Raw genomic sequence first — 72,089 nt, 5'->3', positions numbered from 1 at the left:
CATTCCATTTTGACTAGTTTTTAAATAACCACTAACTTTTTCAACATTCTCAGTTCTGTTTAGGGATTATCGGACTTCAACTTATGGTCTTGTTCATTTCTCATTCAAAGTTACCACGAACATTTGGTATATATTTGATTGTTCGGTGATATTTTTTTCCCTTATAATAAATTAGTAGACTATATTTCTTAGCCGTTACGCTAAAATTTCATCATAACTTCTCTTATATCATTATTGACAATAAAACATAATAATTACATATGAAATCTAACTTCATGATTAAAATAAAATTCAAACCGCAAATCAAATACATCACAATAAAAAATCAGTTTATAAGAACTTAAATTCGGGAAAGATAAACACACAAAAAAAAAAAAAAAAAAAAAAAAAACCTAATTCCCCGCTCTAAAACTGTTGATAGTCGCATAATTAATAAATTTCCATATGCAGCATTACGTAGAGAAATACGTCAAGTGTTGCGCTTGGCTATATAGTTGTATTATCAAATCAAATCATGTATTTACATTATTTGAAAAACGCGATTGCAATTAACAGCGTAACAAACTATGCAGTTGTGATGAAAGCCTTATTTTAATCCGCGTTTATGAAAGAAAGGAAAATAATATGCTTATACGAAAAGTCCATCTCTATACCTAAACCTCGACGGCACATTAAAGAGAGCGAAACACAAAACATGAAAAATCTTAATCCTAGGACGCGTCAGGATTCAATTTTGAAGCAATAATGAGCAGATCCGAACCTCGGCAACTCCAACCCATTTCCTATATTTGGTGTTAATTCAACACAACTTTTGTGTTGATTTAGCACCAAATTTTTTTCCAACTCCAATCACAACACCAAATTTCACACTAAAAATACTATTCACCATTATTATATTATTAAAATAAAACAATCTCTTTATTAATAAATATTTTAATAAATAATTATAATGGTGATATTTTTTAATTAAGTGATTAAAATAATTTTGTACTTACCAATATTTAACAAAAATTAAGATAAATAAAAAAATTTCTCCATTATTAAATTGTGTTTTAAGTTTTTACTATGTCTTTTAAAATTATGTTATTGTTTTTAGTTTTTATTTTATTTTGTGTGTTTAATTTAAACTTTGTAATCTATGTTTAAATTTTTTATTTTTTACTTGAAGTTTATTTTAATGTATTTTTTGTTGTCAATTTATGAGTTTTGGTGTTTTATAAATAATTATAGAGTTAATATATACATATATATATATATAATTAATGTTTAATGTGTTATTAAAAGGATTTAAAAAAAAAATATTTTGCCGTGTGATATAACGTGGCACTGTATCACACACTATATTTGATGATACAAATACAGTGTGGTTGGAGCATATCACACGGCATATATAGTGTGATGCCTTGTGATAATCACCTGGCTATTGGAAGGTAATGGAAATTCCATTTCCAATAAGCTACCTTCCATTGCTTATTGGAAATGGCATTTCCATTAGGCAAATTGGTGCCTTCCATTGGTTATTGGAAATGGAGTTTCCGTTAAGTTTAATGGAAATATGGATTTCCGTTAACTTCCATTAAGTAATTAAAAAAATAAAAAATCAAATTTAAATGGTAAATTAAAGGGACTAAACTGTTAAAATTTTAAAAGAAGGTACTAATATGTAAAATAAAAAAGTTAAAAATTGTAAAAAATAAGAAGAATATAAAAATGGTGGGTAAAAACTAGTTAAATATTAAACAAATTAATAAAAAAAAAAAAAAAAAAAAAAAGTCTATACAAATATTAAGACTATTTTGGTCTTATTATAAGCTATACGTACATGAATTATATTTTGGTCTCCACTACACATCACTGCCAAAACCAAACAATTGTATTTAATAAGCTTAGTGACCCTCAGTCCAAACTCTCTCTCTCTCTCTCTGCATAACCCCTCAACGCAAACAGTCCACAACCTCTCATGGCTACTATCGGTATACCCATTTCCGCACACCCACTGCCATTTCCAACACATATCAGAACTGTGGCTGCCATTTCCGTGTTATCGGAACTCGGAAATTTCCGATGAGCATAAAGATGACCCGGAAGTCATTCCTTCCGTTTGCTTCCGAACCGATAAGCCAGCTTGACTGTGATAGGGAAGTCCTGAAAAGGAAATAAATAATATAAACAAAAGTGTCATATATATGGCGGCTATTTCTAGTTCATAAATATGCTAACGACTGTGACCCATTACTACTTTTCTCTAGTCATTCGGTTACACGCTCTGTTTTGCATATACACAGAAATACGACATAATATACACACACAACTTTATGTATATATTACTTTTTCTTATTGATTACCTGAAGAAAAAAAAAATATAATAATATAGCAATAAGAGATGAGATAGATGAGAGAAATAAAAAAAATTCGGTTCTTATATTTTTAAAAGAACTAAATATATTTGGACAAGAATATTTGAATAAACTTTAATTCATTTTCATGAATAGTCTATTTTCTTTATCATCACCAAAAATAAAAATGAGGTATTCTCGAAATAAAAATGAGACATAATTGAAAATTTGAAGTATGGACAGAATTAAAAATGCACCACAAAAAACAACACAAAATTGAGCAAAACGGTAGAAAAAATCTGCAAAAAACCAAATTCATTACGCAAAAACCGAAAAAAAAAAAGTTACAAAAAAATGTCGGAAAAAAAGTCAGCAAACGCTATTTATCCTTATTTCATAGATTTGGTCTACCATTAAATAATGAAGAGGTCTAATCTCAAGAGGTGTCTGGATGTCTCTGTAGGGCGGCGCAAAAAGACCGTAAAAACCGTAAACTGGACCGGACAGGTGATTTTGAGACCGCCGGTCCGGTTTAAAATGGTTTTTTATTTTTCCGGTCCGGTCCGGTTTACTCAATGCAATCGGTCCGATCCGGTTTTTTTTTTTAAAACCGTTAAACCGGACCGGACCGGTTTATTTATATAAAAAAAAAAAAAAAATTAATGTCCAATTAGCCAAATTATACATTTGTGCATGTATTTAACTCCCATATATGACTATATGTTTGTGTTTTGGTGGAAAATTAATGGTTTTTATTTTTTTTAATTATGTAAAACGGTTCAAAACGGTCCAACGGTCCGAAACGGTCCGGTCCGATCCGGTCTAAACGGTTCAAAACGGTTCAAAACGGTCCGGTCTAGATGATTTAAAACGGTCCGGTCCGGTCCCGTTTTTACAGTTTTTTGGTCCGGTTGGGTTTGAGTTTTTTTGAACCGTTTTGAACGGTCCGGTCCGGGATTTTGGCCGGTTTTGGACCGGACCGGACCGTGCACAGGCCTATGTCTCCGTATTCATGGATAGAGGAAAGTCAGGCTTGGGAGGGCTTTAAGCTCCACCTCAAAATAAAAATATTATTGCTATTCATTTGTATATTTATTTTTACATAGAAATTTCCATATTAATCCCCTCCTGAGTTTTTTTTTTTTTTTTTTTCAAAAATAGCCACCCTAAAACACTACCCTAACTCACCCCTGATAGGGTTGTCCTTCTCCGGAAATGGACGTACGTATTTGCACCGGTAATGTGAACAGGTCAAGTCACCGAGCATCTTGTTAGTCTTGGTTGTCTTAAGGATTATACATCAATACATATGATATATGTTTTATTAAAATTGCAATTTCTTTTTAATAAGAACTTTGTGTGTGTACCGAGGACAAAACATAGTCATCTTATAGACTTCTATTCTACCATTTCTAGTACTACACTAGTACAAAAAAGACCTTTAGGTGCGACTTTTTTCGCACCCAAAAGTCAATTTTCGCACCAAAAGATATCTTTAGGTGCGACTTTGGGTGCAACTTTTCCGCACCCGAAAGTCCGCACCTAAAAGTCTTGGGTGCGAAAAGTCGCACTCAAAAGTCTTGACTTTCGGGTGCGACATTTAGGTGCGACTTTCCGCACCTAAAAAGTCACCAAAAATAAAAACAAAATGGCGACCAAATCCCTCGGCCAAATAACCAAAGAGGAATTGCCATAACTACCACCAACTCAATAACAATTTCCAATAATCCACCAAACAATAATTTTGGCCAAATATACCACTTGCCTCTATGTGTAAAACCCTAAATACCCTTAAAAAAATTATTCTTTACATTTTATCATTTAATTTTCTCTCTCTCTCTCTCTCTCTCTCTCTCTCTCTCTCTCTCTCTCTCTCTCTCTAACGTCTGATACATTTCCAAAATCTCATCACTCAAACCCACCCAAAATCAAAACCATTCTTCTTTCTTTGAACCACGATCGAAATCCTTGCCCAAACATTTTAGCGAACAAAATTATTTTTCTTCTCCACGAATCTCTTCTCCTTCTCCACGGATCTCTTCTCCTTGCCCAGATTCTACTTGGTTAGTTTCAGCGAATCTCTTTGCCAAAGACTCTACTTGGTTAGTTTTAATGTTTTTTCTTACCATTTATTTCGTTTTTGTGTATGTTTATTCTGGGTATGTTTAAATTTGGGGCAAAAATAAGGTTTTCGTGATTCTGGGTAATTTTTGAAGTTGTTCAGCGAAGTTCGTAAGTTTCGTCAGATGTCAACAGTTGACATCAATTGTAGACATCTTATGTCAACAGTTGATGTCATATGTTGACATATATTGTTGATGTATAATGTCAACAGTTGACATCAACTGTTGACATCTGATGTCAACAATTACTAACTTTGGATTTCTTCTTGATTTGTACAGTGACGGCGGAAATTTATTTATTATTCAAGCACAGTGGTACTTGGATTGAACCTGGTCGGTATCATGAGAAAGGATATTTCGGAATTATGGTGCCGTCTGAAGCGAACTTCGCTAGCTTTGTTCAATACCCTTATGCCATCAAATCCCCTTATGCCATCAATACTCGAGGAAGGGTGTGATTCGGTCTCAACTCATGAATCGACAATTCGTTCTACATTAGGATTGGATGACTACTTTTTTAATTCTTTGTTCAGACTACTTTTTTTTTAATTTATTATGCTTTGTTAATACTACTTTTGTTTAAGAGTCTATTTGTTTAATTCATTATGCTTTTTGTTCAAACTACTTTTGTTAAAGAGAATCCAGACTACTTGTTGACCTCAACTGTTGACGTTGATGTCAACAATTGACGTCAACTGTTGACATCAATGTCAACATCATCAATATCAACAATTGACGTCAACTGTTGACATCAATGTCAACATCATCAATATCAACAATTGACATCAATTGTTGATAGCAATGCCAACAACATCAATGTCAACAATTGACGTCAACTGTTGATATCAATGTCAACAATTGACGTCAACTGTTGATATCAATGTCAACAATTGACGTCAATTGTTGACATCAATGTCAATAAACAGAGAGCTCATAAATCACAGATGTTAACAGTTGACGTCAACTGTTGACATTGATGTCAACAATTGACGTCAAAACCATTAAAAACAACTACAAATTGATAATTGATATATTGTTGATATTCATTAAACATGCTATCAAAAGCATACCAAAAGAATAAGATACGAGTAGTACGTGAACAACATTGCTATCAAAAGCATACCAAAAGATTAAGATAAAAGTAGTACGTGAAACACATTGCTATCTATTGTTTACATTGTTTCCTAATTGTCATAAATCTCCATGTCCGATCCAACATGGGTCGCTAACTTCACTACCCCGTGCCGGTATAAGTCGATCGTGAACTTTTGCCGGTGCATGTACATCTCCTCTTGTTTGACATCTTTCAGAGAGCTCAAAAATCACATATGTCATAGATGTCAACAATTGACGTCAACAGTTGACATTGACGTCAACAGTTGACATTAACGCCAATTGTTGACATTGACGTCAATTGTTGACATTGATGTCAACAGTTGATGTCAATTGTTGACATTGATGTCAACAATTGATGTCAACTATTGACGTCAACTGTTGACATTGATGTCAACAATTAACGTCATCTGTTGACATCAATGTCAACAATTGACATCAACTATTGACATCAATGTCAACAATTGACGTTAATGTCAACAATTGATGTCAACAGTTGACGCCAATTGTTGACATTGATGTCAATTGACGTCAACTGTTGACATCAATGTCAACAATTGACGTAAACTGTTGACATCAATGTCATCAATTGACGTCAAAACCATTAAAAAACAACAGTAGAATTGACTATCGTACCTGATCGCCAAGCCATTCTTCTTCGGTCCAGAGTTCTTAGTAAAATGTCTTCAATTTAATTTCAACTTCTGTGAAATTCCATACCTATGACAATTTATCTTCTAGTGGTTTGTACCAACGCTTTTCCTCATCTTTCTTCTTCAACAACCCAAACTTCAGCAAACTCTCCATTACAGTGACGTCCTCAATAAATTTCTGCCATCACTGCGTACAAATCAAGAAGAAATCCAAAGTTAGTAATTGTTGACATCATATGTCAACAGTTGATGTCAACTGTTGACATTATACAACAGCAATATATGTCAACAGATGACATCAACTGTTGACATAAGATGTCAACAAATGATGTCAACTGTTGACATCTGACGAAACTTACGAACTTCGCTGAACAACTTCAAAAATTACCCAGAATCACGAAAACCTTATTTTTTCCCCAAATTTAAACATACCCAGAATAAACATACACAAAAACGAAATAAATGGTAAGAAAAAATATTAAAACTAACCAAGTAGAGTCTTTGGTAAAGAGATTCGCTGAAACTAACCAAGTAGAATCCGGGCAAGGAGAAGAGATTCGTGAAGAAGAAGAAGAGTTTCGTTCGCTGAAATGTTTGGGCAAGGATTTCGATCGTGGTTCAAAGAAGAAGAATGGTTTTGATTTTGGGTGGGTTTGAGTGATGAGATTTTGGAAATGTATCAGACGTTAGGGAGAGAGAGAGAGAGAGAGAGAGAGAGAGAGAGAGAGAGAGAAATAATTAAATGATAAAATGTAAAGAATAATTTTTTAAGGGTATTTAGGGTTTTACACATAGAGACGAGTGGTATATTTGGCCAAAATTATTGTTTGGTGGATTATTCGAAATTGTTATTGAGTTGGTGGTAGTTATGGCAATTCCTCATAACCAAATCCCTCGGCCGAAACACAACCCACTCCAAATTCACGGCAAACACACGGCCAACGTCAACTGATTTCCACAAAAGCCCCAAATTCAAGTTCCAAACCCTAGAAAATTTGGGGCTGAGGTCAACTGATAACAAAGTCGCACCTAATAGTATTTCAAAAAAAGAGGGGAAAATTTGACCGCGATAAAATTTAAGACATTAGTACTATTGGGTGCGGAAAGTCGCACCCAATAGTACCATTGGGTGCGAAAAGTCGCACCTAATAGTATTTCACAAAAAAAGAGGGAAAGTTGACCGCTCAAATGTTTTAAGACTATAGGTGTGACTAATTCGCACCTAATAGTTTTGATGAAGCATTGGGTGCGACTAAGTCGCACCCAAAAGTTTTGACGGACTTTTGGGTGCGAAAAGTCGCACCCAAAGTTTAAAAAAAACTAGCGAAATTTTTTATATGCTGGTTAAGTTTTGGCTAGCTAGTACCTTTTTTTTTTTTTTTTGGCCATATCAGATATAGTTTTAGTACTTAATGATGCATATTTAAACTTATAGGTTAATTATTTAAAAATCGATTTTTATATTAATTTTAAATCAAAATGTAGACTTAAATTTAACCGGTTTTAAAAACAGTTACGCTGTTTTCAACTGAAATTTTTTTATATCTTTTTGGGATATTTTAGATTTTTTTTATTTAATTTGACTAGTAAAAGATTAATCTGTGACTATGAGGATAGATTAATATCACTTCTCCTTCTCCTTCTCCTTCTCCTTCTCCTTCTACAGGTAGGATGCGAGATCGAATCATGTAGTCGACATTGTTCATATTTATTTAATTTTGGAGTGTGTTTTTTTTTATAATATAATAGATTTTTATATTTGTCCAGCCCATCATATTTGTATATAGCTCTAGAATTATTGACTAATAACACCATCTTAAAATATAAAAAAAAAAACTATGAGCATCTATTATTAATAAAAAAAATTAATTCAACCTTTCTTTCTCTATATGTATTAATGAGCAAGGAATAAAATACCGATACCGAAGTTCTGATTTTTTTTATATATCGACTGTATATCGTTGATATTTTAAACTCTTTGTTTATGAGTAGTGTGATTTAAACTTTTAATTAATAGACATAAATAAAAAATTACATTTTAATACTCTTCTTATGTCTGCATGTGATGTGAGCGAAAGTAACTTGGAACTGGGCTAGAGGAGAGTAGACATTTATTTTTCATTTATTTTTTGAAGCATTTAGGTGACGGATAAAGTTTCCGTCACCATATGTATTAGTGTGAAAAACTAAAGGAAGAAAGAGAATACTATTTTACTAATAATAATAATCAGAAACATTCTGATGTGATCTTCATGGATCATGATTGAGGAATTTACAGCTTACCAAAATCTAGTTAAATCAAAGTGAGTCGATAAAAAATAAATTCTTCTCTGGCTGCTAAATCTGAGGTAATTAATTCTGCATGTAGTAAAAGATTATTTATTATGTAAATGGCGATCGAATCTCACGTTTTTTGTATTCACCTCATTAAGAGCAGCACGTTGAGCAGTCACGCTCAAAGAAGTGGAAAAGTATACAGTGGAAAAGTATAACTGTGTAAGTATAATAGTCAATAGTACTACACTGATAACAATTCACGTGTAGTTTTAGCTTGTCAGTAAAACAAGTTGGTTGGTTCGTTGGACTCCATTCCTGTGTGTTTCCGACGAGAGCTAAACGACACCGCAGAGTGACCAGCCAAGCCACCATATTTGAGCGCTATATTTACGGTCAAACAAGATAAGGATGCCAACCTGGGCATGTGGAAAGAAATACATTTCCATTTCCATGAAGCATGGAATTCCGGGTTTGACTGGAAGGAATTATTTCTTCTAATGTTGACCGGAATTCCACTGGATTTGGAAATGGAATTTCCATTCCATGTATATGGAAATAAATTTCCTTCCGGTCATAATATATTCATTTCTAGAACAATTTAGAGCCGTTGGATTTGCAACTGCCTCAAATCCAACGGTTCATAATTTTTTTTTTTAAAACATAAAAAAAATAAAGCTTAATTATACGTACGGAAGAAACCATTTCCACTGGTGGAAGTCAACTTCCGCTCATCCACTGGAAGGAAATCCTTCCACTCACACTTTCCTACGGAAGGAATCCTTCCGCTCGAATATCAAGACCGGAAGGAAGAAATTTCCATACATCTTCCATACCATAAGCCCAGGCTTACAAATATTCATAAACAAATTATAAAGAGGTACTATAGTGAAATAAAAGGCTGACATAATCATCATTCGTAAATATGACATCTATTTTATTGTTTTTCTTTCCAAGTCCATCAAATATATCTTTTGAATTTTCACAAAAGATATATATATATATATATATATATATATATATATATATATATATATATATATATATATACACCATCTCTTGAATTTAATTTTTTGAGTTTTTTAAAGATATATGTTACATGTTTTCGTAGACACAAAAATTTGATATGTTTTCATAGATTTATATGATAGTTTTAAATAGTAGTTAAACAGGCCGGGCGGCAATCGATTTTGAGTGGATTTTGGATTAAGATGACTCGTGTTTGTTAAGATGTGCACGTTTTGATTTTCTTGGTTTGTGTTTCTATCTCTATGGTGTTGGTGATTTTTTTTATTAAGTTGTTGGATTTTTCTTAGTTTGATTTTGATGGTAGACGGATTAGCCGTCATCCTTCATTTCGAGTTTGGGGTTATCTGTTAGATTTTTGTGTATACAAGTTGAAGAATAATATTTTTCACATAGTTAGCGGACCTCAGTTGATTGGACCTATCCATTAATCATTTTGGGATGTTGAAAGAGCCTAATGTGTGTTCGATTGTTATTGTGTTTTTTCTTCTCTCTGTTGTCGAAAGCATGTAAAAAATGAGCAATTATCTGTATTTAATGTTAAATTCTTTACGACTTAAGTCTATAATGTGCCTAATAAGATGTTGTTATACTATATTAGAGGGTGTTTTACCCTATTCTTAATGGAAGTTTAGTGCATTTTCTCAACAAAAAAAAAAAGAAGACAAATAGTCAATATTTTTAACGTTGAGGCAAAATTGCATATATAATAATTAATCTCATAACCACTCTCTCTCACTTGTACATCGTCTCGTTCTTGTCTATCATTTATGATCGTACCTCACACAGATTTTTCAGATTTCTTACACACTTCTCTCTACACCTTATTTTCGATCATTCCCAGCAACGACCGAATTTTACCCGTTCTTGGCCTTAGAGAAGAGTTTTGTTTCAAGTGGTTCTATCATTGTATTTGTGGATATTCCGCTTATTTTCTAATATAATATTCCAAGTTTTTTTTTTCCAAAAAAAAAAATTAAACAAAAAATAGTAAAAATTACACCTCAGATAATATTCCAACCTCAAAACTAGTTGTTCATTTCAAAATCGAATGTTTTTAAAATCGCAAATAGATTGCATAATCGAACCTTAAAATGACACTCTTGGGCTTGGTGATTAATTAGTTTGACTTGGTTAGTTTGTATAATTTTCTTTATGTGAATTAATTTTTATTTTTATTTATGGAAACACAATAGATTTTGGTAATCAATTTTAAAATAAAATGTATTACCATAACATTGTTTGTAAACAATGGATTTCAATGATGTTTTTGATAATTTGCTGCAGCAATATTTGCATTTTTGTTTGAGGCGGTAATTCTTAAAATAATTTATTTAATCATTTATTAAAGTTGAGCTTACGTTTTTTGGTCAAATACTATGCACGGCCATGGGGACATAGACCGTCACAATTTTCTATGAAGGACTTGATCGTTTCTCAAAGTTTGAACTGAAAAATAAATCTATTAATAAATAATTAAGTGAAATAAAGCTATTGTTTGGCGATACAGGAAACACGTGTATTTGTGAAATCTTGATAGCGGGTCGAGTCAATATGTACAATAGTTTTTATTGCAATCGATTGGTTTTTGTACTTGATTTTCAACATTAACACATAATATTTGAGAATTCAACATTTTTTTAGAGTCCATAATATATTAGTTGATCGTTGATTTTAAGTTTGAAAATACAAAGGAAATTTTTTTTTTTTTAAACGCCGGATTGTTTTTCATTTTCTATGATATATTGATATCTTTTATAATTTAGTCTGATAAATTAATCATTTATTAAAATTAACGTCTATTTGTCAAAATTAACGTATAAAAATATTAAAGACAGTCATAAAAAATAATATTTGATTAATGAAATTACGTCATCAAATATGTTTAAAATTTACACATACTTAAAACATTGGTAGATTGAAAATATATGTTTCAAGTAGCGTAGTCCATAGCTTTATCTTCATGCTATTATCTGTCCAAAAGAAAATTATCATAAAGTCTAACACAACAGCTTAAAAATATAATATATAATTTGAAAATATTAAAACTGCATATTCTGGACAAAAAATAGTTTGACCCCAAATAACATAAAACAAAAAGCTTTTACTTCCATTTTAATCAATGTCCGTCGCCTCTCGCATTTTTTTTTTCCGTCTTACGATTTATGAAAGTATGCTAATCATATTTATATATGTTTCCAAACAAAAAAATAAAATTTTAAATCTGTTCAGAATCAATTTTGTATCTTATTCGTGTTTTTGGATGATTTTCGACGAGTGTAAGAATATTTTGCAGGAAAACAGAGAATCTTGTCGTATCTAGTGTTTAAAAGAAAAAACTGTCAACAACGTTCTACAACAAAACATGATACAGAACTTCTTACTAAATAGTAAATACGACTAATAAAATATGACAAAATACGATAAATTTGTTGTCTTCTTCAATATTACGTAACACACGTAAGAAATCATCCTAAAATAATATATATATATATATATATATATATATATATATATATATATATATATGATATAAGAATTGATGTTGAACTTATTTAAACTTAACTTTTTAGTTCGTAAATTGATTTTGAATATGGTTATTAGAATTTCTCTAGTGAAAGAGATACAATTGAGAGTGAAAATAGATGGGGGGAAAATAAATGTAAAGTATTAATTTAGTACTTTCGTCCAAAATGTTGATATTCATAAAATATTTAGTATTTTTTTTTTTTTTGGGGGGGGGGGATGTGTTATTGAGGGTAGTCTATATAGTTTCTCATTTAAAATGATGAGCATACATGTCAAATCAAGTATTGTTGAATATACATGAGTCACTTTTGACTATTTAAAATAGTTTAGAAAAGGATAATTTAATTGAGTGCTAAGATTTAGATTTTAGAGTGAAGAGTATTGTTGGAAATCTTGATAATTTTGTTTATTTACCTTTATAATAAAATGAATTAGCCACTTTTGACTTCTTAAAAATATAATAAGTCGTAACGGGTGAGATCTCAACCTCTTTTTTTCAAAATACTTAGTAATAATTTAATTTGATAAATACATTTTAGATTGAATTGTAAATACTGATGTTTGTTTGTCTTTGTCAATTAATAAATTTAATTTGACTTCCAACTTAAGAATGAAATAATCCGTGAGACCTTAGCCTCAATAAAAATAAAAGTTTGTTATCAGTAATATTATAAATATTAAATTTGAGTAAGCTATAAGCTCGTCTGTTGTTTTCTTTTGTAATTTTCTTTCTATTTATTTTTCCTCGATTATTTATTTATATTTTGGTACTAATCAATGGGATATGTACAATCTAATGATAAGGAAAGAATGTTGCATTTTTTGAACTTTTCATAAACAAACAGTATCGATAACTTAAAAAATAAAATAAAAGCAAAAGCTACTACAAAAGAAAGCCGCCTAGAGCTATTTTGTATGTAGCTGGAAATAAAAATTGACCTAAATTCACATTTTTAACCTAACTTTCTACCATGTTCAACGAAAACAAAAAGCAATTTTTTTTCTTTTTGAATATATTATTCTTCTACTTTTAATGTAATCAAATATATTAAATAATGAACCAAAAATTACAATGATAATTTTAAACTTCGGAACTTTATAGTACGTAAATATATTTTGTCAACTAATTAAGCTAGGCCCTTGGTGGTATATAACAGAAAATAGGTATATAAAAAAGGACAACTGTCTATTATCCCTTAAAAACGTAAATATCGCCAACGTCAACTTTTAATTTACCATCAAAATCACTTTCATAAATAATATCGGGACGTTACCACGATCTCGTCATGATTTCCCTTCTCTAATGTCACACATGACTCACGATGCCATTAACTAATCTATAATATTATTGTTTATAAGAATGTTCATTATTTAAATTGGGTCTCCTTTTTCATCACGGCGGCGATTGTACGGTACTTAATGACTTGCTAGGTGTGTGAAATCATGAAAGTGGGACTGGCTGACTCTTTCTAAGAACACAATCATAATTTATGACAATTCACTGGATAATATGGAATTGCCCGAATTAAAATATGAATCGGTAAAATACTGCATGCGTACGCATATATATATTTTTTAGTTTTTAATTTTTTTTATGGTAAAATCTCGTACGTGGTTTTATACTTTTATTTACCGCGTTTGGCATACACGGTTTTGGTTTCCCTATTAAAAATAATTAAGTGAAGAATACTCTATAGTCTATAGGTTATGAAAAAATAAGATACTTTTAACGCTTACTTATTAATTTACTATTTAATTTACGATAAAATGACTAAGAAACATACGTGACTTAGTTTGTTCTAGTGATATTCTTAATCAATAATGTTATTTGCGTTTGCTTCATGTAATCTTAGTCAATAATATCACTTGCGTTTTCAGTGTCATAATATACCATGTGATTTTGGTGTCACTTAAAAAACATACATGATTGTGGAGAATAATAAATTGAAAAGATAAATATATATATATATATATATATATATATATATATATATATATATTGGACTGTTTTTATTAAAGTTAAGTCTTTTCTTAATTTAAAAATGCTAATTATTTTTCAAAGGGAAATAGATCAAATGATGCTGCGTAATATTGTCATACCACAGGGAGGTTAGAACTGATCAAAACGGAGATAATGCATTTGGAACCTCTCTATACCAAAGAAAAAAAAAATTGTTTGTTTTTACTAGAAGTTTTTTTTTCGTGTGTGTGTAAAGATGACCAATGATTCAAACTGATTGAAAATGAAAGTTTTAATTTAAGCGATATTTGGGTTGAGGCAGGTACACTATAGTTGTTGACAGTGGAAAGTGATGCAACAAAGAATAATTGAAGGAAACGAACAAGAAGAGAAATTATCAGATAGATTTATGTATTGTATTGTTATTACCGTAAACGAGAGAAGTTATAGCTTGACTTTTTAAGTCAAATTGGTGATTAACATTGGCCACCAAACTGGAACAATTTGGAAACCGAAGTATTCAAAGGTATTATTGCTTTGCATTTTCTGAAAAGGAAAATTGTTCACAAACAAACAAGTAAATGCAATTTTCACAAACAAGTTACTTTAAAGGTCTTATTGCTAATGTTAAGGAAAAGTTAGCTGGACGAAAAACTAAATTCTTTTCTACGGGATTTAAGATTACACTGATCAAATCAGTCTTGAGTAGTATCCCATCTATGCTATGACTGTTCTCCCGATCCCTAAAGCTGTTTTACATACTCTTGATCGCACTTATGCCAAGTTTTTGTGGAACGATAGAGACAGCAACCGCAACCACCCATCTCTTATGATGGTCTTAACATTAGACTCTCTGCGAATATGGCCGAGTCTCTGTTAGCGAAAATGGCTTGGAAATATTGGACTGAAAATAGTCTTTGGACTACATTCGTGAAGGATATATACGGTAAGGCTAATCATGCCATTGGTGTTTCAAATCTTCGATGCGGGGAATCCATTTTGTGGAAAACAAAAATTAAAGCCATTATTCCCGAATTACTAGATACTTCGCAATGGACGGTTGGACTTGGGCAATTCTCTTTACGGATGGATAAATGGTGTGGTTTGACTCTTTATCCTTATGCACCTATTATTTGTGATTATTCTATCTTTGTCGCTAATGGTTTACATGATCAAGCTTTCGTGGACTATATACACCAGCGCATTCCTTATCTTGCTTGGCATCAAATAAATTTCACTGTCACGTCTCAAAACATTGATGTTTTGAATTGGACACTGAGCAATTCAGGTATGTTCTCTGTTTTCGAGTACTATAATTGGAAATTGTTTCCCAATGTGAACAATGAATGTTTTTAGTGGAATATTAATCTATGGAAAGCTAAAATTTCGACCAAAATTTGCTTTTTCATTTGGAAACTATGGTTTCATTTTATACTTACTGTTATGCCGTCATTTTCTCGAAAAGAAAACGGCACCCTCTCAAAAATGACCATAAATCATGTCCCTAAGAAACAAAAGATATTCTCAAACCCCTTCAAGAGATTCTCGACTCCCCAAAGAGATTCTCAAGCCCCAAAAGAGATTTTCAACCCCTTCAAGAGATTCTCGACCCCCAATGGAATTCTCGATAATTCAAAGGGGACAAATTTTTCAATTTAAAGAATCAATAAGAATTTGAGATTCACTCTCAATAATAGTGATCACATTTCAGATATCATTCAGATGTTGAATAATGAGTACCAAACTTCCAACTTATGGGAAATCCAATTTCATAGTTAGCCATTAATATTTTGATTAGATTGATTTTTACTTAGAATTTAGAAATTTACTTGTTTGATTAAATTTATTAAATAAAATCATATAAATAATTTTTATAACTTTTATATTTTTAATTTTAAAACCAAATTTTATAAATTTTGCTTTAACACTTTAATAAATATTTTTTGGTTTTAATTAAATTTAAGTTCATAATATATTAAAAATTTGCATGATAAAATTTAACAGACTAATTTCTTAATCTAAATTAGTCTATGTCCCCACGTGTAATAATAAATAGTAGCAAAGGCGGAGTTGCCTTAGGCCTAGTGTCGCACTCCCCTTCCCATAAACTTTTAAGATTTGTAATTTTTTACTTTAAATATTTTATAAGTTTAGTTTAAATTTATATATATATATATTATTTTTTATAATTTGCCCTCCCGTTTTTTTTTTCTTTCAAATTCGCCCCTCTCATTGATGAGATCTATTTTATTATATCCCCACTTTAGTAAATTGATACGCAAAGAAATCAATCTAAATAGATAAATTTTTAACATGAATAAAAATAGGAGTTAATTTAACATTAAACAGATAACTTACCGTGATTGCAATCAATGTATAATAACATGTAATTTTGAACTCAAAAGAGACAGGATGACTATTGTTTTTTTCTTTCAGAAATCACGCCGTTACTTCAACTGCTTTCTTTTCAAATACAATTGTCTATGAATTGAGAGAGAAACAAACAAAAAGAATTAAAGAGGAGAGAGAATGGTATTTCAATTATTTTTAAATGAATTACCTTTTTGAAAGGTATTTTTAAATGGATTGATTTGCATATATCATGTTTATTATGGACACTTTTTAACTTGTTTATACATGTTCTATAGGACGCAAGATATCTATATTCTCACCACCTTTCGTTTGATTGCTCAAATAGTGTGTGTGAATAATTTGTGCGCTTGCGAATAATAAAATTACTTCGAATAGTCATGATATGTACGTAAGTCAAGTCAACCGTGTATATATTTCATTCATCCTTCAAACCGTATACACTACTAGAAAATATGTAGTTCAATGTTTTGGCCAACTTAACAAAAAAAAAAATGTAATTGGACTCAGGTGAAATTATCATATCTAATTAAGTTTGAGTTGGTTTTGACTTGGAACATTTATAACGACCAAGTTGACTGAGATTATTACCAGAAGAAAGAAGCCACGCGTTACATGTATAGATGGTATTAATAAAATATAGATATGAGTAAGCGAATGAGGGCGTGGATGTGATGTATCACAGAAAGTGAATCCGTTCTATCTTTTTTTTTTTTTTTTTTTTAATATATCTTTAATAAGTTATAAACAATCGTATTAGCCATGGCGAATATAGCTTTATTTTTTAAATATCTTTCCAAAAAGAAGACGTCAAACCTGACCTGATTAATTAAATAAAAACCTGTTTTTTACTATATTAAAAAATCTAAATAATATAAGTTGGGTTGAACACTATTGTTCTGCTAATAATATATTAGGTATTATTACTAGAAGGAATAAAAGTTAGCGTTGGTTTGAAAATTTGTTTTCGAGGTGAAATTTTCAATTAAGGGTCATAAAAGCTACGTACGTGGGGGAAAAATAGGACAAGAAAAGGAAAGAAGCAAATACAAAATAAATTCACGCTCAAGGAATTGATTTTCGTTCTAAAAAATCTAAGCAAAGCACGTTCAATATAAAGTTGGTGGGGTTCATAATCCTAATCATAATTAATAATCATCTTTCTCCGTTATCTCATATATATATATATATATATATATATATATATATATATATATATATATATATATATATCACACTACATCATCCATGTTATTAATCCTCGTATAGGGAATCGGTCAAGAGTACTCATGATCACAACCTGTAAAGCCATTAATCTATTGCCGATTCGGATGAATATATTTAATGGAGAAGAAACAGTACACGAACAAAAATTATAAGCTCGCTTATTAAAAATATGATATTTAGAGTTAAACAAAACCTATAAGCTGGCTTAATCAAAATGATTACGTTTAAGCTGCCTTTCTTTACTACGTAAAAGTTGAATTTTTCTTGTCATGTATATATTCGGAAAAATAAATAAATAGATATAAAATTACAATATGCAATATATGGTTTATGGATATCTATTAGAACTTAGAAGTAGGCTCTATTTTGGTGTACATTACATACATTTGAAGGGCATTTAAACCTACTATTTTGCCGACAAAAGAATTATTAATCGCCATCATGTCGCATGGCATACATTATAATGGAATCTCGAAGTAAATAACAAATAAAAATGGCACGAGATTTTGATCCAAACAAAAACAATTAAATTAAAGAAAAAGACACAGTTGAAAAGTAGTCCATAAATCGTCAAATCACATTTCTCAAGGAACAAAAAAGGAAAGAAAAAAAAAAAGCACAAATCCAAATAGTTTTGAAAGGCGTCAAAAAAAAGGCCCTCCATCTTGGGCTTTCTCTCTTTATTTGCCTCTTCGAATTAGTTTCTATACTAACTTACAAAATTTCAACTTTCGTGGCTCTTCAAAAAAAATGTAACATTCATTTTCATCGCCTCTCTCACCACCTTCTTTGAATCTTCAGAAGAAAGAGAAACCTTCTTTCAAAATTCAATCAAAAAACACCGAAACCCAAAAGTACGAAAAGTCTCCCGGTCAAACCCCTCACGCTCTTTGATTAAAAAAAGAATAAAAAGAAACCCTATATATACACAGATATCTCACTCACATACACCATCACATTCACAACATTCGCACAACAACTCTCTCGCCCAAACTCTCAAGCCAACAATTCTAATTATCCCTAATATTATTATTATCATTATCATCATTTTGCATGCATAAGTGAAACAAGAGAGGAAAAAGGAAAAGATGAAGTTCGGGAAAGAGTTCACGAGCCAAATGGTGCCAGAGTGGCAAGAGGCTTACATGAACTACAATTACCTAAAGACCCTTCTGAAGGAAATTCAACTCTTCCGGGAAAAAAACACCCCCGCCGTACCGGACGACGCTCTCCGCCGCCGACCCACTCTCTACCGCGCCTTCAGCGGCCTAATCCACCGCCAGCACAGCGCGGCGCGTCGCCACCACGCGCCCACGGATCACTCCGACGTGGAGAGCCAGACCATCCTCGTCACCACCTCCGCCGGAGCGGCCAACTCCGGCGCCGGAGGGCGATACACGACGACGTTCATGAAGACGGCGGAGGAGGGGGGAGAGTACGAGCTGGTGTACTTCCGGCGACTGGACGAGGAGTTCAACAAAGTGGAGGCTTTCTACAGAAAGAAGGTCGACGAGGTGATGAACGAGGCGAGCTTGCTCAACAAGCAAATGGAGGCTCTCATCGCCTTCCGGATCAAGGTCCACCAGCCCTCCGAGTCCGGCCACTGGCTCGCCGCCGATCACGCTGCTGACGTCGAGATGACGCGCCTCGCCTCCGACGTCGCGGCTTCCACTGCCTCGCTGGCAGCCACAGCTCCGCACAGCGCGCGTGTCTCTGGCAGTGAGTAACTAACTATACAAACCCTTACCTAATATCATGATTTCACTTCACGAGTTTTTAAGCGAAAACAAAAAAGTTTATGGCGGTGGGGGCTTTATTTTTTAGTTTTGATTTTAGTCTAGCTGTAGAATATGACTACTAATGCTTTACAGTTGTTGAGTTACAGAGTTTTTGAAAATTTTGGCGGTGGGAGGTTATTATTATTATTATTTAAAATAATTTTATTGTGGGTTCATTTAAGCTGAGTTAAAAAAAAAAAAAAAAAAACACTGAAAAGAACTTTCCGTCGGAAATGGTGAGATGACCGGAGGAGTTTTTTTTTTGTTTTTGTTTTTGTTTTTTTTTTTTGTTGGTAGCGAACTAGCGATAAATATAATTGCCAATGCATTGCATTTGTTTAGTTGCTAAAAAATAAAAATATATATATATATATATATATATATATATATATATATATTGCGATGAGGTATTTATTTATTTGTTATAATTCATAATTTAGCAGGCTTGTTAAATCCGAGTACGTGTTTATTTCAATTTTTTATTTAATTAAAAAAAGAGATGGTAAAAACTAAAAAAGCGACCGGGAATGGAGCGAGACAGTGCCAACGGAAAAGTTTTATTTTAATATGACTATAAAACAAGTAATGCTTCACAGGTGTTTAGTTTGGTTACGCAGCTTTTTTATACATAACGACGTTAGAAGTCAGAACACTATTTTTTTTTTTTAAGAAGAATTTGTGGATTAATTAAATCTGACTACGTACTTCCTAGAGGAGTTTTTTTTTTTTTTAATTTTTTTTTTTAATAACGAGCGAGTTATGGTATGGTGCAGGGAGAGTAACGTTCATGGACGCGATCGACGAAGGAAGCAACCACTCGTCGACATCCGACGAATCTCACGGCAAAAATAAAAATAATAATAATAATAATAATAATAATAATAACAACAAAGTTGTCAAGGAAGAGCGTCAATCTCCGAAGCCCGAGAAGTTGGTTGCTCGGGCGGGCAGACCGGCTCCATTGGAAGTGCTGAACAAGGTGACAATGAACAAACCGGTGGAGACGCCTCGCTCCACCATCAAGGGTTTTCTCAATGTCCCGCCCCAGACAGAGCTCACCTTCAACCGCGATAACCTCAAGAAGGTCGAGTCTCAGCTCAAGCGCGCCTTCGTCGAGTTTTACCAGAAGCTCAGGCTTCTCAAGAGCTTCGCGTGAGTCATTTGAAACTAATTGATTAGTAAAATAGTCTTTCAAAACAGTTAATTACGATTTATCAAAAAAATTGATAACATGGTCGAGAAGAATTTGTCGAAGCAGTATACTTGCACATTTTGGCTATTTCATTCATTTTACACGAATCTTAACTAATCCAAACACTATTATTTTTTTCTTCCTTTCAGGTTCTTGAACACGATGGCGTTCTCAAAGATCATGAAGAAGTACGACAAGACCACTTCTCGAGATGCCTCGAAATCCTACATGAGCATGGTTGACAACTCGATGCTCGGAACCTCCGACGAGGTGAACAAGCTGATGGAGAGAGTGGAAGCGACGTTCATAAAGCACTTCTCGAACGCGAACCGAAGCAAAGGGATGTCGGTTCTGAGGCCGAAGCCGAAGAGAGAGAGGCACAGAGTGACGTTTTCGACGGGATTCTTCGCCGGCTGCACCGCCGCCCTCGCTTTGGCCCTCATCCTCATCGTCCGGGCCCGCAAACTCCTCGAAGATCCCGGCAAAGCCAAGTATATGGACACCATGTTCCCACTATATAGGTACTAAAACAATTCTTCATATATATAAAATGTTAGTCAATTTTTTCGAAGAAAAAAAAACTTATTGTTGTTGTCGTCATCGTCGTCGTTGCAGTTTGTTTGGCTTCATTGTGTTGCACATACTAATGTACGCCGGGAACGTGTACTTTTGGAGACGGTACAGAGTGAACTACTCGTTCATATTCGGGTTCAAGGCGGGGACCGAGTTAGGGTACCGCCAAGTCCTCTTCCTTGGCTTCGTCTTGTCCACGCTCGCCCTCGGTGCAGTGCTCTCGAACCTCGATATGCAGCTCGACCCCAAAACCAAAGACTACAAAGCGCTCACCGAACTTCTTCCCCTCATCTTACTCTTGGTACATCACTTTTTCCTTTCCCTACTCTTAGATACATGATTAAATAAGAAATAGACTGGTGGAAAACATATCCAATTTTTTTTTTTTTTTTTTTTTTTAGATTTGGAGTGCAATGCTTTACTATAAACTGAGAATTTCAACCAAGAATTCCCACAAAATCATTTCTAAAAAAAATCGGTTTTCTGCCTCTTATCTACGTATTAAGAACCCGACTAAGCACCTAAACAGCATACAATTCATCCGAAATCCTTTTTTTTAAAACACATCATGCTCAACATCTTTTCACAACGAACACTGAGATTTCCAACAAAACCATTTCTAGAAATAATCGGTTTCCTGCCTCTTGTCTGCAGATTTACTAAACTAAGAACACCAAAACAACATACAATTCATATCCGAAATCCTTTTGTCTTTGTGTAGGGTATGACGGTGACGTTGCTGTGCCCATTCAACATATTTTTCCGATCGAGCCGTCAATTCTTCCTGGTGTGCATGTTCCACGGCCTAGCCGCGCCGCTCTACAAGGTGACGCTCCCGGATTTCTTCTTGGCGGACCAGATGACGAGCCAAGTCCAAGCCTTGAGAAGCGTCCAATTCTACATCTGCTACTACGGCTGGGGAGACTACAAGCACCGAGACAACACGTGCCCGTCACTGAGCGTGTACAAGACGTTCCTCTTCCTCGTTGCGGTGGTCCCTTACGTCTCCCGGCTCATGCAGTGCCTGAGGAGGCTCTTCGAGGAGAAGGACCCGATGCAAGGCTACAACGGGATCAAGTACTTCCTCACCATCATCGCCGTTTGCATGAGGACCGCCTATAATATCGACGGTGGGGTGAGCTGGAAAGTCATGGCGTGGATTTTCTCGATCTCCGCGGCCATGGTTAGCATGTATTGGGACGTCGTTATTGACTGGGGCTTGCTTCAGCGCCGCTCGAGAAACCGATGGCTCAGAGACAAGCTTATGATCCCATTTCCCAGCGTTTACTTCGCCGCTATCGTAAGTCCACTTCATTCGGTATCTCTGTTTGCCCAGGGTGGGCTATAGCCCCCCTCAAAAAAAAAAAAAAAAATCATTTTAATTTTTTTTGGTATATTAGACCCCTTGAGTTTAGAATTCTGGCTTCGTCCTTGTTAACGAGTTATTACTAAATGTGATGTTGTAGGAAACAGCTAAAACAATTTTTTTTTTTTGGTTCAAAATGTTGTTTCTCATGGTATTTTTTTTTTTTGGTTGCAGATTTTGAACACGTTGCTGAGGTTTGCGTGGCTTCAGACGGTGTTGAACCTCCAGTTGTTTTCGCTGCACAGACAGACGATGGTTGCGCTCGTCGCTAGCCTCGAGATCATCCGTCGTGGCCTTTGGAACTTCTTCAGGTTGGAGAACGAGCATCTCAACAATGTCGGAAAGTACCGGGCGTTCAAGTCGGTGCCGCTTCCGTTTAATTACGAAGAAGAAGAAGAAGACGACAAAGATGAGTAGGCAAAAAAGAAAACGATGTGGGGATCGAATCCGGATAAATAGAGTTTTGTAACATAGAAAAGTAGATAAAAAAAAAAAAAAAAAAAAAAAATAGAATATGTCTTAGTTTTCCCTTTGTATTTTTCCGTTTTGAGTTTGGTCCAGTTTACATTATTTTATTTTTCCTTTTAATTTCCATTTCGCCCCCTTTTTTGGGAGCAGAAAATATAATGTAAATGCCGAAAGAGGATCTAATAAAAGTGATTTTTCAATTCATCCACCAACTATGGGCTCCAAGAATCCCATTGAAATTGCGTCTGATAAATATCTCTCACCCAACCAGTAATTAACAAAAAGAAAATTTAATTATAATTTGCATCAGGACTGAAAAGAAAACAGTGTTGTAGAATTTAGGGGTCGTATGATTGTTACACAAGTAACACGAGGTCGCAATTTATGGCCTGACATGAGAAAATCACAGGAGTGGACTAATAATAAAGAACCGCGTACTTAAACTTTGTTAAAGTATTATGTTAATTCCGTGTATACTCTCCGGAATAGTCTAATTAACGTGTAACATTGTTAAAAGGCCCATTAGGTTGATTGTTAGATGAACTTTATTTTTCTCCTTGTTAGTTAGAGCTGATTAGTGTGTGGGATTAATTCCCTTAGCTGTACACGTTTTTCTTAGCTGCCCTTAGTTGTCAACAGCTGATTATTTGTTTCCTTGTATAGTAGGATTAGGTTTCCTTATTTGTTTATTTCTCTTTCCTTGTAATGTGTATAAATACACGTCTGATGCTAATGAGAAAATATCAATTCCGCACATCTCTTTATCTCTTTTTTACTTTTATGGTATTAGAGCTACACAAAACCCTAAAACACATATAGGTACTCGTGATCATACACCATGGCCGAGTCCAATAATACCAGTTTTACTGGAAATTCTTCTTCTTCTCAACCTGGGATTAATCCTATTATCTCAGCTGACAATTCTTCTCATTCCATCACTTCCCATAAATTGAATGGGAGTAACTTCATGGAGTGGTCTCAATCAGTCAAACTCTTCGTTCAAGGGAGAGACAAATTTGGCTATTTGTCTGGAATCACAACCAAACCAGACGTGAAGGAAGATGCAGCCAAATATGGCGTTTGGGAGGCTGAAAATTCCATGATTATGTCATGGCTCATTAATTCTATGGATGCAGGTCTAGGGAGGACGTATCTTTTTCTTCCTACAGCAAGTGACATCTGGACGGCGGTTAGAGAGACGTACTCTGATCTTGGCAACGTTGGCACACTCTTTGAGATAGAAACTCAATTGAGCAAGGCTAGACAAGGCGAGAAGTCAGTGACAAAGTAGTACACTGACCTGAAGATGCTTTGGCAAGAGGAAGACCTTTATTGCAACCACGAGTGGAGCTGCCCAAAGGACAGCGCCTTGTACCAGAAGCTCGTGGAGAAAGGAAGAGTTTTTAAATTTTTGGTTGGCTTGAATGCAGATCTTGATGAAGTCAGAGGAAGGATTCTTGGCCGAGACCCTCTCCAAAGCACCCGGGAGGTTTTTTCGGAAGTCCGGAGAGAGGAAACTCGTCGCCAAGTCATGCTGGGATCCGGAAAGAATGAGGCTGCACCAACACATTCAGAAACGAGTGCAATGGTGTCTTCCAAGCCTAATTACAACAACAACAATAACAACAACAACAACCGGAACCCAAGAAATTCCTTTGGCCGCTACAACAACAATGCTTCAACTTGTGAGTACTGCAAAAAGATAGGGCACATCAAAGCAAAGTGCTGGAATCTTCACGGCAAACCTGATGATCTTCCACAGCCCTTCAACAACAACAACAAGGGTGCCTTTCAAGCCTCTCAGTCCACGGCACCCAAGTCTCAGCCAAGCAGCCCTAGAGCCTCTTCATCAACTCAAGATCAGTCTTCTTTCACTAAAGGAGATTTAGAGCAAATGCTTAAGATGTGGTCCTCTCATCAATCAACATCAACCTTAGCTAAAAAAGGTATTCATGTAGCAGCCCTTAAAACAACCTTAGAAAACTCCAATCCTTGGATTTTAGATTCTGGTGCTACAAACCACATGACTGACTCATCATATCTTTTCCATACATATTATCCTTGTTCTGGTCATGAAAAAGTGAAAATTGCAGATGGATCTCTTTCAGTCATCGCTGGGAAAGGTTCAATTATTTTATCACCATCCATTACTCTTTCTAATGTTCTCCATGTTCCTAAACTTGCCTATAACCTCTTATCCGTTCATAAATTGACAACTGATTCACAATGCAAACTCACTTTTATTCCTTCTGGTTGTAATTTTCAGGATCTAAGTTCGGGGAAGATGATTGGCAGTGCTGAAGAAAATGGAGGGCTCTACTACTTCACATCCGAGACCACCTTGAGTAAACAAATTCAGAAACCTCTTTGTTCTAGTTTATTTTCCGTATCTGATGACATTATGTTGTGGCATTTTCGTTTGGGACATCCAAGTTTTGGTTATTTAAAGCATTTGTTTCCCTCTATGTTTCATAATAAGAATATTGATTTTTTGCAATGTGAAATCTGTCAATTGGCAAAACATAAAAGGTCTCATTTTCCTACTTTGAAATATACATCTTCTAAACCTTTTGCTTTAATTCATAGTGATATTTGGGGGCCATCTCGTGTAAAATCTTTAACCAACACTCGCTGGTTCATTACCTTTATTGATGATCACACTAGAAACACGTGGATATACCTTTTAAAGGATAAATCTAAGGCTGAAAACACTTTCAAAATTTTTTACAAAATGGTTGAAACTCAATTTGATAGCCGTATTCAGATTTTGAGAACTGATAATGGTAGAGAATATTTTAACAAAATCCTTGGTGAGTTTTTAAATGAAAAAAGCATAATCCATCAGAGTTCTTGTGTTTATACACCTCAACAGAATGGAGTTGCCGAAAGGAAAAATAGACATCTACTTGAAGTTACTCGAGCTATAATGTTTTCTATGAATGTTCCAAAACGTTTTTGGGGAGAAGCTTTGTTAACTGCTACATATCTAATTAATAGAATGCCAAGCAAAATCCTTAGCTATAAAACTCCCATTTCTACACTTAATTTTTTTTTTCCGGAGAACAAATGTTTCACACATCTAAATCCTAAAATCTTTGGGTGTACTGCCTTTGTACACGTTCATGATCATGCTAGAGGAAAATTGGATCCTAGAGCAATTAAATGCATTTTTCTTGGTTTTTCACCAACTCAAAAAGGTTTTAAATGTTATGACCCTAGCTCGGGTAAATTCTCTGTAAGTATGGATGTCACATTTTTTGAAAACCAACCTTTTTTTGACAAAATCCCTCTTCAGGGGGAGAATAATATTGAAGAGTGTTTTTGGGATTTAAATCATTCTCTGCCTATTTTGGATCTGCCTAATATTTCTAGTCGTGTACAAAATGTCCCAAATGCTCCAAATGATCAAAATGAAATGTCATCATATAATGAAAATGGAACTGATTCAAATGAGGAACCAATATCTGATTTCCGTGTTAACTCAAGAGTGCAATCAGAAAGTGAAGTTGAAACTCCAGCACTGTCATCATCATAACCAAACACGGATCAAGGTAATTCTTCTCCTTTCATCTCAAATTCACCCATTCTTGATGAGTCAGCCGAGAGTATAGGTACACTTGAAATTCTAGATGAGCCAATTGCCCTTAGAAAAGGAACCAGAAATTGCACCACTAGACAAGCCGAGAAGTTTCCCATGTACCCCTTGTCTAATTATGTCTCATATAAAAATGTGTCTCCTGCCTTTAGAGCCTTTACCACAAATTTGTTGATTGATGAGATACCTAGTTCTATTTATGAAGCTCTAAGTATTCCTAAGTGGAAAGAGGCTGTTTTAGAGGAAATGAGAGCTTTAAAAAAGAATGAGACTTGGGAACTGACTGTGTTGCCTGCAGGAAAAAGAACAATTGATTGCAAATGGATATTTACTATCAAGTATAATGCCGAGGGAGAAATTGACAGGTACAAAGCAAGGCTGGTTGCTCGTGGGTTCACTCAAACCTATGGGCTGGATTACGAGGAGACCTTTGCTCCGGTTGCATAGCTAAACACCGTCAGAGTCTTACTCTCTCTTGCCGTGCATCTTGACTGGCCACTACGACAATTTGACGTCAAGAATGCCTTCCTCAACGGAGAACTAGAGGAAGAAGTCTTTATGCAGCCACCTCCGGGATTTGATCACACGGCCAATGGGAAAGTGTGCTTTCTTAAGAAGGCACTGTATGGACTCAAGCAATCTCCACGAGCTTGGTTTGGCAGATTTACTAAGGCGATGAAGGATCAGCAATACACGCAAGCCCACAGTGATCATACCATGTTCTACAAACATTCTCTAAATGGTAAACTCGCCATATTGATTGTTTATGTGGATGACATTGTGATGACAGGTGATGATGAGGCTGAACTCAGCAAGTTGACAAGATTCCTAGCTCAACAATTTGAAGTGAAAGACCTAGGAAGTCTCAAATACTTTCTAGGTATGGAAGTGGCCAGGTCCTCAAAGGGGATTGCAATCTCACAACGAAAGTACGTGCTCGATCTACTCAAGGAAACAGGTCTACTCGGCTGCTGACCTACCTCTACTCCAATTGATCCAAATCATAAGCTCACAACGACAAATGATGATGAGGATCCGGCAGACAAGAAAAGGTATCAAAGGCTGGTTGGGAAATTGATTTACTTGGCTCACACACGGCCAGACATTGCATTTGCAGTGAGCCTTGTAAGTCAACACATGCACATTCCATCCAAGAATCATTTAGAGGCTGTGTATCGCATTCTACACTACCTCAAAGGAAGTCCGGGAAAAGGAGTTTTATTCAAGAAGGATGATGGGAGGCAGATTGAAGTGTTCACAGATGCTGACTATGCCGGGTGTTCAGATGACCGGCGATCAACCTCGGCCTATTGTACCTTTGTTTGGGGTAATCTTGTGACGTGGAGAAGTAAGAAGCAAGCTGTTGTGTCTAGAAGTAGTGCAGAGGCAGAGTTCCGAGCTATGGCGCAAGGTATTTGTGAGATCATTTGGATCCGAGGCATCTTAAATGAGCTCCGGGTTAAGTTCACAGCTCCCATGAAGCTGTTTTGTGATAACAAGTCTGCCATCAGCATCGCCAACAATCCGGTTCAACATGACCGGACAAAGCACGTGGAGATAGATCGTCACTTTATCAAAGAGAAGCTAGAAATGGGGGAAATTTGCATGCCATTCGTTCCAACATCAGAGCAGCTAGCAGATGTTCTCACCAAAGGGCTTTACAAGACAAAGTTTGAAGACTTTTTAAGCAAGTTGGGCATGATAGATATCTTTGCACCAACTTGAGGGGGAGTGTTAAAGTATTATGTTAATTCCGTGTATACTCTCCAGAATAGTCTAATTAACGTGTAACATTGTTAAAAGGCCCATTAGGTTGATTGTTAGATGGACTTTATTTTTCTCCTTGTTAGTTAGAGCTGATTAGTGTGTGAGATTAATTCCCTTAGCTGTACACGTTTTTCTTAGCTGTCCTTAGTTGTCAACAGCTGATTATTTGTTTCCTTGTATAGTAGGATTAGGTTTCCTTATTTGTTTATTTTCCTTTCCTTGTAATGTGTATAAATACACGTCCGATGCTAATGAGAAAATATCAATTCCGCACATCTCTTTATCTCTTTTTTACTTTTAAACTTCATATTAATTACACACCAGAATTATCCTTTTATGCTCGCACGTGGCTAGTTTCATCATTAGCTTATCATCTGGTCATTTGACTTGACCGGAATACTATACCAGCTATGAAACAGGAGTAAAAATAAGTCGTTCCTACTTGTAATCAATGCCGTTGATAGAATAGAGAAGCGTGCCAAATATTTCAAGTCGTTTACTGGAAATATCCGAGGAAGTGACGACAATGCAAACTCATAACTACGCGCTATGAAAAAAATACCCTTCAAAGTACTAAAGGAGAAATACGATAAAGTCAAAGGGGAAATAATGTCATCTCATTTTAGAGTTTTGTCAACAATTTGCTTGGGTAATTTCCGAATCTTATGTCAGGGAATTGCAAGAGAAATATTCAACAGAGGTGTGCGAATGAGGAAGATTGATCAGTTATGTTGTGTGAAGCCCACGGTAGCCGGAGAATGTGAATGTTTATTTTTATTTTTCCATTAAATTACTACAAAATTAACTGTATATATTATGAGATTGAGTCTCCGCTCACTGAGACTTCGTCGAAGCAACTATCATAGATCATACTCATATCAGAGACTTACAAATTCAGATACATGTCTTTGGAAGTCTAAAGCTTACAAGATTATCAGAAAATAACGCTTGAAAGTGTGTTCCTTTTTTTATTTTTGGGGGAATTGAACTATTGAAGAAGATATAGATTCTAACAAGTAACAAGTACAGCCATTAGATCAGATCAGTACAAAATAACCCGTTAAAAAGACCACACAACCCCGACAAGTTCAGTAGCTTTACAACGAAAATGTAGCTGCAATAGATCAAACACAAACATGTTAAATCAACATCAAGGAATTCATGCCAATATGTAGATTATAAACTGCAAAACCTAGCTATCGAACACTCTATTTCATAATATATTCGCTCATGGAGGGAAAGGGGAAGTGAAACACTCTTAATTGATACGAGATTCGTTTGTTCAACATCGCTGTATGAAACACTCTTAAACTATTAGTTTGTATGCAAAACCTTGCTATTACACACTCTATTTCTTAATCTATTCGCTCATGGAGGGAAATGCGAAACACTCCTAATTGAAACGAGGTTCGGTTGTTCAACAGCGCCGTATGAACTAATATATTTTGTATGACTAAAAAGGAGTTATAGTGATGGATATCAGACTTTCGAGAGGTTTGTGTTCTCTCACTAGGAATCTCGAAAGTTAAGCCAGAGAGACACCAGAGACAACAGAAATTGATACAAACTAAAATATTTTGTATTTATGGAATAAAGAGAAAAGAAAGGAATTTCATTGATGATATGATCATCTTCTCTACTTTTTCCACTATTCTCTCATACCAATTTCATGATCCTCTTCTCTACTATTCCCCCTTATCAAAATAAGATTAAAAGGAGTGACGAAAAGAAAAACTTTGGATAGTCCAACGCAAAGTACAAACTATAAAGCGCCAGATCAATATCGAAAGAGGTCGCTTAAATCAGGAATTAAAAACAGAGTGCCAAAGAGGTTTGTTCCTCTTGGTTTCGTAGGCATTAGAGCATAAAACACATAAGTTTGGGAAGAGGGTGAGAAATGGGTATTCTTCCTTGGATATCTCGAAAGCATTACCAGCCGTATTGATTCTATTAAGGATTAGAAGACACCCAAAAGCAAAAAAACTGAATTTTGAGTGAAACTTCGGCTTTCTAAATCAAATTCCAAAACTGGAAAGACTGGCCTGAATGATCAGCGAGCTCCTGGGACATAGATTCGACTGAAAACGACTCCGTATAAAAACCAGAATCTAATCACTTTTAAACTCTTCGACTATCGACGGCACTAATTTGCACGGAATACGGAGAGTACAGCCGAAAGAAAATTTTGGGTCCCACTCATTATCGACCATACCATGAATTGCCCGAATAACAAAATGCGAAAACGAATCTCTTTAAGTAGAGCCTTTTGTGGAAATTCGATGTCAGACCAGAGACTTACGCTATCAATAGGCTAGCTAACTTCTAAGTGTTCTATATTAGCCCCTAACTTAACCGCTTCTTATTTTATTTATCTTACATCTGAAGTCCTAAAAACAATCTCAAAGCTCTTCAAATAGACTGAATAACAAGAAACAGTGACAACACATATCAAAACACAAGATTTCAACAGCATAAAACATGTCATATGATTATGCTTAGCACTAAAAAAAGGAAACCTCAAGGGTTTTAAATTATGAATTGTCAATTGTAGATCCAAAGGAACTACAGACATCAAAATCTTTCAACCTTATTTTCTTTCTATTGGCCTCAAAACAAAGCCTGCTAGTCTAAAATTCGTTCACATCAACAAAACAAAAGCATAATTTTTTTGCTCTTCCTAAAGCCGGTAATAAAAAAAATTCATCAACAATGTAAGAGCACTAAATCTGTATCGAATTTAACAGCGAAAAAATAAAAATTAATTCAACCAATCAAATTGAGTTATCAATCGGAATTCTGAACCTCTTTCTCCGCCGACACCGGCGCCGGGTTCTCCGCCGCTGCAGCCTCCGCCGCTTTCTCCACCGCCGCTGCTTTCTCCGCCGCCTCCGCCGATTCTTTCTCCAACTCCTTGACTGCCTCGGCCTCGGCGGCTTTCTCTGCCCTAAGGACTGGCTCGTAGTAATCGGAGTGAGCCTCCATGCACTTCTTCAGAACTCCGGTGACCTCAAAGCACTTCTCGACGATGTCTTCCTTGTTCTTCTCGGCTTCTTCGATGCATTTTTCCCAGGAGGTGAAGCTCTCTTTGCAACCACCGGCTTTCATGAACAAGCAGAATCCGCACTCTCCTTCTTCTTCTTCTTCATCATCTTCTTCTTTGTTTTCCTTGGATTCTCCTTCTCCTCCGGTTTCAGAGACCTTCGCTGAGGAATTCGGATCTTGTACTGACTTTTGTGGGTCTTCCTCGCCGACGGATTTCGCTTCGGTTGGGCGATCCAGAGGCTGAGACGATTCGTCTAGGGTTTTGGGCTCAGAGGTATGTTCTTCTGTAGCGGACATTTTCGATTGTTAGGGTCTGAGATCGGTGATTTGGACGAATTGGAGCTTCAAGAGTCGGCTGCGGATCAGTGACTTGGAGCAGAAGCAGATTATAGGTTCGGTTTCTTCTCTTCTTAAACCCCTAAACCCCAAAGGCCATTTCCTTTTCTTTCTTCTTTTATTTAATTTTAGTTTAAAACTAGTAATTACTATATATATATATATATATATATATATATATATATATATTTTTTTTTTTTTTTTTAACTTTTTTGCTTATTCATTTTACAATCAACCTTAATTTTCGGGTGGAATCAATATATTCGTGCACCTTCCTAATCTTTTTTTTTTTTTTTTTTTGCTATTTCCTAAATTTTATTCTAATTTAGGTAAAATAGTCTATTGAAATTACTTAGTTTTATAATTAAAAATTTCAAATTTTTAATAAATTAGTATTTATATTGTATAAATGGTTGACATTATTTATTTAAACTTTCGATGATTTATACAAACAATTTATATTTAGTCATATAATTATTTCAATTACTATTTATCTAAATCACCCTATTTTTATGGTGGAATCAATATATTCGAGCACTTTCCTAAAGTTCATCCTTTATATTTATTCGACTAATTAAATGAAGCGAAGCCATGTTGACCGTAGTAGTTTAATGTCGTGGCGTGACTTCATCCACCGATTGCTTTTTAATTTTTCTATTAAAAAAATCAGAATGAAATGGGTTATATATATATATATATAGATGATTAGTGATTTCTTCAAAAGCAGTATATTTTAAACCAAGTCTTAATATCAAATATTGATGCTCCATGAGTTGAATAATTCAACAAGATTGTTGTAATTTCATATAATTAATTTGACATTTTGATTAGCCTAAGCCGCCAATATTGTCGTCGATTATTCTATGTGACGATCACTTTTTTATCATCATCGTGAAGATTAAGTGTAACAATTTTGAGATTGTATAAATATGAGACTACATAGCTAAAAGTGGCTTAATGAATTGATGGGTATTACGTATACCAACAAGATTTTGGGAAGGTCATCACTTGAAACTCCAAATTTAAACTTAAACGTGTTGGGTCTGAAGTAGTTGTCTCAAGATGAGTGACCTTTAGACAAGGTTTTGCAGGATATGTGTGCGTGAAGACAACGCACACTGAAAAAACTCGTGATGGTTTAGACGACTATTCAATGTAAGGGACTTCACCCCTTGTATAATTGGTGCTGGATATTTATTTGGATGATAAATATGCAACAATAATATAACACATGTAGAGGAAAGAAGTAGTGTTTTTCATACCTAATGCATAGCGGCTGTACAATCGAATTGTAATGTTCATCTTGTACAAGGTGTGAATGGCGTGAGACGATGTCACGGCTTCGTAGATTGTGAAAGGTATTTTGTGACATCAAATAATAGCTTCAAAATTTCAGAGATTGTCGTAGCTACAAACCCCATATTTGCCACAAATAACTTGTCTACCCGTTTCGTAAGATAAAACGCGTAATTCTACCTATCGACTTGTAGATTAAAAAAAATCAACTCCTTCATAGCTATTTAGATAGTCTACAGGTTCATTTTTGTTGGTCTTCAGCTCAGGTTAAACCATCAAGTTAATGTTCTTATTCTAACATAACTACATGAATTTTAATATCATGCTAATACCAATCCATCAAATCAAGAGTAGAATTAGTACGTGAAAAATTCTCAGCATTGAAATAAAACCCATCTCTAGTCATGCTAACAAATTAGTTCTTGTTTTGAATCTATTTCTAGTGATTAATCGGTGGCGACCATAAATTTAACCAAGTATCCAAATGTAAATAAACATATTATGAGTTTGTTTATCTTTTTTGTTGTTACGTGTGTTGTTGGCTTATTTTTTAGTGCAAGTCTGTGTGGCAAGATAACTTGCAACATGCTCCAAAATATGTTGAGACATCTTGGTCACTGTGTGCATAATTGTATTTTTTGAAACTTTTCTGTTTTGCCAGAATGATTCGCGGAAGACCTTCTACATTTATCTTCTCTACATGAATGGGTAAGGAAACCCTAATTCGACTTCCATATGTGTTGACTACTATAAAAGCCGAAGGTTTCACCCTTAGTAGTCTTGACCTATTCATAATACATTTAGGGTTCTTAGACATGCACGACTGACAGACTGAGAAACTATCTGTCTATGTGTGTGGTGTAATTCTCTAAACACTATACCAGATCTATTGAGTGTTAGATGATTGTTTGGGTTATGTGATTTCGTGATTAAAGTGTTCACGAGCGTTGAAGAAAAATAAGATCCAACACTTGGGAGAAGTGTTTAAGAGTGGAATTGAGAGGATCTCAGATTCAGGAGGAGGTTGAGTGGGAATTCACGGGTAGTAATAGAAAAAAGGCCTTGAAACGGGGATAGTCCATACAAGTCCATTGTTGTAGTATTGACTACTTTTTGTTTAGTGGATTTCCTTTCCACTGGGCACACTACCCCCAAGAGTAGACGGCGTTGCATCGAACTGAGTTACCATTTTTTGTGTCATTTTCTTTTACGCATTGTCTTTCGATTATTCATCTTTGCATCAGAACAAATTGTCGCATACATTGAATCTACATTCACTACTACAAATACAGTTTTTCGGTGCGGATGACTTTTGGGTGCGACTTTTCGCACTTAAAAGTCGCACCAAAAATTACTTTCGGGTGCAACTTTTCGCACCCAAAAGTCACTGAAGTCGCACAAAAAATTTCGCTGATTTTTTTAAATTTGGGTGCGAAAAGTCGCACCCAAAAGTTCATCATACCTTTGGGTGCGACAAAGTCACACCCAAAAGTCTAAAACATTTGGTCTAAAAATTTAGCGGGATTTTATTCCCTCTTATTTCACTTCTAAAATTTTGTTCCCTCTTTTTAGCTTACTCTGCAAAGTCTATCCCATTAGCTTCTATTTGTTTTCACCAGCACGTGAGAAATAAAGAAACGGGAAAGGAAAAAAAAAGAAGAAAAGAAAAGAAAAGAAAGAAAGAAAGGAAATGTAAGAAAGAAAAGAAAGAAGAGAGAAAGGGAAAGAGAGAGACCGAGAGAAGGAGAGAGAGAGCCGAGAGAAGGAGAGAGAGAGCCGAGAGAAGGAGTGAGCGACGAGGGTGAGCTCACGGAGGAAGAGGAAGCTCGGCCAACAGCAAGCCACCGAGACCCGAAACCATCTTGAGCGCGCGCGCGGCCGAGAAGACGAGGACGCCGCGAGCCACCGAGGACACCGGCCGAGAAAGAAATGCCGGGAAAGTGAGAGGACATACCAAGGAGGCTGAAAATTACGAGAATTGGGTAAGAAAAACCAAATCCGAATTTAATTTTGGAGATTAGAGTTTAATTGATTTTTAGGGCTTTTTGGATTCCGAGTTGGATTGGTGAAATTGATTGGCTTTTGATGATTGTTTAATCTCGGTTGTGATGTTTGTTACTCAGATTTGTGAATGGAAATTGTTGGTTGGATTCCTTTGTTGATATTTTTTTTGGCCGAAAATTAGAAGTTAGGGTGTATGAACGTGAATGTTGGGGCTTTTCGAATTCTGAGATTGTTGGTGATTTGGAGTGTTCTCAGATTGAAATTATGCTCAAAAGCATGGAATAAATATTGGCTTAGAAAAGCTTGGAACTAGCACTGGTGGTTTACAATATCGACTCGCCAGAAGGGTCCAAACTCGGGCATGAAGTCTCGATTCTTTGGAGAAGGTTGAGCGAGGTAGAAGATGTGGCTCGCCAAACCGGCTCCAAAGTGGTCGGTCACAATTGGGACGATATCACCAGGTTGAGAAAAATCCTTTAACTTATGGGTCTGTTTGAGAATTTTGTCTTTCTGTTTCTACCACTAGTTGTCTTATGTTCTGGTGTGCTCTTTGTATTTTACTTTTTATATGATTTGTAGGATTGGATATGATATTAAAAAAGTTTGAGGTTGAGATCTCTTGTTCATACGTATGTTGAGTATGTGTTTCAAAGTTTGAGGCTGAATGTATTTAATTGCTTTTTATTTTATAAATAAATTAAGAATCGAAGTCACTTTTAAATCAGGTGACAACTAAAGCATTGATAATAATTACGTTTTTTCAAAGATTTAAAGTCACTTTATAATAGAGTGACGTCTAAAGCACCCGCCTTTCCCATGAATTTTGGTGACATTTTAGGTGCGGAAAGTCGCACCTAAATGTCGCACCCAAGACTTTTAGATGCGGACTTTTCGGTGCGGAAAAGTCGCACCCAAAGATATCTTTGGGTGCGAAAATTGACTTTTGGGTGCGAAAAAAGTCGCACCCAAAGGTCTTTTTTGTACTAGTGATTGTGCGCGACATTTGATCTCTGACTAAACAAAATTTCAATTGGTATCAGAGTGGGCACACAGATCTTTGGGTGTGCTCCTTGTGTTGTTGACCATTTCGGTTTCTGATGGATACTAGGGAAGGCAGATCTGTTACTCGTCCACCGGTTTTTTTATGGGATGAATTATGGGTGCTGAAAAACAAGGATGTGTGCCTTTTTAAGTCAGTTGACAGCAAGACGTGGAAAGCTGTTATCAATGGTTGGTCTTTTCCTACCGTCAAAGATGATAAGGGTGTGGTCGTGTCCAGTGAAGCTTAGAAGGACTAGGATGCTGCAGAAGAAGAAGCTGCCCTCGGTAACTGTCATGCCCTTAATGTTATTTACAACGGAGCTGGAAAAAAATTTATATTATAAACACATGTAATAGTGCCAAAGAGGCATGAGAGATTCTTGAAGTTGCCCGTAATAGGAACTTCCAAAGTGTGTACTCCAGCTTCTCACCACTAAATTTGAGACCATGAATATGGTTGAGGAAGAGACCATTGCTGAGTTCAGTGTGCGCATCCGTAACATTGCTAATGATCTCTATCAGATGAAAGTTGATGATTTAATTGGGTCTTTCATGACCTATGAGTTGTCTCTTTCCAAACCTGAGAAGAAGAGTAATGGTTTGGCTCTTAAGAATTCTACATCTGAGTAGAAGGAGCAAGTTTATTAAGAAATTGATGATGATGTTAACGACACTATTGCTATGCTTGCCAAGAACTATAATAGAGTAATGAGGAGACTTGACAAGATGTCTGCAAATAATGTCTCGCCTGTTGTCAGAGACAATCAACCTCAACAACGATAACAGAAAGGAGAAAATTCTCAGAGAAATGTTCGTGATAGTGATAAATTCAACTCTAACAATTCCGACAGATCTAAAGGAATTTAGTGCCGCGAATGTGAAAGGTATATGCATATTCAAAGACAATGTTCAACTTTTATGAGAAAGCAGAAAAGAGGTTACAATGCTACCTTTTCTGATGATGAGTTTGACGAAAGTGAGTCTGATCAGATAAACAATTTTGTTGCATTTATCGCATCTATCACTAATAATGTGTCTGATGACTCCACTATTGTTGCTAGTGCCTCAAATCCTGTTTTTCCACATATTCCTGCTGATGATGATGATGAGGAGGAGGAGGAAGAGGAGGAGCTTCATGTTGAAGTTCTTGCAGATGCCTTCAAAGGTCTTTACTATAAGTGGAATGAAGAATCACAAGTTCTGGAGAATCAAACGGGGATGATTGACTCACTCGGACAAGACCAGGTTTCTGGAACAATTGTTGAGTTGAAGTGTGAAGTGAGCCGTGTTAACTCGAGAAGATGACCAAGTCCGTTAGGATGTTGAACTCTGACACGTATAATCTTGTACATATTCTCACCACTGGAAAGCCTGCAAAAAAACATGAAAAGGCTGGGTGCATAGGGCTTCAAGTTCCAAAACCACTTTTGTTCCTCCCACTCAGAAGAGAAATGGACAAATGCCTCTCAAGATGTCTCAGACATTTGGCTTTGACATGCATCAACAAAACTTTCATCATCAACCTGTTACTTGATCAACGAGGTCTCTTGTCAATGGATCTCGTTGGATCTGTTACTATTGTGGTCGTCATGGTCATATTCGCGTCTATATGGAAGGAATGTTCATCGACCTCAATTCTCCCATAGACATCAGTTTGCTCAGCCTCCTAAGAACCACAAAGTTCGGAGGGTTAAAGCTGATTATTGGGCTAACATTGCATACATTTCTCTTCGTGCTTCATCCATGAAAGACTGGTATTTTGATAGTGGGTGATCCTCCCACATGACTGGTGTAAAAAGCTATTTGACCAATTTGAAGCCTTACTTTAAGGCTAATTGCCATGTCACCGTTGGCGATGGTGGTAAAGGCCAGTTCAATTACCATTGTCTCCCTTGTTTGAAAGATGTTTTAGTAGTTGATTGTCTTCCAGCCAATCTTATCAGTATTAGTCAACTTTGTGATCAAGACTTGATTGTTAACTTTACTCGTGGGTAGTGTATTGTGTGTGACAAGCAACAGGTTGAGCTTATGAAGGGAATCCGATCCACTGAAGATTCTCAAAGTCAACCTTGTCTCATCTCTAAGACTGAGGAAGCTAAGCTGTGGCATAAAAAACTGGACCATCTTAATTTGAGAGGCATAAGAAGATCATAACTGAGAATACTATTGTTGGCATACCTGAGATCAAGATTGAGCAATGAAAAATATGTGGTGGCTACCAAGTCGGAGAACAAGTCAAGATGCCACATAAGATGATGCAACATCTTACTACGTCTCGTGTTTTGGAGCTTCTCCACATGGATCCCATGGGTCCAATGCAAGTGGAAAGTCTTGGAGAGAAGAAATATGGTGAAAAATCGGGAAGGTTGTCAGGATTTAGTAGTGATCATGGAAGAGAATTTGAGAACTCGAGCTTCTCTAATTTTTGTAACTCTGAAGGTATCTCTCATGAATTTTCTGCTCCCATTACTCCTCAGCAAAATGAGATTGTGGAGAGAAAGAATTGAACGCTTCAAGAAATAGCAAGAGTTATGATATTTGCTAAACACATTCCTCTACATTTTTGGGCTGAATCATTTAACACTGCTTGTCATATTCATAATGGAGTGACTATTCGTCCATGCACTATTCATTATGAAATCTAGAGAAGGAGAAAGGCCAATGTACGTTATTTTGATGTCTTTGGATATGTCTGCTACACCATTGTTGATCGTGACCAATGAAGAAAGCTCATAATAGTGACAAAGGTATTTTTCTTGGATACTCTAGAAATAGTCGTGTTTATCGTGTCTTTAATAAGCGGACTAAATATATGATTGAGTCTATTAATGTAGTGATCAATGATAATTCTGATGTCACTGTGAGCTCTATTAATGAGGATGATAGTCATCTTGATAGTACATATATCAGGAAAGATGCTTAAGACAATCCAGAGACAATGATTCTGGAGAAGATTTTTTCTCTGATCATCATGACTCTGATAAAGAGGAAGAAAGGGTCACAGAGAGCAGAGGTCCTTCCACTAGGATCCTGAAAAATCATCATATCGATGGTGTTATTGGCAATTTAGAAGAAGGTATTCATACTCGAAGAAATGGTCATGTTAATTGCAGGGAGGTGACTGCTAATGTGTGTTTCACCTCTAAGATTGACCCCAAGAACACCAATGAAGCTATTGATGATGAGTTTTGGGTTAGTGTTATACAAGAGAAGCTTGTGCAGTGTGAGAGAATTGAAGTTTGGGAACTTGTTCCAAGATCCGAGTCAGTAAATATCATCGGAACTAAGTGGATTAATTAAAATAAGTCCGATGAACATACGCATGTCACCAGAAATAAAGCAAAACCTATTGGTCAAGGTTACACTCAGGTGGAAGTTATAGATTTTGATGAAACCTTTGCCCCTGTTGTGTCTTGAAGCCATCAGACTTATACTTAGTATATTGTGTCATCTTCACTTCAAATTGTATCGGATGGATATGAAAAGTTCATTTCTTAATGGGTACTTGAATGAAGAAGTGTTTGTTGAACAACTTAATGGATTTTTTTTATCCAAATTATCCTAAGCACATGTACACGATTAGAAAAGCTCTTTATGGTCTTAAGTAAGCCCCTCGTGTTTGGTATGAAAGACTCACATAATTTCTTGTTCAGAATGGCTATGTTCATAAATGAGTTGACAAGACTTTGTTTGTAAAGAAGGAATGATGCAGTTTTATGATTGCTCGAATATATGTCGATGACATAGTATTTGGAGGAATGTATGCCCAGATGGTGGAACATTTTTTCTAACATATGCAAGTTGAGTATGAAATGAGCATAATGGGTGAGCTAAATTACTTCCTTAGCTTCAAGATCAAGAAAATAGAGGATGAGATCTTTATTTCTCAAAGCAAGTACGCTAAAAACATCGTGAAGAAGTTTGGCCTTCAAATTGTCTCTCATAAACGTACTCCGGCTGCTACTCATGTCAAACTCTCTAAGGATGAAAAGAGAGTTGTTGATCAAAGTCTGTACCGAAGTATGGTTAGAAGCTTACTTTACCTCACTACCAGCCATCCTGACATAACCTTCTCGTTGGAGTTTATGCTCGTTCCCCAAGGTTAATCACCTCACTCAAGTTAAGCGAATCATAAAAACATTGATGGCACTATTGATTTTGGCATTCTATACTCTTTTGATACCAACTCCACTCTATTTGGATATTGTGATGCTGATTGGGCTGGAAATGCCAAAGCGAGAAAAAGCACCTTAGGTGGTTGTTTCTTTCATGGTAATAACCTTATCTCATGGTTTAGAAATAAACAAAACTATGTGTCTCTGTCCATTGCAAAGGCAGAATATATTGCTATAGGAGGTAGCTGCACTTAACTCTCGTGGATGAAACAGATGCTTGCTGAGTATGGTGTCCCTCCAGATGTCATGACATCGTACTGCGACGATATGAGTATCATCAATATTTCTAAGAATCTTGTTCAGCATAGCAAGACTAAGCACATTGATATTCACCACTATTTCATTCGTGAGCTTGTGGAAGAAAACAAGATAAGTCTTGAGCATGTTCCTACAGAGAACCAACTTGCTGATGTTTGTGATGAACTTATAGCAATTACTGGGTCTAGGCCAGTGTTGCTTTTCATGGGCCCATTCATCTGGTTGGTCCATTCAACTTTGTAATAGATATGTGCTTAATTCTCTTTTTTGTTCACGGGCCCATTGTTCTAGTTGGCCCATTCGACGAAACGACAGAGTTTTTCTGATGTTTGTATATTTCTCACGGGCCTTGTGTTCTGGTTGACCCATTTGACCTAATTGTCGAAACTTGCCTTGGTATCTCTTTTGTGTTTAGGCTTGTTCTCATGTTTAGCCCAATTTCATGTATGTCGTCGTTTTAAGCATCATATATTGTCAGCTCATGCGAGAGACAATTTATTTCTCAAGGAAGTTTAATACAGTTTCCTATTTTCGAATTTTCATAGCTTGAAATAATTTCCCAAATTTACGCTTCCTTTCGTTGTGAATTTTGTGCTTGTTACTTTGTGTGATCATGCTCTTCAATTTTTCTCTCTTAGATTGTTGAGTGGTTTAAGAATGGTGGGTACAACAAGTGGTGCTAGAACTTATGTCCATGTGAAGAAAGCTCCGAAGAAAAAAAAGTGTCGCGAAAGAAGTTACGGAGACAGAGACAAACAAACATGGTGTTCGCGTTATAGGTATGACTTCTAGGGAGAGTGTTGATGGTAAGGCCGGAAGTGATTTCTCGGGAAGGACTCCCACGCACAAAGAAAATATTTTTGCATGAAAATCTTCTGGAAAACTTGCATCGAGGAATGTTGGACTGATCATTGAAGACATCACCGGCAAGGTTGTCTCTAGCGACTCCTCTGACGAGGTAACTGTATCCCCCACCCCGTCGACTGAAGAAGAAGAGATTCCTCTTGTCTCCACTGAGGATCATGTGATGGTCCAAGTTATTGCTGCATCGAATGTCTCTAATGCTGGTATTAAAGAGAATATAAAGACAAGGTATGATGTTCCCGATGATATAGAGAACATAGAGATTAGGGTTAATGATATTGAGAGTGTTACTAAACACTCTGACAACTTGGAATCTCTTTTGGACCTCGTTGATCCTCCCAGTGCTGATGTGATTGATGGCATTCTGGGTCTGTCCAATATTATGGTTGATCATGTTGTTGAGAACCCTGTTTGGCCTGCTGATCCTGATGTCGAGAAGGATACCCCTACTCCTTCTGAACATCTTGCTTAACATGAAAGGGATGTTGAAAAAAGAAGTGCAGAGGCCCCTGATGCTGAGAAGGTTATGCCTTCTATTTATGAGAAGTCCTCTAGGAATAGTAAATCTGGTTATGAATATGGTGTGGTGCTTTCCTCCTTGTTGACCAAGAAGAAGTATAGTGATATGGGTAAGGAGACAGCAGTGAAGAAGAAGGAAAAGAAGAAAGAAATAGTGGGTATGAACAAGAAGAAGTTCATGGAGAGGAATCATGCTAAGAGGGTTGTAGAGGAAGATAAGATATTGATGCCATCCTAGGCGACATCTGGGAAGAAGAAGAAGATTATCTTGCCGCCTCACTCCCTAAGACAGAGAAGCGCTTCATTGCTGGGAAAAAAAGCTTCCTAAGAACGTGATTGCTGCTCTTTTGGATAATGTGTCCTTCACACTGAAGAGAATGTGGTTAAGTGCAAATTTTTGTATCACCGATAGTTTCTCAAGACTGTCATTGGGGTCAGACCCTACTATCCCAAGTTGGTAAATGAGTTCATTGTGAACCTGCCCTCCGATCTCAACATGCTTGATAGCTCGGATTTTAGGAAAAAAAATGTTTGTGAGAGGTCGTTGCTTCAATATCTCTCCTGTTGTGATTAATGACTACCTTGGTCGTGGTAGGATCATTAATATCGATTGTCTGTCCTCTGTGAAGACCATTGTTCATGAGCTGTCAGGAGATGAAGAGAAGAAATGGCCCAAGAATGGACTTCTGCCCTCTGTCTTCCTTAGTACCAAGTATTATGTTCTTTACATAATCGGAATTGCAAGCTGGGCCCCTTCTTCCAGTGGTTCTGGTGCCACCCCTGCACTTGCCAACCTTTTGTATCGAATAGGTACTCATTCTTCTTTTGATTTTGGAGAGTTTATATTTGAGCACCTGGTCAAGCACGTTGAGTCCTATGCCTTTAAGCTACCCATAAGATCTCCCTGTCTCATCTCTGGGATCTTTCTTTCTCAAAAGAAGGACATTTTGTGTGACTATGAAGATGTGAGAGTTTTTCCTGGAGAGCTGACATTGAGTCACAAGTTGTTCGAAGGGAACCATGTTCATGACATTGTCAGGCCATCTGTTGCGAGATCTGTCAGCTCTGCTGGTGAAACTCTTGATGTGGCCCCTCTATCTTGGTCATGCCTAGTGACATTTTGAGAGCACCTTTTCAAGAGGTTTCTGCTCTAAAGAGATTATCAAGACGTTTACTCATTGAAAAGCAGTTTGTGAAGGTGAAGAAGATGTTGAAGGGGAAGTGAAGATGATGAAGATGTTGGTATTGATGATGATAGCTCTTCTAGTTCTCTATCTCATAGTATCTGATTTGCGCTTTGGTGTGTATTATCTGGATATTCTTGCTTGGTAGTTGGTGTGTTTCTTCTGGTTATTTGATGATAGTTTGGCTTGTTTGAGTCTCTGTTCTAAGGATGTATCGTGATGATCATCCTCTCTTCTTAAGGTATGTGTGTTCAAACTACGTTTTTTCCTGATATGTGTGTTCTTTCTGCCGCCTTGTTTCTGTTCTCTCTTATGTGTTTATCATATTTATGCCTCCCTCTATTTTGGTCTATTCTTGCATTTGGTCTGTTTTTTAGGCAATCATGGGAAGATGTAGTTAATTTGTCATTTATTTTGACTTTATCTAAAAGCCTCGTGTTTGGAATGTCCATTTATTTTTTACTGAGACTTTATTTGACGAGTATTGCTCTGAAAATGCTTGCCTAAAAAATAGCCAAAGGTTATGTGTATTGTTGGCTTATTTTTAGTGCAAGTCTATGTGGCAAGGTGTCTTGTAACATGCTCCAGGATATGTTGAGACATCTTGGTCACCATGTCATAATTGTATTTCCGGCAAGTTTCGTGTTTCGCCAAAATGCTTCCGAAAGACCTTCTACATTTATCTTCTCCACGTGAATGGGTAAGGAAACCCTAATTCGACTTCCAGGTGTATTGACTACAATCAAAGCCGAAAGTTTCACCCTTAGTAGTCTTGACCCATTCATAATATATTTAGGGTTCTTAGACATCCACGATTGGTGGACTGAGAAACTATTTGTCTGATGTGTGTGGTGTAATTCTCTAAGCACTATACCAGATCAATTGAGTGTTAGATGATTGTTTCGGTTCTGTGATTTCGTGATTGAAGAAGAAGAAGAAGACCAAACACTTGGGAGAAGTGTTTGAGAGTGGAAGTGAGTGGATCTCATATTCAAGGGGAGTTTGAGTTGAAATTCACGGGTAGTAATAGGAAAAAGACCTAGAGGCATGGATCGTTTATATAAGTTCATTGTTGTGTATTGACTACTTTTCTTTTAGCGAATTTCTTTTCCACTGGGCACATTGTCCCCCTAGAGTAAGTGACGTTGCACTGAATTGGGTTATCACTCATTGTGTCATTTTTTTTTTCGCATTGTCTTTCAATTATTCATTTTTGCATCGGAACATATTGTCGCATACATTGAATATACATTGTGTGCGACATCTTGTCTCTGACTAAACATAATTTCATTTCTTTTAGTAATTTTTTTTTCTTCCCTTATTCAACTTTCTAAGTTTTTTTTTTTTAATTTTTAAAGGCTCAGTAATCAATTTCTTAACTATTTTTGTGTAGGATATTCAAATTTGTGGCATCTATTTTTACGGGTCAAGACTTGACAATCTTATTGCTTATTACACACTTAAAAATTATTAGGATCCTTTCATAATTATCATAGTTGTTAATGAGGTTCAAATCTAACGGTTCTAAACGAGTTTCTCATACCCATACAACAATATTATTATTTCTCCGGTATTTAACTTTATATCAATATTTGAGATCATGACAGCAAGAATATAGGCTGAAAAAAACATTAGCAGAAAATAATAAAGCAATATGCCATGGTGAAACTATTTTAATAGTCATTGATCTTTGTAGTCGTGGTCATCATCGTCATCGCCTTCGTCCTCGTCGTGCTCATCAGAGTAGCGAAACGGAAGAGGGATCGATCGAAAGGCTCGGTAATTCCCTACATTGTTCAAGTGCTCATTTTCCAATCTGGTAACATCAACCCAAAAAAAAAAAAAAAAAATCAATTGTGGCACACACAAAACAAAACAAAACTAATTATTCAGAGATTATAAATAACCTGAAGAAATTCCAAATGCCACGGCGGATAATTTCTAGGCAGAAAATGGTGGTGGTCACGCTCATTTTGTGGACCGAACGCAGATTGAACGCCAACACCATTTGCATCCAAGCAAGCCTCAGAACCACGTCCAAGACCTGTTATAAATTGTGTATCGGCTCAAACCTAAACCTTGCAACACTATTTAATGTAAATCGTACCATGGCAGCAAAGTAGACACTTTTGTGGGATACGAAGAGCATGTCCCTCAAATACCCGTTCTTCGAGTGGCTCCTCAGAAGACCCCAGTCAACTCTGATGTCCCAGTAAGCGTTGACTATCACGGCCACGGACGAGCTGACCAAAGCCGACACCATCCAAACCGTGCCTTTCCTGAGCTCGTAAGCCGTTCTGATGAGCACCGCCACGATCGTCGAGAGGTAAGTCAGAGCGTTGTAGCCGTGCATCGCGTCTCTGTCTTCCAATAATCTACGCATACACTGAGTTTCACAGCACACACACACACTGAGTTTCACAGCACACACACACACACACACATTCATTGGCGAATTGGCAGCTTGATGATACATGATTCGAGCTCGGGTTTAGTACCGAGCAGCTCAAGAAATGGGCTTGGATGAAGAGTGGGAGCAGAGCTTTCTTCAGTCCAAATGATGCCCAAAGTGTAAATTGAACAAATTAAGTTAGGGATAATTCCAAAATTATGACCATTTTAAACTTTTTTTTTTGTACCAAAATTCATTGCTTCTAACTCCTAAACATAGTCGTTTATTGACATGTTTGTCAACAAACAGCAGTTATTTATTGATAAATTTGTCAATATATAGTTATAGTTATGAAATTAGAAGCCATTAATGGATTTTGGTCAAAAGTTTCAAATGGTCATAGTTATGGTATAATTCCATTAAGCAATGAACAAAAGAGTAAATTGAAAGTTTTGGAGCTTCGTATTCTAGCGTAGTATGTGTCATTTATCGTCTAAACACCCCCCTCGTTTTTTTTTTTTTTTGTTTTTTTTTTACATTTCTAGCTGTCACTGGCCACGGTTACTACTGAATTCACCACGTTCATTAAATTTCATGTGCTAGAACAAACAAACAAGACGGTGATTAATAACCTCTACGATGTACATAGTTGGTCTAATATACCTGCAAGAATCTGAGCCAATATGGTACGACGGCGATGATAAAGAAGAGTGTGTTGTAGATTCCATGAGTGTGACACTTCTCTTGCCTCCTTGAGTACTCTCCCATTCCGTAATAGCAAATGTACAACACCGAGCTCCGAAACGTTTGCGTCTGATTACTTGTCAAGGAAGTCAAATATTAGAAAATCTTAAGAAAAGAAGGCAAGAAAATATTTTCTGTTTTTAAGAATATATTTATATGTTATTGAGAAAACAATATGAAGAAAAAAAATGTAAAAAAAAACATATGAAGTAAAAAAATTTGAAAAAAAAAATACATAATAAGTTTTTGCGTCATTGTGTTTCAAAATATGAAAATTGTTCTTAGAAAACCGCTGTAAAACACACATTGTTTTCTATAAACAGCATAAAAAAAATAAAAACTTGAAATGGATTGGGTTTAAGACCTGGCTTGTAAGCTGATCCGCAAGATAAAAGTCCGGGAATGTCACCGGATATAGAGGGGCCAAAAAGCAACGAAAAAGGCACCGGATGAAGAAGAAGCGACTCGATCGATATAAGATGTTCAGAGGGCAGAATAGTATGAGAACAACTAGCTGCCCATAAAAGAAAATTACATAATAAGTGCATGGATTTTTCGGGGTAAAAAAACGTAACAATTTTTTATTTTTAATTAAATAGAAGTGTCTTTTGTCCTTACGCAAACTAATCCAAGAGGAACGAGTTCGCTGACCCTCTTGAACTCTTGAGTGGTCGAGTTCATGTCGAGGTGCAAATTCGCGAGGAAACCCGAAAGTGCGAGAACGGCGAGGCCAGTTCCGAGGAGGAAAACTTCTCGGTACCTGAGCTCCGTGCCTCTCTTGAAACCGAATATGAATGGATAGTTTATTCGGTATTTTCTCCAGAAGAATATGTTTATGGAGTACATGAGCATGTGTAGGACCGCGAACAGAAATACGCTGCGAAAATTGGTAACTTAAGTACAAGAAAAAAAAAATTAATACAACTTTTTTTTGGTTACTATATATGGTTTACCTGTATAGAGGAAATATGCTCTGAAGATATTCCGTACCCTCCTTTCTTTTCTCTAGTTTTTGGGATTCTATTCTTAAAACTACAGCGATGAGAAGTGCAATTGCGAACCCGGAAAAAAAGCCTGAGAGATTACAGAAACAAGACATAAGACTAATTAAAAGAAGATAAATCTTTTTATAAGGTGTTACTTATTCCATGCTTAGCCTAATAAGTATAAAGACCTCAAAAAGTCTCTTTTTGGTTCTATCTTATGAATTTCATATTTGCTTGAAAGCACCTGAATAAAATGTGACTCTATGCTTCTCTTTTCTACGTTTCGGCCTCAGCCACTTCATGCCTTTGCTGCGATTCGAGTTCGAGAAGTTCTTGATGAAAGTTTCCTCTACTCTCTTCAAGAGCTCAATGATCTACAAGTGAATTTAAAGACAAAAGCTTTATTCTTGTTTTAAATAAATAAAATGAAAAATCAGTTGCCAAACCTCGTCTGAATTGCCAAGGTAAGAAGTGTCCGCAACTTTCATACACAATTTGGACGCTCTTCTTGATGTGATCTAAATTATGGAAAAAAAAAAAAAATCAGGACTGAGAATCTGAAGCATATGATCCGAGAGTGTTTTTGTGTACCTTATCATACTTCTTAACGATCTTTGAAAGTGCCGAGAGGTTAAAGAAACTGTCCCATCCACACACATCACAAACGCAATTATAAGCAAATTAAATGATAGTACATTAATTAATTAATTAAATGATTGATTAATTAACCTGAACTTTCTGAGAATATGAAGCTTGTGGTAAAACTCGATAAACACGGCTCTCAATCTCTCTTCGGCTTTCTTCAACTCCTCTTCTTCCGAGTCTCCGAAAGCGCCTCTGATCGCCGAAACCGGACCGCTCCGAACAGCGGCGGTGATCTCCACGCGCTCCAGAACCTCGCTGGTCGGCGCGTCGCCGGAATCGCGCTTCTTCCTGAGCGCGACCAGAGCCTCGACTTGCCGGCTCAGCTCGCAAGCCTCGCCGGAGACCTCGTCCACTCGGTCTCTGTAAAACTCCGTCGTCTTTCCGAGCTCTCCGTCGAGCTTCTCGAAGAACGACATTTCGACCTCCGACTCTTCCAGAAAGTTCGGCAAGAAGAACCTCCTCTCGCCGCCTCGCCGCGGCGGGTCGAAGCCCACGGCGGTTTGATCCTCCGGGTCTATTCCGTTGCCGCTGACGTGGCGGGATTTGGACCGTTTGATTTCGTTCAGTGCCTTCTTCAGAGACTTGTAGTCCACATAGGCCTCTGTCCATTCTGGTACTTTTTCCCTCCTCAACGCCTTTCCGAATTTCATATCGGAGGAGATTTATTTATTTATTTTTTTGCTGTGGAAGCTAAAAAAGAAATCATTCAATTTATTGACACTCTTTGAAGCAAAATGAAGAAACAGAGGTGCGTGGTGAATTGGATTAGTGAAATTACTTACGTGTAATTAAGTGCTAAGTGAAATTATAAACGTGATTAAAATCTTATGCTATTTGAGGATTAGCCGATGTGATTAAGTTCATGCACACGTAAAGAGTGGGATTCAAGTCTTGTAGTGAGTAAGTGCATCTCGTAGTTAATGCTTTTGTGTTGGAAAGCCAAGAGTGACAAAGGCAGTTGACACGTGTCATCCTCAGAGGAAGCCTATGTGGAGAGTGACTATTGGCTCTGTTTTGACTTTGAGTGTGACGTGTTGTTCACTTGGACTTAGAGAGTGATATTGTAGTCAAGGTTTAAAATACGGCGTGCTTTTTGCAATTTTTCACGAGGATGATTAAAATACTATTTGGTAAATGGAACGGAAGAAAACAGGAATTTTTTTTTTTTTTTTCTCGTCATTATTCCGATTCCGTGGTTAACGAAAATGAAAATTTTGGTACTTTTAAGTACTGTTCATTATTTTTTGGGATAAATTTTAGGTTTACATTATTTTTTTTATTTCATTGAAAAAAGTTTTTTTTTGGGATAAATTTTAGGTTTTACATTATTTTTTTATTTCATTGAATAGTACCAAAACTTGTGGGAAAGAAGTTTTCACTTCTAATAAGTTTGAATTTCGATCCTTATTAATTGAAAGTCTTTTTATTGTTAAAGACCGAAATTTTCGGTCATTAGAAGTGGAATTTCCACTCGCGGTTCAGGTTTAGTCACACTTCATTTTTTATTTTACTAATAATCAGTGTACTGTTTGAGATATTCTTATACATCGTGATTTTTGAAACATACCACGTGTATAAATATAATGGAGAGCTAGTCATATAGTCTATTTAAACTCTGTGCGTTAAAATTCTAGCCAAACTATCAGTAAATTATAAAAATAACTCAAATTAAAATAAGACGCATACCTCACACTATGGAGACGTAGGCACATGAGCTGAACTATTTTTTTTATTTGAATAATTGAGCTATAATTTGAATTACTGAGTACTTATTTAGATAGTTACAACACTTTCTTCTAAATATAACATATTTAAAAATTAAAATTAAAAAGTTAAAATTTTAAGGTATGTGAAATAAAAAGGAATCAAAAATTAGTTTTTTTTTTATATAATTTGTGCATTATTTGCTATATATATATTTATATATATATATATGAGTGGTATTATATATATATATATATATACATATACATATATGAGTGGCATTTGAGGTATTTGTGGTATTTTCGGAATTCTTACAATATTTGAAGGCTCTCAAGGGAGAATAATATAATGCTCCAACATGACAGCGAAATGTAGGATACCTCTCTCCCGCGTGGTTTGAAGTTTGAGCATCTTCAACGAGATGCTCTAATCGCAGTATTTAGTATTTATGTAGATGCCACAACAAATTTATAAGATTATCATTTTTAAATTAAGTATTTCCTCAAATATTGTAAATATATTGCAAATACTGGAAACTTTTGTTTATTAATTTTATATTTACATAGTATATATGTATATATATATATATATATATATTTAATACTCGTATCCGCATAATACCCTAAAAAGTACATAATACCTCAGCGGTAGAAGGATTATCAATAAATTTAAAGTTATGGCGGGATAATGGTAAGGATGTTTTAAATGCTGATTGTAGTACGGATAAAATCCACCAATTTACTTACCAATTAGTGAAAAGAAAGTTCAAGTAATAATAGCATTGGACTTCTCTTTCGTATATTTATATTATACTGATATTTATATATAAGTTACATTAAAAAATATAATTTTAAAATAACTCACGATAAGACATAAAACATAAAATTCTATCGCTTAAGAAAAAAGACATCCGTGTTTGAATATCAAAGTAGAAAGTGGTCATTATATCACTCAAACTCGCTGTCGTTTTCTTTGCATGTGATATATTTTGTTTTCGCTGAGAAAAATATATTTATTTAGTCATTTATGAGGATTTTTTTTAAGACAATTTTATTACCAGTGAAGATTGAACCCACAACCTACATTTTGGAGGTGATATGGAATCACCAAATAAGCTATACTAGGTACCAATAATCATTTATGAAGATAATGGAGCAAATTTCGATGCTCTTAAGTTATAAAAAGAAAAAAATTAATCAGATTTAAATGAAAACTAAATCTATACGTGTTTGTTTTATTGCAAAATTACCTATCCCACAAATTTCTTATAATTCTATGTATTTTACAATAATAACATACATTTTTTTTTTGTAAATGGCACTAAATACCCATTTTTTTAAGATGGTAGCTTATGTGTTCGTTTAATGTTTTTCTCCGAATATCTTATATTTACATAGAATTTAGCACTGACAAAGTGAAACAGATTAGATATAGATGCCTTATGTTAAAAAAAAGGTCATACACGTCCAAATCCCCAAAATATTAGGAATTTGTCGTTCTCTTTTCTCTTTGAATCAAGGTGGTGTAATCTTGTACATTTTGCCTTTTTGTTATCAAAAAGCTCATTTTCTCATGTTTTTTTTTTCTTTGTTCTTCTTTTGAGTTTTCAAAATATTAATCAGATTTGTTTATGCATGAGAATTGTAGACAAGACATCGCCCAACCATCTTATTTTATCACTGAAAAAAAAAAAAACCAAAACAAAACAAACTTATTTAATCGTAAATAGTAAGGATAATAATAAAATTTCACTTTTATCACCAATCATATATATCGTTAAAAAAAATACTTATGTGTTTTAACAGAATTCGAAATACTCATTCCATTAAAAAAAAAACTATACATACTTTTACAAAAGAAAAAAAAATTCTATGAACTTTAATTGACAACGAATAAATAAATTAATATATATTAATAAATTCATAATGGTAAAAATGTAAATAAAAATCATAAAGCTATAAACATTAAATCAAACAGAGAGAAACTTTGTATTTGGCCTTTGAACGTGTGGCTATATTGGATAAAACCCTCCAAAAAATAATCGAATAATCAAATTTCGTTGTGGGGATGTGGACATATATGGAAATTGATTTTTTACCTGCTAAACATAATTTTTACTTTTATGGCATTTTACTTGCATTTGTTCTATAATAAACCCTTGTTGAGAACATGACATGAAAATGATCTCAGGAAAATAATTTTGATGAGCAAATACACGACTACTTTGCTTTAAAATGTGGCAATCTTTGACATTACACGTATTCTAAATTTCTAATCTGCACCGCCGTTTCTATTGATAAAATACCATCTTAAGCCGTGAACTAAACTTTTGTTAGTACCTCATTTATGTGAAGATATTTTAAATAAACAATACAATTAACTTCTACAATTTCAATACGTAACACTAAGAAGAGACCATGACCTTTGACAAGAAAATCAAGTCCCTCTTATTGTATACTTTTCCTCTACAAGTATATCACTTCCCAAACTTCAAAATTCTGGCATCGAGGATTTAAATTGACACCATAAGCCTACTTTTCGCCAAAATGTTTTTGAAGAAATTATTCAATATCTAGAAACAAATCTTCAGAATCTGAAAACAACTCCAATATTATTAATCTGCAACAATAACTCTAAGTTCCACAAAAGCTTCCTCAACCAATCAACTTCCAAATCTTAATCTCGCACGAACAAGCTTCGAAATGCACAAGGCTCGGATACCCGAATTTTCTTATTTGGGCTTTGGATATTTGGTCATCCTAATCTAGCAAAGTTTGATTACAGTCATAATCGATTGGGCGGAGATCTGAATTTTGGCCATGTACGTGTCGTAGGAGCTTACTCATCTGAATTTCTTTGGCTCGTTTTGTTGGCCGGGAATTCCTCTGTCACCGCTGCAACAATAGTAGTGAGGCAATTTCACTGCACCACAGCACCTGCAACAAGTTTTTTACTTCCATTATCTCTCTAAAGTCTTTTTTATTTTTTTATGAACGAAAAATCGATCTATAATAACACACTGATACCAATATTTTGTTTGTTCACACAAGCAAGTTTCAGTAGACAAATGAGTGTAATATTTCATTCCAAATGCGTTCATTATTTAAAGGTTGAAACACTTTTTTTTTTTTTTTTTTTTTTTTTTTTTTTTACATTCCTGACGGAAAATCATGTGGAAGCTTGATTCGTAATGTCTGTAAGCACTCAATATCACAATCTATCGAAAAGAAGATCACAATTACAAAGCATAAGAACTGAGAGAAAAAGAGCTTACTTGCAACGAACTATTACAGGAATTGGCTTCAGAGCCTTGGGACCGTTTCTGATGCCTCGCTTATGCGGAGATGTCTGCCGAAAAAAAAAATCACTTGATCTAATTTCAGAAATTTAGGGCAAACAATTAAATGTAAATTGAAGTTCAACCTAAAGAATTGAACACCTTTCTCTTCGGTACAGCCATGAGCTCCATCGATCCGCCGAAAGAGAAGCTTGGAAATCCAAATCCGAAGCTTTCGTCACAGGCTGAATCCTCCGGCAGAACCGACGGTGGAAATACGTAGTCGCGCTCGATCGGGCCATCGAACGGTGACGGTAGAGCTGAAATGTGCGCCCACCTGAGCCCTAGAACGCTGGCCATTTTCGATCTGGCGAGTCTAACTGTCTGAATACTCAACGCCATTATCGCGGTTGAAGAGAGCGCAGAACCGAAGGGAATAGAGGAAGACGACGACTAGGGTTTAAGAAACTAAAATGTGAAAACTTGAGGTCATCTAAACGACGTCGTTTGCTCTTCTCCATTTCAAAGGTCCACATATTACTTTTTGTCCCTGCATTTATAAAACTAAACAATTCGCCATGCGTTTGTTAAATTGATACAATATATTCCCTGACCTTAAAATTTATTTGGGACAATTAGACAAGTATTCCAATAATTCATCTTCATTTTACAAAATAACCTAAATTTCATTTTATTTAAAAAAGAGAAATTGCTTAATTTGCCACCAATTTCATAATATTTTCCCACTTTCCACCAAAATGCTAATTTTTCCCAAAATACCACCATCTATGTCGACAATGTTGACATCTATGTTTGGCCTTCACTATTAGATGTCAACATTGTTGACATAAAGGTGACATTTTAGGAAAAATTAGAGTTTTTGTGGAAAGTGGGAAAATGTTTTGGAATTGGTGGCAAATTAGACAATTTCTCTTTAAAAAATAGCTCATCGGGTCGAAATTAATTAAATTAACTGAATAATTAATTTAATTAAATTTTATTTGATGAACTATATCCTTAATAAAATGAAACTTTGACTAGATCTTTAAAATGATGTAAATGATTGATTAGTTGCTACAAATACTTGATCTATTTATTCACCAAACATTATTGCTTAATTAGCATGATTTTTTTATTACATAAAACATGAAAAACAAGGTGCAGTGATACTTATAAAAAAAGAGATTTGTTAACAAGTAGCCACTTAATGAGGGGTCTTTTAAAATAATAACCAAAGTTTGTGTTTTATTAAGCAATTAGCCAAAAAAAAAATTAATTTACTAAAAATGTCCTCTCTCGATCTACCGATCACTACCAAACCAAAAAAATTCCAGCCACTGTGAAACCAAAGGGTGTTAGGCGTTGGACCTGAACTCCATAGACACCAAGCGAGTGATAAATCGTCGACTATAGATCGCAATACACTCACCGAATCCGGTCTCTCTCGATGTTCTCGGTCTGCACGGTGTCGCTCTCCACCATCGCCGCCCACCGCCCCCGCGTCGTGTTCCTCTCCGGCGAACCTCACTTTGTCCACGCCGCCGAATCGCCGTCGTTCCCCGGTCGGCTTCGTGGAGGTTCGACTCCAATCGACCGGTGAGGGAATCTAGGTCGCTCTGCATCTTTAGCTTCCCTTCGACTCTTTCGGGATTTGATTCGGATTTGGCGACGATTTCATATTTTAGGGATTAACTGTCACAGTTAATCCGATTAACTGTCACAGTTAATCCGATTTAATGTCTGTCAGAGTTAATCTGATTAACTGTGATGGATCTCTTCCAAAACGATTTCGAACATCGGCGAGTCTCGCCGTTGCGCCGATCCGGCCATTCGAAAGTCGCAAGTCTAGTTCTGCATATTAACTGTGATAGTTAATCGGATTAACTCTGAAGGTTAATTCAATTAACCTTGACGATCCTCCTCCGAAAACGATCTCGAACGTCAGCGAGTCTCGTGGCTGCACCGATCTGACCGTTTGAAGGTCGCAAGTCCAGTCTTGAAATCGTCGGAAGAAGCTAAGATTTGAGAACTTCGTCGTCGAATGTCAAGACCTCGTTTTTGACGTAGACGAGCGAGACTTAGTCGGAGAATGGAGCAATGTTGGGGGCTATCTAGTTAACGGCGGCGTTCGGATCTGAAGCTAGGGTTGAAATTTCGTCGTTTGAAACTTTGATGAAAACTTCGATTCCGGCGCCGGAGACGGCGGAGATGACAGTTAATAATAACAACCTGATGTAGGCAAGCTTATAGGAAAGAGATAATCACACAGGTTTCTTCAAGCAATGCTTGGGTTTCTTTTTATTTAATCAAGTCTGCCATATAACTTGGCAAAGACAAGTAAATATAAACTAACATGATACGTTCAACACAAAACAAGAAAGCAAATGGGCACAACCACATTAAAACTGAAAGCAAATAAAATGCAATAAAAAAGGAAATAAAAGAGGAAACTGAAAGACAAAATAACAGCTCATAAAAGAGTAAATAAACGACACCATTAAGTTGAAACGGAAAGTGACTTTTCATCATTTTCTCCCATTGTTTTGGTCCCACCTTTCCATGTACGTAAGACCAATTTGCATGGCATTATATATGGCATCACAATCCTTAAGGATATTATGGTATTATTGGAATATTAGAATGTTATTATAATAAATTGGTTATTTTCTTAAATATGTTAATAGTTGAGCTATAATTTTAAAATAGTAAGGGTTTTGGGATAGACACCTAACCCGCCCTATAAAAAATCCCTTGTTATATCTCTGGATTTTCGTAAATATCACGTCTATTTATTTGGTGTAATGTTTATTATTTAATTATATCTTAAAAAAATTATATATGTAATTATTCCATGATCTAAGGTTCATTGACCGTTTTCTCATTAAAAAACTGTAATGTTCATATAACCCTTAATAATACAAGCTCTTATTCACAAAAGTAAATAAATAATTAGTTAACTTTTCTCCCAATTGCACTAGGTCTTCATCTTCTTCCCCCTCTCACTGCAAAAAAAAAGGTTTTTTAAGCTTACAAAAGGGTAAATTAGGACTGGTGTTATAAAAATATTATAGGCATTTCATATTTTTAGTAAGTATAAATAAAAACTATTTTATAAATAAAAAATCGAAATAAACAAAATATCATAAACTATCAAAACATATCAAAAACTATTTTTCTTATTTAAAGTTCAATTTCATTTCATGTTAAATCAACTAAACAAAACTAATCACAAATTCATTAACTTAATTTTAACCTAAACCTAATTTTATACTAAGCATGTCACAAAATATCAAAACATGTCACAAAACACAATTAAAACTTAATTTTAACCTAAACTAATTAAATTATTAAACATGTGAAATTATCAATTACAATTACTAATCAAAGAAGCATATTACAATTACAATTTTAATTTCATTAACTAATTTTAAACTACACAACCTATTCATGTAATTATTATACAAATTACAATTCCTAATTGATAAATTACAATAAATCAAAACTAATTAAAACAAAACAAATTTAAACAAAACACTAACCTAAAAATATTACTAAACATTAACATGTTATCAAATTAATTACAATTTAATTACAATTACAATTAACATAAACTAATCAAAATTAAATTAAACAACCTAAACATATTACTAACTATCTAATTAACATTTACAATTATTAACATATTAACCTACATATTTCACATTAACTAACCTACATATTAACTAACCTAACATATTAACTAACATATTATATAAAACTAACCTAACTAACTAATATATACACTAACTTGCAGACAAAGGACGGCCGGGACGCACGACTTTGGTCGGAGGCAGGGACTCGGGGATAGCGACTCGGAGGCTGGGACTCGGAGGACAGGGACTTGGCAGTGGGGCCGGGGCCGAGCACACGGCGATGTTCGGAGGCTAGGGACGAGGCTGTGAGGCAGAGAGAGGGAGATAAATACTGAGTTTAATTAAGAGAGAGCGAATTCAGTGAGTGAGTGAGAGAGAGAGAGAGAGAGAGAGAGAGAGAGAGAGAGTGAGAGTGACCGAGCGAAATACCGGTGGAGAGGTCGCAGAAGGGGCTACGGCGGAGAGAGAGAGAGAGAGAGAGAGAGAGAGAGAGAGAGAGAGAGAGAGAGAGAGAGAGAGAGAGCTGTCAGAGAGTCTTTAATGGTAGTGGAGAGGCGTTGGTGGTTTGGAGGTCATTGTAGTGGTTTGCGGTGGTGGAGAGGGCGGAGCAGAGTTGCAGAGTGAGAAAGAACGTTTTTTTTATGTGAAATCGGCGGACTCAATGAAGAAGACGAAGTACAGAAGATTTGATTTTATGGAAAAACCTAAATTTCAGGTGCGACTTAGTCGCACCTGAAAGCTCTATTAGATGCGATCAGTCGCATCGGATAATATCTAAAAAAATTAAATCGGAATGCCACATCAATACTGAATGAAAAAATGAGGGGAAGAATTGGCCCGCTTAAAATTTTAAACTATCAGGTGCGACTTGAAAGTTTTTTTAACTACCAGGTGCGACTAGTCGCACCTGATACTCAAAAGAAAAAACAATTTTAGCGAAATTTTTTGAACTTCGGTTTGACAATCTGGTGCGACTAGTCGCATCCAAAAGTAATTTAGATACGACTTTTCGGTGCGACTAGTCGCATCGGATAGTCATGCGTATCAGAAAACCAAATTTGTAGTAGTGTAAAACGTTAGTAAATTTTCATATTAAGGGGATAAATATTTACTAATATTTTTATATAAAAATAAGTGATAAACATATAACCAAATGAATAGACGTGTTATGAAAATCCAAGAAATATTTGCACTTCAATATAATTGAAGATAAATATTTATAACCCTCTCATTAGCCACTCTCATTATTATCCAACCAAAAACACAATATTAGTTACTTTGTTTGATATTTATATTAAAAAAAATCAATATTAACTATTATAAACAATTGTTATCTGATGCTAGCTATGAATTAAGAAAAAATAAATAGAGTGCTCAAAAGAGAAGATGAGAAAAATAAGGAAAAAAAAGCCAAATATTAATAAAATATTTTTTCTAAAAACAATAGCCATAGATTTGTTGTTTATTTATTTATTGTTTAGATTAAAACCAGCAGTTAAAAGACACGTTAACCATTTTAGTTAATAATAAAAGAGGCTAATTTTCAATTATTAACCAAACTTTAGTTAAAATACAACTTCAGCGTTTCAAAATAGTTATATAACTATGCCACCCTAAAAACAAATCTAATAGAACCTTTTTTTTTTTTTTTTTGGGAAAAGGGAGATTGATTGTATTATGAACTAGCAACACTGCAAAACATGCTTATCACAGAGGAAGAGCATCCTTGACGACAATCATACGTGTTCGGCTCGAGAGTACAATCCACTTGCACAAACGATCCGCGACTAATTTAGTTCTTGTCGAACTCATTGAACAAGACATTACTAATATGGAGGTAAAAGATCTAAAATGCGAAAAAAAAAACTAAAGAATGGTCACCACAAACATTTTAGTCTTGTCAAAGGAGTCTATAAGAGCATCTCCGATGCAAGCAATCAAAGTTGCTTTGCTGCTTATGTTGTAATTGTCACATCATTTTTTATGCTAATGTATATAGTAATGATTATGACATTGTCATTGTAGTTACTTAGCATCTCCAATGCAAACAACTAAAATTGCTTTATTGCTTATTTGGCAATATCATGTCATTTTCATTTTCGCATATTAATATCATGAGTTGTAATGATTATGGCAAAGTAGCCAATTCTGGCACCAATGCCAACTATTTTTTAATATAAAAAAATAATAAAATACTAAACACATCAATGTCTTGAATAGAGTGAGATCCACTTTTAGCAACTTTTGGTGCTATTACCATTAGAATATTTTTATGTAAGATACCACAAATATTGATGTGGATAAAAATAAATAAACAATATTATTTTTTATGATATGTAAATCAACTTTAGTTGCTTGCATTGAAAATGCTCTAAGGAGTCCGTTTGATGACCAAATGGAATACGTAAACTGTCACAAGTTTTTTTTTTTTTTTTTTTTACTATTTAAATTAGGGATCATTGCTATTCTATGACTTGTACCATGATTTTGGACCAAAATCTACTAAATCCAAATAAATTCTAAACTATGACTTAGTGAAATGAGTAATTACATATTTATCCTTCATATTTAGTTTATTTTTATTAGTTAATTAATAAAACAAAAACAATTATTTAGTTTATATTATGAAAACAAACATCATTACAAAAACCCGGAGAGCAGCCCTGGGAATCTCCGACGCTGAAGCTCCTGGGAACGACGGTCATGGCCGTCGGAGAGCAGCCCATGGCCATCCCGGCGGCGGCGACCTCGAAGTGTCCGCCGAAACAGCCCGACATGGATTCCGCGTAGAATTTATGTGGTTTTTAAAGTTAAAAAACAAAGAAAAAACGATTCTCGGGATTCTGGATAATTTTGAAAAGTTTCTGAAAATTTATGGGTTTTCGTTGAAGATTTATTGACGTTGATGTCAATAAAAATGCATACTTATTGACATCAATGTCAATAAATCTTCAAATGAATTTTCCAGAAACGTTGAAGATTTATTGACATTGATGTCAATAAATATGCATTCTTATTGACAGTAATGTCAATAAATCTTCAACGATTCTGGGAAATTCCTTTGACATAAATCTTCAACGAAAACCCAGAAACGTTGAAGATTTATTGACATTAATGTCAATAAAAATGCATATTTATTGACATCAATGTCAATAAATCTTCAACGAAAATCCAGAAATTTCAGAAACTTTCAAAATTTTCCACAATCGCGAGAATCGTTTTTTCTTTGTTTCTTAACTTCAAAAACAACAGAAATTCAACGACTTAAAAAAAGATGAACCCAAACAAAGATGACGAACTGAAAAATGAAAAGAGAGAGTGGAAGAGAGTTGAACTCAAACCTTATTTCCTTGAGTTGAAGCAAAGAGAGAGACGTGAGAGAAGACACAGAGACATGAAATGCACAGGAAAAGAGAGGGAAGAGAGAGTGACGTGAATAACTCATCCCATTAATACAAAAATAAAAAAAGTCAAATAATTAAATAAGAAAGAAAATCAAATGTTATTAAAAATAATGGTATTTTTGTATTTATTGAAAATAGGTAGTCATATTTTATGATTTATTTGGGTTTAATAGATTTTGGTCAAAAATCTTGATACAAGTCATAAAATAGGAATAATCCCTTTAAATTATCATTAGATTTATGTCATAAAATTTGCTCGTGTCACTTTCTGTTTAAATGTGAATACAAAATTTGAATATATATAGTGGTAGCTAGCTTGGTCTAGCGGTAATCTCACACTCACCTCGACGGAGAGGTCATGGGTTCAAGCCCCCATGGGATGCAGAAATGCATGCCCCCTAGAATTTATTATAATAAGTATGTAATCTTGGCCAAAACGTGCCACCTACTATGTAATCTTGGCCGATAGTGCCACCTGCACTTTGCACTGCTAATATATCATGTAATCCTGGCCGATAGTGCCCCTACTAAAAAAAAAAAAATTGAATATATATATATATATATATATATATATATATATAATATATAATATATATGTACAAATCATCATAGATTATAAATTCATGAAGAAAGTACCGGGAAACAAAATAGAATCAACTTGTTGAGAAAAATATTATTTCTTCAGCATATAAAGTAATTGCACACGATCTACGCCAATTAGTAGAAGGCACGTTCATAAATATAAATAGCTGTCCCAATATGCTTTATTCATCTTGAATTTGTGTATATATTAGTTTTTTTTTTTCCTCCTAACGAAAATTCCTGGTAATCGAGCGTGCGAGTTTCCTTTTGTGCTGACATCATGCGTTATATGTTTTAAGCACGATGGATCAAAATTAGTTGGGGCCACGTCATTTTTTTTTTCAATCTACATCAATGTGTTCATAAAATGCCAACTATACCTTGTTCATGATATCATAAATATTATTGGGTCGTTTTGTGTGCCTAAAACTGTTACAAACTCAAAACTTTTTAAAAAAGTGTTTCAACCCGACATTTTTTTAAATATACCGCATATAAGAATCTCAGTTGACATGAGAACCGATTGTAGTTTGCATTACGTACTTAAATATATATATAATGTTATCATTGGTTCATGTAAATGAAATGACAGATGTTAGAGATGAAAATAAGATATGCGCAGCTATAAAAAAAAATTATTTGACGGGATTAATCCATGCAATTGGGTGGACATTTCAAACCTTAAGTATAAAAATGCACGTGTAGTCGTGTAGATATATATATATATATATATATATATATATATATATATATATTATTAGGAATATTACGATTAAGCTATCATACCAGATTAATTTCCTCAACCAGACAATTCTCATAAATACATGTATATGTGACAATATAACTCTCTCTCTCTCTCTCTCTCTCTCTCTCTCTCTGAATCAGCAAGCACAGATGTTTAGCCTCGTTGGTATATGAAATCGTGTACAGACAGAGACAAGTGTCACTGCTTTAGCAATGAAGATCTCATCGTCTCGGTTTGTGACGATACCAATCCTAGTCATTCTAGGTTATGTTCTCTACGTTCTCAACCCTGACCTAAACGTCCCATTTTTCTCAGGCTCCAAGATTCCCAACACAAATGGTACGTTTGAAACCTCATGGCCTATATTGACTTTTTCATGAAAATTTTCACAATACATACATTTCTTTGTATATTTTTCCCCCCTTCTCATCTTAAACGTTACATGATTAATTCAATCTTGCTTAGGCGAAAAATTCATTACGCGCGATCTCATTCTGCCCGGGACCAATCAAAAAGCCTGCTTGAGCCGATTCGAATCCGACCAATACCGCAAAACCCCGTCCCCCAAAAAACCATCTCCTAATCTCATCGCCAAGCTCCGGGCCTACGAGGACATCCACAAACGCTGCGGCCCAAACACGGAACCCTACAACAAGGCCGTCGAGCATCTCAAGCCCGGTGGGGCCCACGGTCCGGGAAGCCCGAGCCCGACGAACGAGTGCAAGTACATTGTGTGGGCCCCGCTCCGCGGCTTGGGGAACCGGATCCTGAGCTTGACCTCGGCGTTTCTCTACGCCCTCCTCACCGACCGCGTCTTACTCGCCTCCTTCGACGACGACATGTCGAGTCTCTTCTGCGAGCCTTTCCCCGGGTCGTCCTGGGCTTTGCCTCAAGACTTCCCGATGAGAGAACGGCTCGGAAGCTTGGACAAGAAACACCCGAATTCGTACGGTAATGCGGTCACCAACAAAACTTTGTCTTCGTTGTCGTTGTCGTATTTGTATCTACACTTGGCTCATGATTACGACTACGTGGACAAGCTTTTCTTTTGCGACGACCATGGACAAGGAGAGTCGATCCGGACCGTCCCTTGGTTGATTGTGAAATCCGACAATTATTTTGCTCCAGGTTTGTTTCTGATGCCATGTTTTCAGGCCGAGCTCGGGAGACTGTTTCCTGATCCGACCGCGGTTTTTCACCTCCTCGGGAAATATCTACTCAACCCTTCGAATCGGGTTTGGGCACGGGTGAAGCGGTACCACCGAGCCTACCTATCCGGATCGGACGAGATCATCGGGCTCCAAATCCGAACTTTGGAGACTAGCCCCTCGCAACAAGTAATGGACCAAATCCTTGCTTGCACCACAAGCACAGGCTTGTTGCCTAAACTGGCGGGTGATAATAACGGCTCTTTTTCTTCTTCTTTTTCTTCTTATTATTATTCGACGACGAAACGCAAAGCCGTGTTGGTGACTTCGTTGATCCCGGCCTACTCCGAGAGGCTCGGGGACATGTATTGGGAAAATCCGACGGAGACCGGGGACGTGATCGGAATTTACCAGCCGAGCCGGGAGGTTCGACAACGGACTGAGCAGCGGGCTCACAACGAGAAGGCGTGGGCCGAGATGTACCTGCTGAGTCTGTGCCACGTGTTGGTCACCACGGGGCGGTCAACGTTTGGGTACGTGGCGCAAGGGCTTGGGGGAATGAGGCCATGGGTCATGACCCGGGCCGGGCCAGAATTTCCGTGTGTACGGGCCGGATCTGCCGAGCCTTGCTTCCACTCTCCGTTCTACTACGATTGCGTGGCCAAGAGAAAGGCTGATCCGGGAGCGATTGTTCGTCACGTGACACATTGCGAGGATGTTCCTGGAGGAGTCAGATTGGTTGACATTATTAGTTAGTCTTTTGGTTTCATTTATTTTTTATTTGTTGAGAAAGAGGCTTAATTCGATTCCAAACAGATATACAACATATATGAATATACAAAAAAAAAAATAATAAATAAATAAATTCAGCTAGAGTTTGTTGGAAGACTGATGTATGAACGTTTCATCACAATATAAATTTATGCATAATATACTTATTGAATATTGAGATAAGACTTATACACTTCAACACTTGCATTGAAATATTGTACAACTAGAATTTTCTAGCGCAACGTTCATTTGGGAAGTAGTTTTATATCATTATTGCATTCACCAGAAAACTTAAAGGGAGCTGACTAAATTATATGTTGTATGAATAAATAAATAAAATATATCGGTTAACTATCAAAATTATGAAATTTTTTATTTTGATTAAAAATTTGAAAACTTTATTCTTGATGGATTTTCGACATGAAAGTTATCTATGAATTTGGCTAAATTCAGGAATAATACAGCTTGTCCGTTGTTGAGAAATTGCATCATTTGTCACCAATTTCTTAACATTTTCTCAATTTACACAAAAAGATTAATTTGGCTCAAAATGCCACCATCTATTTTTGCCAATTCACTATTAGATGTCAACATTGTTGACATAGATGGTTGCATTTTGGGCTAAATTAATCTTTTGGTGAAAAGTGGAAAAATATTATGAAATTAGTGACAATTGATGCAATTTCTCTACATAAAATGACAATATTCATCAAAGTAAATGAATTGTAAATTATACAAAATAGTCCTTTGAATATTCCTTTGAATACGAAGCTAATTGATTGATAAAATAGCTAAAGTTTTAAATTTTCAATAAAAGAGTCAAAGTTATATTGTCAATATTTTTTCTTTGATATAAAGAAGATACTTTGAGAGAGATGAATAAGAATTCTCTTCTCATTGATTGAATAAAAATAGCTGTTACATTGATTTATATACCGTTTGACTCTTTTACTAGAATCTGTTGACTCTAGCAAACCTCTAACTGCTCACGTGTATGACGTGGCTAAGCTAACTTTGTCTCTGACGTGGCAAGCTCTCTCACACTCCCCCTTAAAGTTGTCGATTGGGTCGGGCCCCTGTGCGGGGTTTGAGCTTGGTTCGAGCTTGGTCTTAGATATTGTTTAACGTTTATTTTGGGCTTACTTATGTATGAATTGCATCGTTCTTACCTCAATCCTGAAATGAGACATGTCATTTCATAGTTTACGTATTCTCATTTGAGAAAGTCAGAGTTCTACATTCACTATGTGATATAGACAAGACCTATTTGTGAGGTACTAAGTTATGAAGATGTCATGAGTAACTTTGTGAAGATCTCATAGATATGGAATTCATGTACAAGATTGCTAAAATTCAATGTATATCACCTCATGCTTTATTCCTTGGAATGTGAATAAATGAACTGGCCGGTGTCCAAATTGAGTCGTGACTCTTTTGGATGAATCAATGTGACTTGTTAGCTCATCGTCAATACATTGTTTATAACTTATTCACAAGCGATAAAGGAGTTGAGGAAATAACAACTAGAAGGGTAAAATGGTAATATTGTAAATCTCATCTAGTTGATGATATTCATGAAGGGTAAACATAGATAATATTCAATGGATCCACTCATTATAATTAAGTAGAATTCTCGAGTAGAAAATATATTCATTTGAACCGAGAGATTTCAGTGTCAACTCTTTAGTGGAGTCAGTTGACATTAAGCTTGAACTTGGAAAAGAATTGTGAACTTTTGAGTCTAAGTATGCTAGCTCAAGCTTTGTTCATTTGGATCCATGAGGTCACTACCACAAGTCTTTAGAGTATGATTAGTTAAACATGAAAGCTAAGTTAAAACAAGTTCAAATGTTGAACTAGACAAGTTTTACGAAAATTGTCTAAATGGTAATTTTTTCCGTTTTGGACAATGTCAATAAATAAGTTTTTTGACATTGTCATATGATGACAATGAATTTGATCCACACGGCTATATAGGAATATTGCGCCTTGAGGATTGAATTTCATTTTATGGAATTTTATGTGAAAATTCTAAATGGGTTTTTCTTATGTTGTCATGAACAAATAACGAAACATCTAGAAGCATGTTCTAATAGGCTCAAATTTCGTGCACCACCTTTAGAGGAAGAGAGTTTATTTTGTGCATTAATGTATGAAGATACTTGCCAAGAGGAAACAAATTTGCTTCTAGAAGAAATTATGTTGGACGGCCAAAGAGGGAGAAAACAAATGAGGAAACAAATCCACGTGGCATGAGGTAATAGCTTGCACGTCCAAATGGAAAAGGGAAACAATGGATTTGCTCATGAATATGTGATATTCAATAGAGAAGAGGAAACTACCTTTTGAAGGTAATCCTTCTCCTATAAATACCTCACCTCATTCACAACTCATAACACACAATTTTAGAGATTGAGAGCTTCTCTCTCTAGACTTGTTGGCCGCCCATCTCTCTCTCTCTCTCTCTCTCTCTCTCTTTCTCTCTCTCTCTCCAACCCTTCTTGTTCTTTTGTTTTGGCACCTAGGTCCTCATTAGACCTAGCGTTTTGTTTTAGCTCTTTGGCTCAAAGACTTGTTCTTGAGTCATAGTGTTTAAAAGTGCACACACACTAAATCCTAAACATACTTAAAGACTCTAGTGGTAGAAACTTTCGTGGTTGCTCACAGATTCAAGAAGACTAGTGTGAGAGGCGAGCTGAGTGGGGAGACGAGCGTTTCAACCTTCCAAAGGCTTCTCAACGTTCAAGTTCCATTCAAGGTTGGTACCGAGTAAAAACTATAAGTAGTTTTAAAATTTTAAATTATATGTTCATGCACTTTGTCTAGGTTGTAAAAACGTTTTACGAGTTTTTAAAGAAATTTTTTATATTCTGCCGTTTGCTAGAAGCGATAAATCTTCTTAATCCTAGATCTATTCCAACAGGTTGTCCACCGTCGAGATCTTCTTCACCTCTACGTCTCCGCGCTGCACGATCTCTCGAATCAAATGGTATTTTCTCTCAATATGCTTAGAGCGATTATGGCTTCGAGGTTCCTTTGAGTTAGCGACAGCCCCACCGTTATCAGAATAAAGTGTCATGGGCTCGTCGACTTTTGGAACGAATTCCAAATACTTAAGGAATTTTCTAAGCCATACAGCCTCTTTGGATGATTCACAAGCAGCCACATATTCTGCTTCCATTGTGGAGTCAGCAATGCAAGATCGCTTGATACTCCTCCAAACAAGAGATCCACCATTTAGGATGAACACAGATCCTGAAGTGGATTTCCTGGAATCCTTATCCACCCGAAAGTCGGAGTCGGTATATCCCGTCATAGTCAGGTCAGTACCTGAATATGTAAGCATCAAGTTCGTAGTTCTCCGAAGATATTTAAGAACATGCTTAACAGCAATCCAGTGCTCGGGTCCAGGGTTGGATTGAAAACGGCTTACTACGCCAATTGCAAAGCAGATATCTGGTCTAGTACAAAGCATAACATACATGAGACTTCCCACGACTGAGGCATAAGGAATTTGACTCATGTCCTCAATCTATCTCTTGTGCAGTCTTAGGAGACTGGTCCTTAGAGAGTGAGACTCCATGCCTAAAGGGTGTTTGGCCCTTCTTGGAGTCTTGCATCGAGAAGTGACCCATCACCTTATCAATATAAGATGCTTGGGAGAGCGATAGAGTCCGGTTCTTCTGATCTCGAAAGATTTGAATCCCCAGAATGTACGCGGTTTCTCCTAGATCCTTCATGTCGAATTGCTTTGCTAGCCAGATTTTAACCTCAGATAACTTACCCACGTCATTATCTATGAGTAATATATCATCGAAATACAATACCAGTAACACAACTTTGCCCTCGTGTATTAGCTTGTAAACACAGGCTCATCTATTGATTGTTCAAAACCGAAGCTCTTCACAGTTTCATCGAATCTAATATTCCATGACCTAGATGCTTGCTTTAATCCATAAATGGACTTAAGCAACTCACAAACCTTGGTCTCTTGACCTTCTTCCATGAAACTATCTAGTTGATCCATATAAATGTGCTCGTCAAGATTGCCATTCAGAAAGGCAGTCTTAACATCGATGGATAGAATTATGCGGATGGATTTAAGCATCGCCACTGGTGAGAAGGTATCCTCATAGTCAATAACTTCCTTTTGGGTATAACCCTTAGCCACTAGTCGTGCTTTGAATTTCTCAACGTTCCCATCCGGACCCTTTTCTTCTTGTATATCCACTTACAACCTACGAGATTAATCCTTTTGGGAAATTCTACAAATTTCCAGACTTTGTTGATGTACATCGAGTACATTTCAAATTTCATGGCGTCAAGCCAAAGATTTGATTCAGAACCAGCCATTGCTTGGCTATAGGAAACAGGGTCATCTATGTCAGAGACGGCTACGAGAGTATCTCCGTAAGACATGTACCTGTCAGGCTTTTGAGAAGCCCTCCCACTACGTCGAAGTACTACTTGATGAGATTCGGATGAGTTAGGTTATGTTTCAGTTGGGGTAAAAAAAGTTCTTATAGATGAGGTAGAAGCATCCTTATCCAACTTTTCTTCAAGCACAATTTTGCTTCTAGGTTTTACATCTTTCATAAAGTCCTCCTCAAGGAAACGAGCCTTCGTGCTAACGAATGTTTTGTTGTCCTTGGGACTATAGAATGTGAAACCTTTGGTTCCTTCAGATATCCAACAAACAGACATAATTCTGACCAACTAACCAACTTGCTAGTCTTTTGCCTTAGCACATGTGCAGGGCAACGCCAAATTCTGATGTGGCCTAGATTTACTTTACGGCCAGTCCATCATTCATAAGGAGTACCAGGAACCGTTTTAGACGGGACTTGGTTCAGAATGTAAGCTGTTGTATAGAGGGCATATCCCCAAAAGGAAAGAGGGAATGATGAGTAACTCATCATCGATCTAACCGTCTCCATTAGAGTTCGGTTCTTTCTCTCTGACACTCCATTTTGCTGAGGTGTGCCAGGTGCTGTAAGCTGAGAAGCAATACCTTATTCTTTAAGAAAGTCATCGAACTCTTCAGACATATACTCACCACCTCGATCAGATCGAATGGTTTTGATCTATTTTTCAGTTTGCTTTTCCACTAAAGCCCGAAAGACCCTAAATACATTAAAGGTCTCGGACTTGTGTTTGAGCAAATAGACAAAACCGTATCTTGAGTAATCATCGGTGAAGGTAACGAAGTATTCATATCCTCCCCGTGCCTGTGTACTGAGCGGAACACATACGTCAGAATGTACGAGCTTCAACAACTCAGTGACTTTTCGACCCTTAGCATAGAAAGGTTGTTTAGTCATTTTTCCTTCTATACAAGATTCACAAGTAGGCAATGAACCTATTGCAGAGGCTTGGAGTGGACCGTCCCTCACAAGTCTCTTAATCCTATCTAGACTAATATGACCAAGTCTTAAGTGCCAGAGATATGTTGATTTTATTAGATCGGAGGAATCATAAAGTTTGACCCTCTTTGGCTCCCTAACTAGATCGTTATCTATTTCAGTGTCTAAAAGCAAAGGTTGCGTGAGATAAATGTAAAAGAGAGCATTCTTCATACATGCATCAGTGACGAAAGAATTATTGGAATGAGAAAATCGAATTCCATTCTTAGTAAACTTTAAACAATAATCTTGCTCACAAAGACGAGCAACAAATATCAAGTTTTTCCTAAAGTAAGGAACAAAATAAACATTATTCAAATTTAAAGTTTGATCTTCAAAAGATAGCATCACTGATCCTACGGCCTTTGCTAACACCGAGCTCCCATCACCCCACCTGAAGGAGAAGTCACCTTCCTCTAACTTTTGCTTTTCCTTTTTCCTTAGCTTTGAGGTAGGCATGACAATTCATGCGCCAGTGTCCGGATTTATTGCAGTGGTGGCATTTGTCGTTAGACTTATCCACCTTGATTGCCCGGGGCTTCTTCTTCATCTGAACATTGCCTTGGTTCTTTTTCTCAGCCTTGTGAGGTCTCTTCTTAGATCCAGTGCTGGAGGCTTTATGCTAAGTAGCATGTGCTTCTCCTTGGTTCCTCTTTCTCTTAGTGAGATCTTCAGCAGTGTGAAGCTCTTTCATTAGCTCGGTAACAGTGTACTCTAGCTTGTTCATGGAGTAGTTCAGCTTGAAGGTATCGAAAGATTCGGGGAGAGTTTCCAAGATCATACCTATTTTAGTCTCTCCATCAATTTCCGATCCTAGGATTTCCATTTCATTCAGATAACTAATGATCAGCATCATATGGTCTCTAACAGAAGTCCCAGCCTTCATGCGATAGTTCATAAACTGTCGGACTGCTTGCTGCCTGGCCTGACGCCCTTGCCATCCAAACATCTCATGGAGATTATAGCCATGTCGGCGGCTGTCTCAATGTCACGATGTTGCTGCTGGAGCACATTGTTCATAGATGCTAAGATATAGCACCTCGCAATCTCATCGGAGCGGAGCCAGGCCGCCAAGGCGTCCTTGTCCTCTTGAGTCGAATCATCATTCGTCTGAGGAGGACACGGGGTGGTGAGTACCCATTTGTGCTTGTTCATGGTAAGGACGATGTCGAGATTATGTTTCCAATTAACGTAGTTTTTGCCTTCGAGTTTGTTTGAGGAAAGGATGGTTGAGAAAAGGGTTGAGAGATATCTTGTTGAAGTTGAAACAAGTTTATGAGTAGTGTCTTGGTTTAGGATTTAAGTTTGTTTAAGTTTTTAGGATGAACAAGACAGAAAAAATCCAAAGGTGTTATGAACGAAATGATACTTTACTCCTTCGAGGGAAGGCCGAAAAGAATCTCATTTCATAAGTAAATGACTCATCATTAATGCATAGCCAAGATGTCAATACATCAAATTTGACTAGCTACCTTGTAAAAAAGTTTGATCACTTATATCATTTCGCAGAGCCTCGAGGGTGGATTACTAGGGATTGAGTCTAAGTGTGTAACCAACCACTTAATCCATGAGATCTACTTTGAAAAACAATCCACCGAGGGGAGGCATTGACTCATCGTTTCACTCTCGGACGTAGCTCTTTTAGCAATGATCAGAGCAAAGCACCGTTGAGTACTCTCATTTAAGAGAGGGCCACAAGGGTGACTCTTAGTCTAGCGAAAATTGCACTTTTCATTAGGGTTGGGGATCGTGGGTTGCAAACAACAAGTATAACCCTCCCACTTAGTTTTCAAAGTTGGCACATCGTCTCTTATATGTTTGGAAACACATTTCCTAGTGTATAGAGAGATATAATGGAATTATAGAAATTGATTCCTAGATCGACATGTTTCAAGGAATAGTAGTGTTAGTGCATAAAGGCACAACGTACATACTCAGACATTCCTATTTTCTACTAGGGAAAGTGCATGAGAGAAGTGTGAAATTCTAACTCACTTGAACACTTGAAGTTTGAAATTACACATCTTCTTGCATCTTCTTGTCAACTGGTCTTCGAGGAGACCTCCCATTTAAATTTTCAAGAGCAACAAATTTTGAACATAAGTGATATAGATATAGTTTTGAAAACATTTTGAAAACATATTTGATTCTGATGACAAAACATTTTCAAGTTTGAAAGTGAAAACAATTTTTCGAAATTCAAACTAGTTCATATAAAATCTTAATTTCAAGTAAATATTCAAAAAATAAAATTTTTTAAATCTGACACATTATGTTTATTATACTTGGAAAAATATTTTTTCTCAAGGAATTTTTCCATTTGATTTCTAGAACTCTCGGAATGGGATCCGGGATCCAAAATTTTCAGAAATCCTGGAATCTCGGACTGCAAGCACCTTGGAGTAAAATCGCCATAAATGGCATCTCCGGTGTCCAATTGAGCTAATTCCAAATGATTTGGAAAATAGACTTACAGGCCTTTAATTTGGTTCTAGAACCATTCAAATCCAAGTTCCGAGAAGAGAGATGCACTCATTTTACCGAGAGGCATTCTTAAGCTCAAGGAATTTTAGACAGAAATTTGGCCGATGACAAAAATGCAAAAGAATTAACTGTAACAGAATGTTTTATTGAGTTGTTAAGTCTTATTGATGTGTTTTATTAACAATGTAATAGTATAGCACAAAAGAAAATAAAAACAAACATAAAACAAGCGAGTAAATAAATAAAGCTAGCAAGACAATATTACTACTTCATAAAATTACCCGAAATTCTCAAACTTCTCAAAACACAATTTTGATTATACACAAATTAAAAAATTTTAGAACTGATTCTAATGTGTTTTAATAGTATCCCAATAGTGTAGAAAATCAACATGCATTTTAATTTAAAGGTCCGAGCAATGAATTAAAAATAAAATCTAAGAACAATTCTAGCAAATTCATTACCAGAGTAAAATTAAGAAAACAATTTTCAAACTCATAGTTTAAATTACATGCACACGATTAAACTTTGACCATAGCTCTGATACCATTTGTCGGAATAGATCTAGGATTAAGAATAATTTATCGCTTCTAGCAAACAGCGGAATATAAAAAATTCTTTAAAACACGTAAAACAATTTTACTACCTAGACAAAGTGCATGAACATATAATTTAAAGTTAATAACTATAAAGAGTTTTCACCCGGTACCAACCTTGCCTTGAGCGTTGAGAAGCCTTTGGAAAGGTTGAATCGCTCGTCTCCCCACTTAGCTTGTCTCCTTTGTGTTTTCTTGAATCCTGAGTAACCACGATAGTTTCTACCACTAGAGTCTTCGAGTTTTGAAAGGATTTAGTGTGTGAGCACTATTGAACACAATGACTCAAGAACTAGTGTTAGAGCCAAAGAGCTAATACAAAACGCTAGGTCTAATGAGAACCTAGGTGCCAAAACAAAAGAGCAAGAAGAGAGAGAGAGAGAGAGAGAGAGAGAGAGAGAGAGAGAGAGAGAGAGAGATACGAGATGGGTTGCCAAGCTAGAGAGAGAAGCTCTCGATTTGAAAAACTTGTGTTTTCAACATTGTGAATTAGGTGTGGTATTTATAG

General features: G+C 35.9%; 4 protein-coding genes and 1 pseudogene across 4 annotated transcripts; 2 read left to right on the top strand and 3 right to left on the bottom strand.

Moving 5' to 3' along the window:
- Positions 1 to 18,325: 18,325 nt before the first annotated feature.
- On the top strand, positions 18,326 to 23,196 carry LOC149402981 (phosphate transporter PHO1 homolog 3-like). The gene is made up of 6 exons (XM_089609078.1): positions 18,326 to 19,330; positions 20,163 to 20,541; positions 20,731 to 21,102; positions 21,197 to 21,455; positions 21,876 to 22,454; positions 22,695 to 23,196. The coding sequence occupies exons 1-6, from the start codon at positions 18,700 to 18,702 to the stop codon at positions 22,935 to 22,937; spliced, it is 2,463 nt and encodes an 820-aa protein (XP_089465204.1). The 5' UTR covers positions 18,326 to 18,699; the 3' UTR covers positions 22,938 to 23,196.
- A 6,015-nt stretch (positions 23,197 to 29,211) lies between these two features.
- LOC149402980 (uncharacterized) lies at positions 29,212 to 31,857 on the bottom strand. Its single transcript, XM_089608153.1, has 2 exons — positions 31,153 to 31,857; positions 29,212 to 29,464 (listed from the first exon to the last, which is right to left on the bottom strand). The coding sequence occupies exons 1-2, from the start codon at positions 31,687 to 31,689 to the stop codon at positions 29,411 to 29,413; spliced, it is 591 nt and encodes a 196-aa protein (XP_089464279.1). The 5' UTR covers positions 31,690 to 31,857; the 3' UTR covers positions 29,212 to 29,410.
- Positions 31,858 to 44,608: 12,751 nt separating this feature from the next.
- On the bottom strand, positions 44,609 to 48,501 carry LOC149402979 (phosphate transporter PHO1 homolog 10-like). Its single transcript, XM_089609818.1, has 11 exons — positions 47,921 to 48,501; positions 47,783 to 47,831; positions 47,638 to 47,709; positions 47,436 to 47,565; positions 47,159 to 47,279; positions 46,824 to 47,082; positions 46,570 to 46,719; positions 46,125 to 46,274; positions 45,177 to 45,455; positions 44,977 to 45,113; positions 44,609 to 44,885 (listed from the first exon to the last, which is right to left on the bottom strand). Exons 1-11 carry the CDS (start codon positions 48,484 to 48,486, stop codon positions 44,750 to 44,752), a joined length of 2,049 nt encoding a protein of 682 aa, XP_089465944.1. The 5' UTR covers positions 48,487 to 48,501; the 3' UTR covers positions 44,609 to 44,749.
- Positions 48,502 to 51,857: 3,356 nt separating this feature from the next.
- LOC149402978 (Ribosomal L32p protein family) lies at positions 51,858 to 53,280 on the bottom strand. The gene is made up of 3 exons (XM_089609484.1): positions 52,980 to 53,280; positions 52,815 to 52,888; positions 51,858 to 52,476 (listed from the first exon to the last, which is right to left on the bottom strand). The coding sequence occupies exons 1-3, from the start codon at positions 53,217 to 53,219 to the stop codon at positions 52,383 to 52,385; spliced, it is 408 nt and encodes a 135-aa protein (XP_089465610.1). The 5' UTR covers positions 53,220 to 53,280; the 3' UTR covers positions 51,858 to 52,382.
- Positions 53,281 to 61,392: 8,112 nt separating this feature from the next.
- Positions 61,393 to 63,084, top strand: LOC149402977 (galactoside 2-alpha-L-fucosyltransferase pseudogene; annotated as a pseudogene).
- Positions 63,085 to 72,089: the final 9,005 nt, after the last annotated feature.

Source organism: Urtica dioica, chromosome 3 (assembly GCF_054948205.1).
Source record: "Urtica dioica subsp. dioica isolate 48M chromosome 3, U.dioica_male_clone48M_v1_H2, whole genome shotgun sequence".
NCBI lineage: Eukaryota > Viridiplantae > Streptophyta > Magnoliopsida > Rosales > Urticaceae > Urtica > Urtica dioica.
Note: the sequence above shows the minus strand (reverse complement) of the source record. Positions and strands in the feature narration are given on the sequence as shown.

Coding starts and splice junctions, on each gene's coding strand:
- LOC149402978 (XM_089609484.1), bottom strand. CDS start 53,219: ATGGCGTTGAGTATTCAGACAGTTAGACTCGCCAGATCGAAAATGGCC. Junction 52,889..52,979: donor TGGCTGTACCGAAGAGAAAG/GTGTTCAATTCT, acceptor TTTTTTCGGCAG/ACATCTCCGCATAAGCGAGG. Junction 52,477..52,814: donor CCTGTAATAGTTCGTTGCAA/GTAAGCTCTTTT, acceptor AACTTGTTGCAG/GTGCTGTGGTGCAGTGAAAT.
- LOC149402979 (XM_089609818.1), bottom strand. CDS start 48,486: ATGAAATTCGGAAAGGCGTTGAGGAGGGAAAAAGTACCAGAATGGACA. Junction 46,275..46,569: donor CGGATCAGCTTACAAGCCAG/GTCTTAAACCCA, acceptor ACAAGTAATCAG/ACGCAAACGTTTCGGAGCTC. Junction 45,114..45,176: donor GTGTCTACTTTGCTGCCATG/GTACGATTTACA, acceptor AATTTATAACAG/GTCTTGGACGTGGTTCTGAG.
- LOC149402981 (XM_089609078.1), top strand. CDS start 18,700: ATGAAGTTCGGGAAAGAGTTCACGAGCCAAATGGTGCCAGAGTGGCAA. Junction 19,331..20,162: donor CAGCGCGCGTGTCTCTGGCA/GTGAGTAACTAA, acceptor GGTATGGTGCAG/GGAGAGTAACGTTCATGGAC. Junction 20,542..20,730: donor AGGCTTCTCAAGAGCTTCGC/GTGAGTCATTTG, acceptor TCTTCCTTTCAG/GTTCTTGAACACGATGGCGT.
- LOC149402980 (XM_089608153.1), bottom strand. CDS start 31,689: ATGTCCGCTACAGAAGAACATACCTCTGAGCCCAAAACCCTAGACGAA. Junction 29,465..31,152: donor CGGTGTCGGCGGAGAAAGAG/GTTCAGAATTCC, acceptor GATCTATTGCAG/CTACATTTTCGTTGTAAAGC.